The 72,089-nt window shown below is 36.3% G+C and overlaps 1 protein-coding gene across 1 annotated transcript; it reads left to right on the top strand.

The window, feature by feature from the left end:
• The first annotated feature begins 59,151 nt into the window (after positions 1-59,151).
• Positions 59,152-69,493, top strand: LOC108472103 (uncharacterized). The gene is made up of 2 exons (XM_053021360.1): positions 59,152-59,221; positions 68,844-69,493. The coding sequence occupies exons 1-2, from the start codon at positions 59,152-59,154 to the stop codon at positions 69,254-69,256; spliced, it is 483 nt and encodes a 160-aa protein (XP_052877320.1). The 3' UTR covers positions 69,257-69,493.
• Positions 69,494-72,089: the final 2,596 nt, after the last annotated feature.

Here is a 72,089-nt window from a genome sequence, read left to right as displayed (position 1 = left end):
ATAGAGATGAAGTCTCCTACTTAGCCACTTTGAAGATTGAGGAAACCAGTAAGACCGTGGGTGAGATCTCTAAGAAAGTGGGTCAAGTACTATAATCCTTTTGAGATGTGATGCTTGCAAAGTTGCCAAAGAGTTTGCTATCTAAGAGGGAGGTCGATCATAGGATCGAATTGGTGTCCAACATGGTGCCGCCAGCTAGGGCTCCATATCATATGTCCCCCCCCGGAATTGGAGGAATTACAGAAACAGTTAAAGGAGCTTTTAGATGCGGGATTCATTAGGCCATCTAAATCTCTGTATGGTGTACCGGTGCTATTTCAAAAGAAATATGATAGGTTATTACGGATGTGTATCATTTATCGGGCCCTAAACAAGATCACCGTGAGGAATAGGTACCCTATATTCCTCATTGCAGCTTTGTTCGACCAGCCTGGTAGTGCAAGACAGTTTACCAAGTTGGACTTGAGATCGGGGTACCATTAAGTTCGGATAGCCGAAGGGGATGAACCACAGACAACTTGTGTGAGGCGGTAGGGCTCGTATGAGTTTTTGGTGATTCCTTTTGGACTCACGAATGCCCCAGCTACATTCTGCACCTTGATGAATAAGGTACTTCAACATTTCCTTGATCGTTTCGTGGTTGTTTACCTTGACGATATTGTGGTATACAGTAAGTTACTCGGCGAACATGTGGAACATTTAAGAGAAGTGTTCCAAACTTTGAGGGAAAATGAGCTGTTTCTCAAAGAGGAGAAATGCACATTTACTCAACGAGAGGTGCCATTTCTAGGCCATATTGTGGGAGGTGGCAAGATCCGGATGGATAAAAGCAAGGTTCGGGCCATTGCCGAGTGGGAGGCTCCAACCAAGGTGACAGAGTTGAGATCTTTTCTAGGGTTGGCAAACTACTATAGACGCTTTATCGAAGGCTACTCTAGAATTACCGTACCCTTGACGGACATGTTGAAAAGGGTAAGGTATGTGATTGGAACCCACAGTGTGAGAGGGCCTTCAATCAAATGAAGTAAGTAATGAAAAGTGAGCTCGTACTTGCATTATCGGATTATTCGACGCCTTATGAAGTATGCACGGATGCGTCAGATTATGCCATTGGGGGAGTACTGATGTAAGAGGGTTATCCCATTGCTTTCGAAAGTCAGAAGCTTAATGAGACGAAGCGGAGATATACGGTCCAAGAAAAGGAAATGACCGCTGCGGTGCATTGCTTGTGCACATGGAGGTATTATTTACTGGGTTCCAGGTTCGTGGTCCTTATCGATAACTTTGCCAATAGTTATTTTCTAACCCAGAAAAAGTTGTCTCCCAAACAGGCTCGTTGGTAGGTTTTTCTAGCGGACTTCGATTTCACAATAGAATACAAGCCAGAAAGTGCCAACATGATGGCTGATGCACTTAGCCGAAAGATGGAATTCGTGGCCATCAATCAACCCAACGGGTCCTTATTGGAGCTCATTCGAGAAGGGTTATCCCATGACCCCACAGCCAAAAGCTTGATTGAGCTGGCCAAGGAGGGGAGAACGAGGAGATTTTGGCTTGATGGGGAATTACTATACACCAATGGGCACTGCCTCTATGTGCCTCACTATGGGAAATTACGCAAAGAAGTCATGAAAGAATGCTATGACTCACGATGGGTGGACCATTCAGAAATGCACCGTACCTTAACCCTTTTGGAGGATCGATACTATTGGCCCCACATGGGTGAAGATGTGGAGACCTATGTGAAGACTTGTCTAGTATGCCAACAAGACAAGATAGAGTTAAAGAGTCCCACCAGCTTGTTACAACACCTGGCCATTCCAGAAAGGCCATAGGAAAGTGTATCCATGGATTTTATTGTGGGTTTGCCTAAGTCTGACAGATTTGCAAGTATTTTTATTGTGGTAGACAGGTTTTCAAAGTATGCGACGTTTATTTCTACTATCAAGGAGTGCCACGCTAAGGAGGCAGCTCGCTTATTTTTTAGACACGTGGTAAAATATTAGGGAGTACCACTGTCTATTATTAGTGATCGAGATGGGAGATTTACGGGCCGGTTCTGGATAGAGCTGTTCAAGTCAATGGGCTCGGACTTGAACTTTTCCATAAGCATGCATCCACAAACTGATGGGCAAACTGAACAAGTGAATGTATTATTGGAGACATATCTTCGACACTATGTGAGTGCCACGCAAAGGGATTGGCCCAAGTTGTTGGATGTGGCCCAATTTTCATACAACTTACAGCGAAGTGGGGCAACAAATCAAAGTCCGTTCGAAATAGTGACAGGCCAACAACCACTCACACCCAACGCTGTTGCGACCCGTTATACATGACCAAATCCTGCTGCGTACCGATTTGCGAAGGATTGGCAAGAAATGAATGACTTGGCTAGGGCTTGTTTAACACAAAGTAAGCAAGCGCAACAAGAACTGGGCCGATTAGAGTCGAAGGGATGTGCAGTTTCAGGTGGGTGACTCAGTCCTTGCCAAACTACACTTGATGTTGCGATATATAGGTTTGCACAAGGGGCTTGTGCGAAGATATGAAGGGCCGTTTAAAGTCTTGAAGAGGGTAGGCAATGTGGCCTACAAACTTGAGTTGCCAGCAAAGCTGAAGCTCCACCCGGTGTTCCATGTAAGCATGCTCAAGCCATACCATGGGGATCAAGAGGATCCAAATCGAGGCAAGTCTGAACGAGCACCAATAGGGGTAAAGGTCTCTTATGATCGAAAAGTTGAAAACATTGAGGCAGATCGTGTGGTGAGACGAAGGTATCATCATGTAGCACCCCAAACCCGGCCCAGACGTTATGGCCGAATCCGACACGCCACATTGAAGTTAAAAACCCATGTTCTCTTTTTAATGTTTTAAAATTCGACTTTTGTTAAGCTAACCAAGTGAATGGAAGCTGGGCACCAAGTAGGTATCCGTAACAGAGGAGGTGAGCCATGAATGCTACTTAAGTATCAAGCTCTTCGATTGGATCCAATCCTAGATATGCCCATATCTATTGCCACACTTGGTTATAACAAATTGAAACTTCTTTGAGTGGTTATCTTTGGTAAATCGAATATTCATGACGTCGTGTTATTTTAAAACAAGCATCGTTTTGAAATCGTGCCCTAAGTCTAGCCCATTTGAATTATTATCCATCAATTTAAAGTTATTTAAAATAATATAATCCCAGAAAATCAAAGAAGAAAATAAAGTTAAAATGGCCTTATTACAACCCAAAAGTTAAATAGTAATTAAAAATAGCTTAAGAAAACCAGTCTCTTTTAAAACCCAAAAGCGTTCACCATGGCCACTCTGAATCCCCTCCGGCTCCAAGACACCCACATCAAGGCCCACCTGTAAGGTTAAAGAAGAGGTGAGTTTGGAAACTCAGTATGTAAGGAAACCCATCCAAAGCCCAAGTCAGCTCAAGCCCATTGGGCCTAAGTCCATTTAGATAACAGTGGTACTGGGCCAGAGCCCTTTTCAGATTACATTAAACTGGGCCTTAGCCCCTTATTCAGATAACAGTATGGCCCATAGGCCCATTTCAAAATACATGCAACATCAATAAACATATGCAAGCCTATTTGGGAGTCTACTCAACCCACCAACCGCTACACTCCACCGTACCATTTCTACACTCCATGTGGGAATAGCTCAACCCACCCAAACCTACACTCCACAAGATTTGACCAAATTTTGTCGCTTCGTTATCAAAGAATTGAGGCAAAGCCTCCAGTACGTGAACAGGCCACTTTCAGTACTTCCTCCATCAATATCCTAGTCCCATGCATCAGATGATAACAACATGGTATGCAGTAAATAACAACAGTCAAACATGCATTTAGGTCAATTTAACCCTAGGGGTATTTCGGTAATTTATCTCCTAGGGGTAAAACTGTAAATTTTCTACTTTTAAAGGTATTTCAGTAATTTATCTATTCTAGGATTTTTCATGCATACACCTACTTTTCACGTACTAACAGAAACACTTACCGAGGGTTCTTACCGAATTGGGCTTATTGGCCCTTTATTCCAATTTTGGCCCAATAAGCCCAAAAATATCGAGGGCACAGAAATCATGCACTTTGCAGTCCAACATTACAGCTTATCAAAAATATTAATCGATTTACCTCACGAGCATTCGCACACTCGCAAATCTACAAAATACCGGTTTTCGGCATTTCAGCTTTTCGGCTTTTCAGCTTTTGCCGATCTAGACTAAGAAAGGGTGTCAGTTACACACCTATTTTATGACGATTCGTTGACGAGATCCACACTCGAACTACCTACAATTATATTACTACCATGTTAATCTACTACCGAAACGAACTACATAATAACTCCTTACCTTATTCAGCTATAACACCTTAGGCACTAGCAATCCTACCTTTGCCGAAGTTTGCGACTAAACTTAGATCCCGTTGCTCCACTTGTCCAAGCCCTTAATCATCAGCCTCTAGATCATATTATTATCAAGACAAAATAGTTATCACAACCCCTTAGGGCTACAAGTCCAAGTCGACAGCCTCCCTAACCTTTAGGGGTTTTGATTTTTTTAAAATACGAAATAAAGACTAGATTGAAAAGACTTACCACCGGTTCCTTCGGTCAATGATCCCAATTAATTTCTACTCAATTCTGATACCGATCTAAGCCCTCAAATGATAACAAAAGTCGAGCTTTCAGTGATCTCACTATTCGGCCAAGTCCTTAAGAGAGTGGGGTTTTCGGCTTTTGTTGAAGCTGTGTAAAGAAAGATGAAATAGGAGGGTTTTGCTATGTTCTTGTCGATAGAACCTTGAGGTTTAGAGAACTAGAGAATCGGTCAAGAATGATGGAAAAGATAATAAAATTGGCTAGGAGAAATCAGCACAGAAGAAAGTATGGGTTTCGGGATTTCGGCTTTTTTTGGCAATGGCTATGAAGGTTTTAGAAACATTTGAAGCAAAAGATGGAGATGCACAGGTGGTTAGAGAGATTCGACTATGGAGGAAAAGAAAAAAAAGGAAAAGTTGAAGAGAAGAGGAGAATGGTCAGCAAACGGCACAACTTTCCCTCTAATGCCGAATTTATACTGGCACTTAACCTAGCCGAATTTTGCCCCCCAAAAGAAACCCTTGGCCGGCCAACTCTTGCTCCTCAAAAATCCACTATTCGGCCATCACTACTCTCCCCAATCAGCTCCTAAATCCTCTCCTTTATCCCCTCCTTACTCAATCCCTTGAGCAATTTAAACTCCTATTGACAGTCTTTCACTTAGGTTCCATTACTTACCTTTTCTGCACATAAAAATTAATATCACTAGTTTGCTTACCTTGCGACTCGAACCTTAGCTTTCCTTGGTCATCCACACGCCACCTCTAAAGCCCCCAAGTGACGCCACAAGCCAACTTACCACGGGCTTCCTTGTGTTTTATTTTACCCAATTAATACTTTAAAGCCCAGCTAACCAGAACCCCTTTTTCTATAGAATTAAAATTAACTAAAATTACCAGATTCTAACTTAAACTTAGGCCTTCTAGAGACTCACTAACCTGATTAAACCTACGCTAAGCAGACAAAACACCAAAATTTAAAATTTGCCAACACTCACAGAATTCCCAAAAATTGAGGCGTTACAACTCTACCCCCCTTAAAAAAAATTTCGGCCTCGAAATTTACTTGATCCAAATAGTTGAGGGTATTGTTGACGCATAGTCTCTTCTGATTCCCAAGTAGCTTCTTCCCTTCCATGATTACGCCACAGTACTTTTACCAACGGAACCGACTTCCTTCTTAGAACTTTAACTTCTCGATCTAAAATTTGTATGGGCTCTTCCTCAAAGGTCAAATCAGTCTTTACTTCAATCTCCTCCACTGGTACAACATGCGAGGGATCCGATCGATATCGTCTTAACATAGACACATGAAAGACGTCATGGATCCAACTCTGGTGGTAACACTAACTGATACGCTACTGGCCCTACCCGCTTAAGAACCCGATAAGGCCTTATAAACCACGGACTCAATTTGCCTTTCTTGCCGAATCTCAAAATCTTCTTCCAATGTGAAACCTTTAAGAAAACCATATCCCCAACAGCGAACTCTATCTCTTTGTACTTTAGATCCACATACGATTTCTATCTATCAGATGCCTCCATCAATCAATCTCTTATCAACTTAACCTTACTCTCGGTATCTACCACCAACTCCGGTCCAAGCACTTGTCGTTCACCCAACTCTGTCCAACACGTAGGCGTACGACATCTCCGCCCATAAAGTGCCTCATATGGAGTCATCTGAATACTTGCTTAGTAGCTGTTATTGTATGCAAACTCCGCCAATGGCAAATAGTCCTCCCAACTCCCACGAAAATCGATGATACAACCCCTTAACATATCCTCCAAAATCTGAATAACCCCCTCCAACTGTCCATCTATCTGTGGGTGAAAGGCAGTACTGAAATCCAAGCGGGTACCCAATGCCTCCTACAACTTCTTCCAGAACTGAGATGTAAACCTAGGGTCTCGGTCGGAAATAATCGACACTGGCACTCCATGTAGTCGCACTATCTCTGCCACATACAACCTAGCCAACTTTTGCAGGGAGTAATCAATACGAACTGGTATGAAATGGGCAGATTTTGTTAACCTATCCACCACTACCCACACAGAATCTTTCCTGGTGGGTGTCAAAGGTAGCCCACTCACAAAGTCCATAGTGACTCTCTCCCACTTCCACAATGAAATTTTCACTTGTTGTAGTAATCCAGAAGGAAATTGATGCTCAGCTTTTACTTGCTGGCATGTCAGACATTTCCCCACGAATTCCGTTGCTTCTCATTTAAGCCCAGGCCACCAGTACAGTTCTCGCAAGTTGTGATACAACTTATTCCCTCCAAGATGCATGGCACAAAGTCCCCCATAAGCTTCCTTCAATATTGACTGTCTCAAGTCAGAGTCCTTTAGAGCACAAATTCTTCCTCGGAAGCATAAAACTCCTTTAATATTCAGTCCAAAATCCTCATTCTCACCCTTTTCAACTTGCTGAAACCGAAGAACCAACGAATCATCCTTCAACTGTTTTTCTTTAATTTGCTCAGTCCAAGTAGGCCTCACTTGCAATTCTGCTAACAGACTTCCATCGTCAAACAGACTCAAACATGCAAACAAGGCTCTCAAATCAGAAACAACCCTTCGACTCAACGCATCAGCCACCACGTTAGCCTTACCTGGGTGGTACTCAATCAAACAGTTGTAATCCTTAAGCAACTCTACCCATCTTCGTTGCCTAAGGTTTAACTCCTTCTGAGTTAACAGATACTTTAGGCTATTATGGTCTGTGTATATAATACACTTTTCTCCATATAAGTAATGTCTCCAGATTTTCAATGCGAAGATCACTGCTGCTAGCTCTAAATCGTGCGTAGGGTAGTTCGCTTCATGAGGTTTAAGTCGTCACAAGCATAGCGACCACCTTACCCTCTTGCATCAAGACACATCCTAACCCCACATGCGACGATCATTGTACGATCCTTCCTGACTCGGTTGAATCGACACTGGAGCTTTAGCCAATACCTTTTTCAAATGGTCAAAAGCTTTTTGTCGATTCTCACCCAAACAAAATGTTACCCTTTCCTTATGAGCCATCAATAAAGAATCGAGAAAATCCTTCTATGAACCTTCGGTAATAGCCTACCAAACCCAAAAAACTCCGGATTTTCTATACTGATTTTGGTGGCTTCCATCCCAGAACTGCCTCAACTTTTTAAGGATCTACTCTAATTCCTTCAGCAGAAACCACATGACCTAGAAAAGCCACTTCTCGCAACCAAAATTCACACTTACTAAACTTTGCATACAGTTACTTCTCTCTCAGCACTTGCAGCACAATACATAGATGCTCCTCATGTTTCTCCTTGATTTCTGAGTATACCAGAATATCATCAATGAAAACTACCACGAATCGGTCTAAGTAAGGTTGGAACACTCGATTCATCAGATCCATGAAAGCGACAGGTGCGTTCGTCAACCCAATCGGAATAACCAGGAACTCGTAATGACCATATCAAGTCCTGAATGTTGTCTTATGAATATCTACTTCCTTTACCCTTAACTGATGGTATCCAGATCGAAGGTCAATCTTGGAAAATACCGAAGCTCCTCTAAGTTGGTCGAATAAATCATCAATCCTTGGCACTGGGTATTTGTTCTTTATCGTCAGTTTGTTCAACTGGTGGAAATCGATGCACATGCGCATTGTCCCGTCCTTTTTCTTCACAAACAGGACCGGTGCTCCCCATGGAGATACACTAGGTCTAATGAAGCCTCTATCTAACAACTCTTGGATTTGAGCTTTTAGTTCCACTAACTCCTTCGGTGCCATTCTATAGGGTGCAATGGATACTGAAGCTATTCCAGGCAACAAATCGATTCCAAACTCCACTTTCCGATTTTGAGGCAATCCAGGAAGCTCCTCTGGGAAAACATCTCAGAATTTTCTAATAGTCCTGACGGTATCCACAGTCAGATCCCCAGTTTCAACTTGATTTACAAAAGCCAAGTACGCCTCGCATCCCTTACGATCGCCAAATTTCTTAAAGTCGATACCACATTGGACAAGTAATCTCTTCGCTCCCCAATAATCATTACCTCCTTATCCTCAATAGTCCTTAACACCATCCTCTTAGTTTGCACAATCCAAAGGTTGCCCTATGCCCGGTCACTAATCCATCCCTAAAATCAAATCGAATTCTCCGAACGGTAACTCCATTAAGTCTCCATAGAAAATCTTACCTTGAGTCTCTAAAGGCACCTCCCTAAAGAGTTTCTCTACTTCAACTGAGTGACCTAACGGACTTATCACAGTTACCCCACACACAATCTCCTCAAAGTGAACATCCAATGCCCCAGAAATATCACATACTACATATGAATGAGTTGACCCCATATCTATCAGAGCAGTATACGGTACGTCAGAGATAAAAAATATACCAATTATGACATCAGGTGCGTCACCCTCCTCGCGGCGATGAGCAGCATATACCAAAGCTGGCTGACGAGCCTCAGTGTTAACAGTACCCGTGTCAGGTGCCCCACGTCCATGGCCATTGCCATCGTGACCTTGGCCACGACCTCTCGACGGTGGCGGTCCACCTCGCGCTGGTTGGACAGGTTGCACAGCCCTTTGTTCAACAACATGAGCCTGAGCTGGCCTCTTAGGGCAATCCTTGATCTTATGTTCCTCTGATCCACAACGAAGACAAGCCCCAGAATGTTTCCAACATTCCCCCAGATGCATTCTACCATAATCTCTACAAGCTTGTCGTCTAACAGTGTTCACTGGAACCGCTCGAATTAGTTCTTCCATCCTAGCTCTCTTAACATTCCGGTTTGCAGCACCAGTTGGTCCAACATCTCTCCTGAACAGGTTTCGATCCCTGTCGCAGTTCTTTCATTCAGCTTGCTTCACCTCTTCGGCTATCTTAGCCTTTTCTACCAGTGCAGCAAAATCGCGCTCTCTCTACGGAGCTATGAGCACCCTTAGCTCATCCCTGAGGCTATCCTCAAAGCGAACACTGCGCTCAAATTCAGTAGAGACAATACCACTAGCGTACCGGCTCAATCGCAGAAACTCTGCCTCATATTTAGCAATGGTCTTACCACCCTGAGTTAGGTTCAGGAATTCCTTTCTTCGTGTATCCACATAGCTAGCTCTGACATATTTCGCCTTGAAAGACTGTTTAAACAACTCTCAAGTTACCCTCGCAGCTGGGGTACCCTCTCTCACAGTGATCCACTACGGATATGCCTCGTCCCGCGGCAAGGACATCGCCCCTTTTAACTTTTGCTCCACTGCGCAGTTTAGGTCATCCATAATTCACTCCGTGGCTTCCAGCCAATACTCGGCCACATTTGGGGCTACTCCAGATATACCTCTAAAGACCTCCGCTCCGTTGGTCCGGAATCGTTCAAAAATGGACCCCCTATTCATGGGCCTGATATTAGCTCCGGCCACCCTTTCCAAAACTCTTAACATGGCCTGAGACAGAGCGTCATCCCCTGCGGCCCGATCATACGGCCCGTTCTCATCCACCGGTGGTGATCGTGCTACCTCAGTGGTATGTGTTTAGAAGACGAAGATCCAGTTTGAGTACTACCTCAGCCTCAACCACGGCCTCTTTCCCGAGTAGCTCTCGTACTCATATCGATTTATCTGATTATAAATTTTATGCAGTTAGTTTACTGTTTCCACTGTTTATTACGAATATCTTATGAATGATAAGGTTTGAGTTGTTCTCAGAACCACGCTTTAGCTACTGCCTCGGTTTCTTAGGGCTTAGTTTACCCTACAGTTTCAGTTTCGTAGCCTTTACGCTACATTATCCATAGTACTATCTTTAAGGTCTAGTAATAACTACAGTACAGTTCAGTATGTAAAACAGAAAGGTACTTACAGCCTTGGTACCGGGGATTCAGTGTGCCACCTTATCAGTTTTCAGATAAACTCAAAAGATTTAAGCTTTTTGAAATCTATTTTTCAAACATTTGATTTAAAAAAAACAAGTTCGGAGATTATCTCCTCTAAACAGATGATTTATTTTCAAAAGTCAAATTTTTCCAAAAATACCCTTTTTGGCATAAAGTTTTGAAAACCCCCCTTTTGGACCCGATCTACAGCCGAGTTGTTGCAACCTGACGCTTTGATACCACTAAATATAGCACCCCAAACCCGGCCCAGACGTTATGGCCGAATCCGACACGCCACATTGAAGTTAAAAACTCATGTTCCCTTTTTAGTATTTTAAAAGTCGACTTTTGTTAAGCTAACCAAGTGAATGGAAGCTGGGCACTAGGTAGGTATCCATAACAGAGGAGGTGAGCCATGAAGGCTGCTTAAGTACCAAGCTCTTCGACTGGATCCAATCCTAGACATGCCCACATCCATTGCCACATTGGTTATAACAAATTGAAACTTCTTTGAGTGGTTATCTTTGGTAAATCGAATATTCGTGACGTCGTGTTATTTTAAAACAAGCATCATTTTGAAATCGCGCCCTAAGTCTAGCCCATTTGAATTATTATCCATCAATTTAAAGTTATTTAAAATAATATAATCCCAGAAAATCAAAGAAGAAAATAAAGTTAAAATGGCCTTATTACAACCCAAAAGTTAAATAGTAATTAAAAATAGCTTAAGAAAACCAGTCTCTTTTCAAACCCAAAAGCGTTCACCATGGCCACTCTGAATCCCCTCCGGCTCCAAGACACCCACATCAAGGCCCACCTGGAAGGTTAAAGAAAGGGTGAGTTTGGAAACTCAGTGTGTAAGGAAACCCATCCAAAGCCCAAGTCAGCTCAAGCCCATTGGGCCTAAGCCCATTTAGATAACAGTGGTACTGGGCCAGAGCCCTTTTCAAATTACATTAAACTGGGCCTTAGCCCCTTATTCAGAAAATAGTATGGCCCATAGGCCCATTTCAAAATACATGCAACATCAATAAACATATGCAAGCCCATTTGGGAGTCTACTCAACCCACCAACCGCTACACTCCAATTGCACCACCTACACTCCATGTGGGAATAGCTCAACCCACCCAAATTTCTACACTCCACAGCTTGTCAGCTTTGCTCGATTAACAATAAATTGAGGCAAAGCCTCCAAGACGTAGACAAGCCACTTTCAAGACTTCCTCTATCAATATCCCAGTCCCATGCATCAGATAATAGCAACATGGTATACAGTAAATAACAACAGTCAACATGCATTTAGGTCAATTTAACCCTAGGAGTATTTCGGTAATTTATCTCCTAAGGGTAAAACTGTAAATTTTCCACTTTTAAAGGTATTTCAGTAATTTATCTATTCTAGGATTTTTCATGCATACGCCTACCTTTCACGTACTAACAGAAAGACTTACCGAGGGTTCTTACCGCATTGGGCTCTTGGCCCTTTATTCCAATTTTGGCCCAATAAGCCCAAAAATATCGAGGACACAGAAATCATGCACTTTGCAGTCCAACATTGCAGCTTACCAAAAACATTAATCGATTTACCTCACGAGCATTCGCACACTTGTAAATTTACAAAATACCAGTTTTCGGTATTTCAGCTTTTCGACTTTTGCCGATCTAGACTAAGAAAGGGTGTCAGTTACACACCTATTTTATGACGATTCGTTGACGAGATCCACACTCGAACTACCTACAATTATATTACTACTACGTTAATCTACTACCGAAACGAACTACATAATAACTCCTTATCTTATTCGGCCATAACACCTTAGGCACTAGCAATCCTACCTTTGCCGAAGTTTGTGACTAGACTTAGATCCCGTTGCTCCACTTGTCCAAGCCCTTGATTATCAGCCTCTAGATCATATTATTATCAAGACAAAACAGTTATCATAACCCCTTAGGGCTACAAGTCCAAGTCGACAGCCTCCCTAACCTTTAGGGGTTTCGGTTTTTCTAAAATACGAAATAAAGACTAGATTGAAAAGACTTACCACCGGTTCCTTCGGTCAATGATCCTAATTAATTTCTACTCAATTCTGATGCCGATCTAAGCCCTCAAATGATAACAAAAGTCGAGCTTTCAGTGATCTCACTATTCGGCTAAGTCTCTAAGAGAGTGGGGTTTTCGGCTTTTGTTGAAGCTGTGTAAAGAAAGATGAAATAGGAGGGTTTTGCTATGGTCTTGTCAACAGAACCTTGAGGTTTAGAGAACTAGAGAGTAGGTCAAGAATGATGGAAAAGATAATAAAATTGGCTAGGAGAAATCGGTATGAAAGAAAGTATGGGTTTCGAGATTTCGACTTTTTATGGCAATGGCTATGAAGGTTTTAGAAACGTTTGAAGCAAAAGATGGAGATGCACAGGTGATTAGAGAGATTCGGCTATGGAGGAAAATAAGAAAAAGAAAAAGTTAAAGAGAATAAGAGAAAAGAAAGAAGAGGAGAATGGTCAGCAAACGACACAACTTTCCCCCCAATGCCGAATTTATATTGGCACTTAACCTAGCCGAACTTTGCCCTCCAAAAAAACCCCTTGGTCGGCCAACTCTTACTCCTCAATAGTCCACTATTCGGCCATCACTACTCTCCCCAATCGACTCCTAAATCCTCTCCCTTATCCCCTCTTTACTCAATCCCTTGAGCAATTTAAACTCCTCCTGACAGTCTTTCACTTAGATTCCATTACTTACCTTTCCTGCACATTAAAATTAATATCACTAGTTTGCTTACTTTGCGACTCGAACCTTAGCTTTCCTTGGTCATCCACACGCCACCTCTCAAGCCCCCAAGTGACGCCACAAGCCAACTTACCACGGGCTTACTTGTGTTTTATTTTACCCAATTAATACCTTAAAGCCTAGCTAACCAGAACCCCTTTTTCTATAGAATTAAAATTAACTAAAATTACCAGATTTTAACTTAAACTTGGGCCTTCTAGAGACCTACTAACCTGATTAAATCTACGCCAAGCAGGCAAAACACCAAAATTTAAAATTTGCCAACACTCACAGAATTTTCAAAAATTGGGGCGTTACACATCGGCCACGACATGAATACTTGGTACGATGGAAAAGACTACCTGACAGTGAAACAAGTTGGGAACTTACCGAGGCATTGTGGCAATTTCAATAGAAGATATGCCAATTCCATGAGGGGGACGCGATGATGGCGTCGCTAGAACAAGTGGAGGAGAATGTCATGGGTTGCGAAGGGAAACTTGCAACCATGACGGACTTGTGTGATTTATTACTTTTGAGGGAAGTCATTTGGCCCAATCTGACTGGTTGAGTGCTTGGAGAGATTGAAAGCCCATCTCCGGAGCTTGGCAAATATGGAAAGTAATCTTCAAAGATATGCTTGGAAAATATGGAAGTGGATCTTCAAAGATATGTGATCCTAGACTTTAATGTAATCTTTAGAAGATACAATTCTGTAATCTTAGAGATTTGATATCTTGATAGCTTTAGATATTAGCCATTGCTGTATTTCGATTTGTACCATTAATATTAAGAAGGCTCAACTATAAATAGAGGCCTCTCTCCCTTATTGTATTCATTCAGTGATTAATAGAATTTTGAGAGCATTCACTCAAACTTTTCTCTCAAGTGTTCTTATTTTTTTATGGCTTTTGTTCATCTTTTGAGATTGTTCTTACTTCGTTCTTCTGCTGTTCTTCGTGGGTTCTTTAGAGGAGTTCTATTGAATCCTCATTTGTTGCGAGATAGGCTGACTTAGGCGTTTTTAAGCAGAGAAATGCTTAAGGCCGCACAGATTGCTTGGGAAAACTCTAAGTTCGTGACACTAATAGAGGGTAAGAAAAGACAAAGAAAAGTGGAAGAATCCTTTATTGACGCGGGAAATGTTGGGGAGGCAAGTTCTTTTGTTTTAGCGGCTAGCTCTGGAATCCAGAGCAGCCGATCGCAATGAAAATCCTTAGTTTTAATGTTCGTGGATTGGGGAGTCCACGAACCATCAAGAGGCTCAGAAACAAATTGAGATCTATCAATCCCCGCATTTTGTTTCTTATCAAAACAAAACTTAGTGTGAAATGGATGGAAAGGGTGAGACAGAAATGTGGTTTTGAAAATAAAATTAACGTCGAGTCGGTAGGATCCAAAGGTGGTATTTCTTTGGGCTGGAAAGGGAATTTTTTGGTCCAACTGAAAAGCTTTTCCTCTTTCCATATCAATGTTGAGATTCATGATCAGAGTGTGATATTGCTTGGCATTTTACGGGATTTTACGGGAATCCAGATGAGAGGAGTTATAGTGAATCTTGGAACCTGCTTAGAAGATTAAGGTAGGAACAAACGCTTCATTGGGTCGTACTAGGTGATTTTAATGAGATTACATACTCTTTTGAAAAAATGAGTGGTCGGTTGAGAGCTGAACGTCAAATGGGTGAGTTTCGAATGGTTTTAGAAAAGTGTGATCTCAATGATCTTGGTTTTATTGGCCGTTGGTTTACTTGGGAACGGGGAAGATTTGCGTCAATGAAAATTCGGAAGAGGTTGGGCCGAGGAGTGGCAACGTGTAATTGGGTTAATCTATATCCTAATTATCAGGTTGAGTATCTGAATCATTCCTTTTCTGATCACTCTCCCATTCTTTTGGATACAAGGGGAGAGCAAAGGAATCCTTCGTGTTATAAAGAGAATATTTTTCGTTTTGAGGCCAAATGGTGTTTGGATAGTTCTTTTAAGGGTGTTCTACGTAGACATTGGAATGAATTTTCTAGTAATATTGTGACATCCCTAATTTGACCCTAGTCGGAAAGTGGTTTCGGGAGCACTAAACCGAGTCTTATAAGTAATTAAAAGTTATATTCTATTTTTATGATGTTAGTAAATGCATGTGTGAAAGTTTCATGCATTAATTTGATCATTTCTATGTGAATTTATTAAAATGGACTTGTATGAAACATTGTTGAAAGGTGATAGGCTAACCTTACAATGGTCTAATAGTACATGCATGCAAAAGAGTGGTTTTGCATGTCAATTTGCCCAAAAAAGGGAAGAGTGGCCGGCCATGACAAGAATATGGGCAAGGGAACATGTTTCCAACATGTTTAGTTAGTGGATTATGTAGAAAAAATAAAGAAATGAAAAAATGAGCATGGATGCCCCCTTGTTGCCGTGAGTAGAGGAAAAGAAAGGAGAAAAAATTTGTTCATCCATTCTCAAATCTTGGCGAAAATACTAAGGGAAAAAGGAAGGATTTTTGCTTCATGCTTGGTTTAGAAGAGAACTAGAAGGAGATTTGGTCATACTTGTGTCAAGATTAAGGTATGTTTGAGGTTGTGTCATGAGATTCATGCATGTTTTAGTTGCTAACTTGATGTTCATGTTAGCCCATGGTTCAAATCCTTGTTATACCATGGAAATGGTATTTGGCCAAGGTTGATATTGTGTTAAAGCCATTGCATGCTAAATGTGAAGCTTGTTGATGATGCATGTAATGATGGATTGACTACTCTTGAAATTTCTTTTAGCATTCTTGAGTTAGACATGGAGTTTTCTTTGTTTAAGCATGACCAAAAATTGAAAGGGGATGGTGTGGGATGTATTCGGCCATGGCATGCTCATAAGTGCGATTTATGCTTGTTGCATGATAGGTAAAAAATTGTGTTTTGATATATGTGTATATGTGTTTGTACATGATGTTACAAATGGATGTGAAAATATATGCTAGATTGGGAAAAATTGATTAAATGTTCATGAGATGAAATTAGGTGATTAAAAGATGTTAGTTGACATTGTACATATATGATGTTAGTTGACATTGTACATATATATATATATATTCGGCCATTAAAGTGAGTATGTAGGTAATGTTGAATCAAGTTTTTGGCGCATATTCGGTTAGGTGTATAATCGACCAAATGGGCGATTAGTAAGAATGGTTGCCGAATATACAAGCATACATATGCATGTGTAGTTGAATTATGAATGTTTAGCAAGATGGTTAAACTAGTGATTTATTGATTAAGCTCAAGGAGTTAAAGAAGGAGAATCAAGCAAGGGAAAGACGAAGGTCATCGAGTAGCCGACTTGGAACTATTTTACCCAACACGAGGTAAGTCATTAAGCATATATTTGGTGTTGATTTGAATGATCATAATATATATGCAAATGTGTTTAAATGAGTTGATGTGTAAATGGAAATGTATGTGTATGGAATGATGCCATTGTTGAATGTATAAAGGCAGCAAAATGCATAAGGTATTGGTCTCGGCACTAAGTGTGCGGGTATAAATGGACACGGTGACAAGATTGGCACTAAGCATGCGGGTTTAAAATTGTACAGCACTAAGTGTGCGGGTTTGATTATATAGCACTAAGTGTGCGAGCTGAATGTATATAGCACTAAGTGCGGATTCACTATATGCTCTTGCATTACAATTGGCACTGAGTGTGCGATATTACCGAGTTAATCCGGACGGGGATCGGTAAGTACCTTGAGCTCATGACGAATAGGCAATATGTTCATGCTCGGGTTGAGCTTGGTAAGCTTTAAATCTATGTGATGATTGCAATTGTATGATTGTGGTGAAAATGAGTTGGTGTGTGAAAATGCCTCAAATATCTTATTGTATAGAATATGAAATGTGGATGTATGACTTGGTATGAGATTGAACCCGAAAGGTCCGAGGAATTATAGTATAGTTTCGATATGGATGGAGTACCTAGCCTCGTTTATCGTTTCATGTTGTGATAATTTTATTAATGGTTGGTTGATGAATGCTTATGACTTCTGAGTTATAAACTCACTCGGTGTTTTCTTGTCACCCATTTTAGGTCTCTTGGACTCGATCGTTTGCGTGCTCGAACCGTCGCTGAAGTCATCACACCGGCTGGAAATCTTTTGGTATTGTCTTCGTAGTTGAACTAGGAGAACATTTGGCATGTATAGGCTATTTTATTTTGTTGAATTGTGGGTTGTAAACTTTAAGCCATGCGAAAATGACCTATGTGGTCGGTTGAGTGTGATTCTAAAACCTATGGTCACGAGCCTTAGAAACCTTAATTTTGATAAGGTGGCCATAGTTGCATTACGTATGATGAAATAGTTGGCCATGGAAGAATTATGAAATAGTCATTGTTTGCTTTAGTAACAGATGCTGCCAGCAGCAGCGAGGTGAGATGGAAAAATCACTAAAAATAGTAGAAGTAGAATTAAATAGTGAATAAATTATGAAATTGAACCTTGATGAATCTATTTTCATATGGACGAAACGAAATGACCATATGAGCCATATTTTAAGAGATATTCGAGATTTCGTGAGACGGGGCCAGAACGGTTTCTGGGTCCCCTGTCGCGACTTTGAAAATTTACTATAAATTATCCAGAAATAATTAGAAGTCATGCCTTATATGTGCAGATTCCATTTTGAGCCTAGTTTTATTAGAAACAAACGGCACCAGTATTAAATCCCTGTACAGACAGATATTCAAGTTGTAACGCGCGAAGGTCAGTGTAGTCGACCCCTGTAACATGGGTGACTTTAACTAATAAACTGTACCAATTGGCCCGACCAAAAAATCTAGAAATAAATCCATGGATGGATATATGAGTCTAAATTCAGGGAAAATTTACGGAATCAGTTTCCGTGTTTTGAAACTCGAGATATGATTTTTAAGGCGACAGTGACGCAGTTTTCCAGCCTGTCCGGAAATGCCAAATTGGTCGGTACTTTAAGAGGATTTGTCTCGTTAACCCTTCGTGTCCGACACTGGTGATGGTCTCGGGTTCGGAGTGTTACAAATATTCCTGGAAAACTTGACTACTTGGGCTTACAGCTTCAAAGGTGGAGTAAAGCTAAAGCGAGAGAAAATACGTTACACCAAAGGGAGATTGATGAGAAGCTTAGTTATCTTTATATTCAGGACCCTTCAGATGACATCTTGGCTGAAATTGTTGATATTCAATTGAGGCTGAATCTAAAGGCTGATCAGAAAGAACTCTACTGGGAACAACGTGCTCGGGTCAATGGGTTGAAGGATGGGGACAGAAATACCAGTTTTTTTCATAAAGTAGCTGTTCAACGGAAGCTACGGGGCAAAATCAAGGAGCTGGAAGGAGAGCACGGTGAGAAAATTTCTACGAATGAGGATATGCTTAAGTTAGTAACGGATTTTTTTGGTCAGCTGTTCTCGGCTTCAGATTCGAGTGCCGATGAGAGTATTTTCGGGCTAGTGGAAAAGAGGATTACTGATGACATGAATGCATCCCTCCTTAAGCAATTCACCGAGGAAGACATTTTCAATACTGTTAAATCAATGGCCCCGCTGAAAGCTCCTAAGACCGATAGTTTTTCGGTAATGTTTTTTCAAAAGTACTGGCACATTTTTGGAGCTGAAATTTCTAAGTATTGTCTTGATGTTTTGCACGGTCATTCAGAGTTAGAAGTTATCAACAAAACACGTATTGTGTTGATTCCCAAAACTAAAAATCCAAAAAATCTTTCACATTTTAGGCCCATTAGTCTTTGTAATGTAATTTACAAGATTATCGCAAAAGTTTTGGTTATTCGTATGAGTTCCATGTTGGGTTGTTGCATCAATGAAGCCCAATGGGCTTTTATCCTAGGAAGACTTATTTCGATAATGTGTTAATTGCTTACGAAGTTCTTCATTCTTTAAAGATGAAGAAAAAAGGGAAACATGGGAATTTTGCACTTAAACTCGATATGAGTAAAGCGTATGATCGTGTTGAATGAGATTTTTTTGCTGGTATGATGACTCATATGGGTTTTCATGAGGATTGGATAATTCTTATTATGAAGTGTGTCTGTTCCGTTTCCTATTCGGTGTGTTTTAATGGGATGAATGGTGAACGGTTCTCACCGTCCAGAGGGTTAAGGCAGGGCGATCCTCTTATTAGCCCGTACCTTCTTCTTATTTGTGTAGGAGGTTTTTCTACTCTTATCTCTGAAGTAAAGCAAAAAGGCCTTATGAAAGGCGCAACTATTGACAAGGGTAGATTTGTGATTAATCACTTATTCTTTGCAGACGATTGCATTCTGTTTGGGGATACCTCTATTGAGGGAGCTATGGTGGTTAGAGAGGTTATAAAGGAGTATGAGGATGTCTCGGGCCAAAAAGTGAATTTCGAAAAGTCTTTGATTTATTTTGGGGCTAATGTTGATACTCACACTAAGGACTCCATTACTAATACATTGGGTGTGAGGGTTGCTTCGAATTTTGAGAAGTATCTTGGCTTACCTATGATGGCGGGGAGAAAAAAGAATTGGGCCTTTCCAAATTTTTTAGACCGTTTTAGGAGACGTATTGCGGGATGGAATTTACGTTTCTTATCGATGGGGGCAATGGAGTTTTTGTGAAATATGTTTTACAGTCGATCCTGATTTATGTTATGCAATATTTCGCTTTGCCTAAATCTTTATGTCACAAGCTCGAAGGCGTCATGAATAAATTTTGGTGATCTAATAATAGGTCAGGCAAAGGTATCCATTGGAGCAATTGGGATGGACTTTGTAAACCGAAAAGTATGGGTGGGCTGGGTTTTAAAAATCTGTTATTGTTTAATAAGGCATTATTAGCAAAACAAGTTTTGGCGTCTTCTATCCCAGCCTACTAGTCTATTAGCCAAAGTTCTTAAAGCCCGCTACTATCCTAATTCAGATATTTTAACAGCCAATTTAGGTTCTTACCCCTCTTTTACCTAGAAGAGCATCTGCAGTGCCCGAGAATTAATTGCTGATGGAATTTTGTGGCGGGTTGGTAATGGATCTTGCATTAATATTTGGAATGACCCGTGGCTTCCTGGTAGAGAGGAAAATAGAGTGTCAGTTCAACAAATTCATCCATAATATACGACTGTTAGCCATCTGATGGATAATGTTTCTAATACCTGGAATAATGAGTTGATCTTTAATATTTTTTATGATGATCAAGTGAAACGTATTCTTTCTATTCCACTCTCTGGATCTAGGTCGGAGGACATCCTGGTGTGGAAATTTGAAGGTTCTGGGGACTACTCAGTCAGAAGTGGGTATCGGGTCCTTGTTTTTGATTTTTTACAGAGAAATAATTACATTAAACCTAATATGGAGGTTTACAAGGATTTTTACAATATTTTTTGGCCTATTCACATTCCTGCCAAAATCAAAATACATTTGTGGAGACTCCTTAATAATTTTCTACCCCATTTTTGCAATCTGGCAATCAGATCTCTGCGGGTTGATTTGATTTGTCCCCTTTGCAAGAGGGCTCTAGAGGATATGGATCATCTATTTTGGTCATGTGATGTTCTTCGTTCAGTATGGGCGTCTCTCCATATTCGAACTGCTCTTCCTGATAGTAGCTTGAGCTACAAAGATCTCTTTGTTAATACTTTCTATTTGGCTGATAAGCAAAACAAACAGTTTATTGCTATTTCTATTTAGGCTCTATGGTTCAGAAGAAACAAGCTAATTCATGAAGGTATTAATTTCTCTTTGCAGGATATCTTAGGTTTCATTCGTGGCTATCAACAAGAGCTAGTTCAATGTCAAGAAAAGTTGAGAGTTATTTACTCGCCACTATTAGGAAAATGCTGGATCCCTCCGGGGTTAGGTATTATCAAATTAAATTTCAATGCATCTTTTCAAAGTGAGGTAAGAACTTCTATTTCAGCAATAATTGCTAGAAATCATAGAGGAGAATATATTAGGGCAGAGACTTATCTGTTTAATGATGTGGCTGATGCGTTCGTGGCTGAAGCAAGGGCGTACAAGCTAGCGGTGCTTTTTTCTATCCATATGGGCTTCCATCGGGTGTTGGTGGAAGGTGACTCCTTGACGGTTATAAAGAAAATGATGACAAGGGTAGAAGACAGATCTCTTATTAGATCTATCGTTCATCAGATTAATAAACTGGAAAATTATTTTGATGAAATAGATTACCTTTTTGTTCATCGCTTGGCTAATGGCGTGGCCCACACTTTGGCTATGGAAGGACGGAGAAGTCGGTTTTCTGGATTCTGGGGGAATGAAGTTTCAAGCTCTGCCAAACAATTGATGGAGAAAAAACAGAGATTTTGACTCAGCGATTTTAAGTCTGGTTTACTTTGATTTGAATATGGAGAAGGTTCTTTGAATCTCCATGGATGGACTCAAAGCTTTTGGGTTCCCCTCTGTGATTGTTATCTCTATTAAGCGGACGGGGAAGCTGTTTCGACTGATATTTTGAAGGGTTATTTGATTCGTCTCATGGTTTAAGGGGTTTCTGTTGTTTTCCATTAATGGTTTTGTTTTCTAGGGGCGGTTCTTGTTTTGTCCGTTGGGTTTCTACTGTTTTGTCTTTTCCTAGTTTTCTTTTGTTGTTTTCTTTGCTTTATCGTTATTACTTTTTACCTATACTTTCAATCACTTTGAGGCACGTGATGATCAATAATTATCAGTCATTTACTAAAAAAAATCAAATATAATTAAGTGATTTTTCAAAAGTTAATAACATGTTAACAGCACTGGGAACGACTTTGGTCATATAATCTGTCAGTTTATTATGTTCTCACGAAACATGCTGAAACTTAAATTGTTAGTTTTGCTTGAATAAAACATGTATTAAACGAAGTTTATAAAGATTATTATCAACCACATAACCGTTCTCAATTATATCAATCAACAATGCATTGTCGCTTTCAATCACAACCTTACGAAATTCTTTCTTCCAAGCTTGAGTGAGTCCTTCATATATAGCTCGTGCTTCAATATGCTTACGGAATCCTTAAATTAATTTATTTTAGTTGTTGCATCTTATTTAATATACTAAACAATATATCTATACTATTTATTATTTTATTGAGTTGGTTTTATCGATTGGGTCACCCATTTGACTAGGGAAATTTTTGGAAATGTTCATCAGTAATTAAAATAAGATTTAAACTTAAACTACTTGCATTAGTAAAATCTTTAATTTATCACTTAACTAAAGTTTTATTTTGACATTTTATACATTTAAAAGATTTAATTATATTTTATTACCACCATCAATTTTGTGTGTATATATATATATGTTAATGTATTTGATTGAATTGGTGTCCCGACTCAAGATTGATGGCAACACCAAGATAAACAATTTTAATATAATTTTTTCATTGTGATAGGATTTCTAGTATTAATAAATATAAATCTATAATTTATAATTTATATAAAAGCACAATTTGAAAAAATTTAACCTCGATGAGAATATCCTTTATTTTCTATTATATTACTATATCTTTTAATTATCACTTAATTAATTTTAAAATTATATATCAATTAAAATTTAATTCTAGATCTATAAATAACATTCGTATCTCAAAAGAAATATTTAAATCACAATATGTGTAAACTTCACATTGAATGCAATTAATTAGAATAAAATTTATGTTTTAAATTTCATTTTTTTTTATTGATGCCTTAGTGTTTTCTGTGTGAAGTAAGTGAAATATTACATAAACATATTCTTGAGTAAATTGCGTTTTCCTCTTTTAGGACTTCTTGAATCTTCATAGGGGATCTTCGAACATGTGCAAACCTTCGACATTTGAGAAAGTCATTTTTGTTAATGTATATGCAATCTTGTTAATTTCTCTGGGAACATATCTCAAGCACCACTTCTCTTCATCCAATAGAATCCATCGAATCCACCTAACCAGAGTAAAATTTGACCTTTCAAGTTTTCCTTGGTTTTGAATCTTATATATGCTCACCATGACAGTTTTGAGTTTGACAAAGCTAAGGTGAATGAATGCAAAATACTTAATATCATCAATAAAGATAAAACTTTGAGAAAATGCTTAAAAAATTTGTAGAGATAAATCTAAAAATTATATGCATGAATTATGATTTTGTGTATATTTATAAAAAAAAATTTAATTCAATTTTTACAAGACATTAAAACAATTATCGATATAACAATAATTTACATTTACATATCGTGTTGAGTATGACTCATATTTCAGTTAAAATTGAGAAATAATCTTTCAGTTACATTCTGTTTGTTTGTTTCAATCAAACTCTGATTAGTCTAAATTATTTTATTATTATTTGACCTATAAATTTAGCCTATAAATAGGCTCTTTTACAACCTTAGAAAAAACACCCATTAAAGATTAGAACTCATAACACATTTAGAGAATTTTGTGTTTATGTTTTGAGGGTTTTTTGCTTTCAAATTTTCGTGGTTTAATTTTTATCTCCATATTTTGTACTCTTCATTCTTTTACTATTATAGTAAAATTATCTTTGCCGGTGGTTTTTCATCATCTTTGGAGGAGTTTTTTCATGTTAAATTTGTGTGTTCGATTTCTCAATTTATTCCGATATTTTTTTACTTGTTGCTTAATCGGGTCGATCCCAACAAGTGGTATCAGAACTAGTTCAATTTTATTAGATCAGCCCATTCAAAGATGGCAACAACTATGTTTGAAATTTAGAAATTTGATGGTGAGACAAATTTTAATCTGTGGGAAGTTTGGATGATGGCAATTCTAGTTCAAACCAATTTGAAAAAGGTTGTTACCGAGAAAAAGCCTGAGAATCTAAATTAAACAGAATGAGAAGAGCTTAATGAAAAGACATTTTCTGCAATCCAGTTGTACCTCATGAATACGGTATTGCAAGAGGTATTAAAGGAGAAAACCTGTAACACCCCTAACCTGTATCCGTCGCCGGACTAGGGTTAAGAGGTATTACTAGACATATCGAAATGTTTAACATTCATTTCACAATCATCATAGCATCATAGTCATACATCAATACATAGTCCCTTACATAGGTTAACGAGACCTTAAACATGCTTTAGAAAGAGATCACGACTAAACCGAACACATTCAAAATTTTTCAAAACTTAAACATTTTTCAAAGTTATACAGGTCACACGCCCATGTGAATAGGCCGTGTACCTCACACGGCATTAAACACACCTGTGTGTCTAGACCGTGGCAAAATAGGGCATACATACTGACTGGTCCACACGGTCACAAGACACGCCCGTGTGCCAGGCTGTGTGAAAATTTAGGAGGCTACTGACTTAGGTCACAAGGCCTAGCACACACCCATGTGTGCGACTACGTGGTCTACCCAGGCTCATTTTGAAGTGGCCATTGAGCAACACAGCTAAGACATACGCCCGTTTCCCTGCCCGTGTAGGCAAAAATAGGACATTTACAAGGCCAATTTGCCACCCATTTAGAATCCTCCCTATAAGCATCATAACCAAATAATTTTCATTCTAATTTTCAGCCAACTCACAACCAAAACACACATCATATATACCATATCATTGTCAACCAAATTCTTGCTCATTATCCAAAATAAAACATACCATAATTACCTACTAAACACATTTTCAAATATACATGTTCTTATCACTAAGTTTCACATTCATTCTCTTATCAAAATCATACCACTTCCATAACCAAATCACATTACTAACTTACCAAATTGACTATTTCTCACTAGGTCATATATATATATATATATATATATATATATCAAATATACCACTTTTGCATCACATATCAAATACCAAAATCACACCATAAATTCAACCATAATCTAGCCATATCACATGGCACGATGTATACTTTACAAAACATATTCACATACTTCTAGCCTATATATTCCATACTTCAATATATATATTTTCAAAAGGTACCAAATAGAGTTCGATAGTGTGGTGATGATCCTTGATTATCCCCGAGCTTTCGATAGCTTCGATATCTATAAAACAATTGAAAGACACACAAAGTAAGCTTTTAAAATCTTAGTAAGCCATATACAAATAAACTTATCATATAAGACAATTATAAACCAAATCATTTATGTAATTCATGACCAAATACTATCACTTACTGCATAGTTCATAGACAATTCCCATAATCCCAATTCATTTGCTCATATAGGATATTTTCTCATACTTATATCATATATGATCACATGCACATGTACTTAACTTTTATTCTCAAAAATTATACATTTCAAACGTACCTGATTCGGATACATATTTCATATATTCATTCTTTTCTCTGAATGCCCTTTGAACCGTTCGAAATCAATAAGGATACTCGGATAGCTCGAAAGAATTGTACAATGCCAACGTCCCAGACGTGGTCTGACATTTAATCAAATATCGATGCCATTGTCCCAAATAGGGTCTTACACGAAATTAAATGTGATGCCGATGTCCCAAACATGGTCTTACACGTAAATCATAAGTCGATGCCAATGTCCCAAACGTGGTTACACATAAATCATAAGTCGATGCCAACTTCTAAGATGTGGACTTACACGAAAACACATATCGGGTCCTATATCATGACATATGATCCTAACTATTCCTATGGTTTGTACGAGACTTTTCAGACGTCGAAACTTTGTCGATACTTTCTCGGATACCTTATACTCAACTCATATAATCATTTATTATTGTTCAAGAGCATATAAACAATAATAATTCAATTCAAAACACATTTATTTGTATATCGACTTACCTCATACGAATTCGAACGAACAGGGGTCAACTATTCAACGACTTTTAATTTCCCCTGATCTAATTCTGTTTCTTAGGTTCTTGATCTAAATACATTCAAATTTAAATATTTTATTCAAAAAATCATTCAATTCAATCCAAAAACACATAATTAGGGCATTTTATAAATTAGCCCTCACATTTTAATATTTTGACATTTTAGTCCCTAATTCACAAAATCACAAAATACACAAAATTCTCATACACACTTGCTTAGCAGAATATACACGGTGTTCATATAAGCCCATATGTTTCATTTATTTCACATTTTAGTCCCTCAAAATATCATTTTTACAATTTAGCCCAAATTACTCAAATTCATCAAAAATTCAAAGACAAAACATGTTAACCCAATACATATCTTTCATTTACTATCATCAAACTTCATAAAACTCATAATTTCATCAATGGCATAACTCAAAATCATCAACAAAATTAGAAATTGCATGGGCTTGATAGAACACTAAGCAACAATCACAAAAACGTAGAAATTATCAAGAACGGATTAAAACACATACCTTAATCAAAGAAATCAATGGCCGAACCCTAGCTTGTATTTTTATTTCTTTTTATTTGTGGTTTTAGGCAAGGGTGAGCATAAAATGAACTAATTTCATGTATTGTTTAATTTAATTAACATAATAAGCCATTTACTCAATTAGCCTTATTATTTTAATTAGAATTCCACTAAATAATGTCCATCCATGTCATTTCATGAATTCAATGGTCCATTTACAACATAAGGATCTCATATTTAAAGAGACACATAAAATAGGCACTTTAACAAATAGTAGGCAACTTTTACATTTTACGCGATTAGGTCATTTTATCAAATTAAGCACACAAACGATCAAATTTTCATACGGAATTTTCACACATACTAATTCACATATAATAAGCACGAAAAATAATATTAAAATATTTTTCTGACTCAAATTTGTGGTCTCGAAACCACTATTTCGACTAGTGTCTAAATTGGGCTATTACAAAACCTCATCCGTCTTGTGGAAAAAGTTAGAAATTCTTTATGTGACTAAGTCGCTAGCTAACCATTTAGTGTTGAAACAACGTCTATTTACGTTTCACATGAATGAATGTGAGCTTTTTAGAGATCACACCAGTCAATTCATTACTCTTTTAAATGATTTAAAGAATGTTAAGGTTCATATTGACGATAAAGATCATGCTATGCTATTATTGTGCTATTTACCCCATTCATACAAGTCTTTCAGGGAGACCCTGATTTATGGCAGAGACAAACTCTCGTTCGAAGATGTAAAGGGTCATTTGTTGAGTAGAGACAAACTCGACAATGAGTTTGGTTTGGTTAGGAAGGCAGATAATCAAGCTTCCGTTTTGGTAGCATCCAAGAAACAAGACAAAAGGTGTCGCTATTGTAAAAAGTTAGGTCATGTCAAAACAGATTGTTATAAATTGCAAAATAAAATAGCTGCTAAGAGTAACGAAGAAGATGTAGCTGGTGCTAATTTGGCCGATGATAGTAGTGATGATTTCTTGTTAGTGTCAACAAACGATAACTCCAAGCTCACGTCGAGTGGATCCTAGGCTCGGGATGTTCTTTCCACATGTGTCCTAATAGAGAATGGTTCTCCACATACAGTTTGGTTGAAGGTGAAATTTTGCGCATGGGAAACGATTCATCTACTAAGGTAATTGGTATTAGTACTGTTAAAATTAGGATACACGATGGGATGATTAGGACACTCTCAGATGTCAGGTATGTACTTGATTTACGAAAGAATCTCATCTCCTTGAGTATTTTAGATTTGAAAGGATGCAGAATCAACATCGAGTCGAGTGGCATTAAAGTATCTCGTGGAGCTCTTGTTTTGTTAAAAGGTAAAAGAATCGGCAGTCTTTATATTCTAGAAGGTTCTACAGTGACCGGTGAAATTGGACGTCCCTCATCCGTTACGAGATCGAAGTCAACTCGTTTGGAGTGAAGGCAACTTGGTTATAGGAGGGAAAAAGGTATGACCATTTCGTTGAAGAGAGGTTCTCTTTTGGATGCAAGTTTTGAAAAGTTAGAGCACTGTGTTTGTGAAAATCAGACCTGAGTTAATTTAGATTTGGAAGTGTACAAGTCGAAGGCTAGAAGTCTTCTAGTTTCTAAGCACATATTCAACTCAGTTAATTCTTTGTATAGTTTAAAATAGGCTCCTGGCGAGCTTTTACAGAGATAGCGTTGTAGAAATATGAGTCAAGGTGGAGATTTGTTTAGTATGATTCCTATTTTAGTCAAATTTGAGAAATAATCTTTCAGTTAAACTCTGTTTATTTGTTTCAGTCAAACTTTGATTAATCTAGACTATTTTTTTATTATTTGACCTATGAATTTAGCCTATAAATAGGCTCTTTTACAACCTTAGAAAAAACACCCATTAGAGATTAGAACTCATAACACATTTAGAGAATTTTGTGTTTACGTTTTGAGGGTTCTTTGTTTTTGGGTTTTCAGAGTTTAGTTTTTATCTCCATCTTTTGTACTCTTCGTTCTTTTTCTATTATAGTAAAATTATCTTTGCTTATGGTTTTTATCTTTTTTGGAAGAGTTTTTCCACGTTAAATTTGTGTGTTTAATTTCTCAATTTATGCTGCTATTTTTTGACTTGTTGCTTAATCAGGTCAATCCCAACATATCGTATACACAAATAATTATATTTATCTAATATAAAAAAGAAAGTGGTGTATCTATTTCTTTAAATGTGTATAATTAATCAAATCAAAATCTCATGCATACATTTTTTATTAGTTTATATAATATTATCTTATTTCTAAATTTCTTTATAAGTTGTTTATTTCATAAAAAGCAAATGGCTGTTCTTGAAAAAATGCTAATTTCAAAAAAAAAAAAATTAGAGTTTTGGGTCAATTTTAGAGAAACAGAAAACGTGTCCTACAAGACGTATTTTTTTACTTTTAGACATATTAATTCATTTGGTTAGATGGTTAAATGTTAATGGTTTTGTTTTTGATTACTGAGTTCGATTTCTCTCCTACTCACATTTTTATTTTTATTTCAAACATGTTGTTTTAAGTTTTACTTTTATTTTTAATTACTATTTTTAATACATTAGCTCTTTTGGTTAGATGGTTAAATAATAATAATTTTATTCTTGTGTTTGTGTTTTTATTTCTGTTGTTTCAAGCTTTTTTAATTTTTAATTAATAAATATATTATTTTTAATTTTTTATTTTTAATTCATCTTTTAATTAATAACTCTTTTATTTATAAAATCAAATAATTAGTGCCAAATATTATTTTTTATATGTGTAATATTTATTTTTCAATCCATATCATGAATATAGTAAATTTTAGTATTATATATTTTATATTTGTATTTGAAATAATTATTTGAAATATTTCAGATATAAACATAATGATATTTGAAACAATTAATTGAAATATTTGACATATAAAAATATTTGAAATATCATTCCCATAATGTGGATGAAAAAACAATGATACTTGAAATATTTTACATATAAAAATAATAATGATATTGGAAATAATTATTTTATTTTATAATCTTAGAACAATATAGGTGGAGAAAATAAATATTTTTCATATAAATATTATATATAAAGAAAAATATCAAAAATTTAGTTGATGTTTTAAAAAATAAAATATATTTAACATAATGATAAATATCAATTTTATCAAATATATATATATATATATATATATATTTTAATATAATTGGTAACATTTTTTGATTTTTTAAATAAAAGAGTTATTAATTAAAAGAAGAATTAAAGAAACCTAAAATTTATATATTTATTAATTAAAAAATTGAAACAACATGAAATAAAAAATACAAATGTGCTTAGAAGAAGAATCAAACCTAGAACTTAAGGATAAAATCATTATTAATTAACCATCTAACCAAATGAACTATAATATGTTAAAAATAAAAGTAAAGCTTGAAACAAATGAAATAAAAATACAAATGTGAATAGGAAATGAATCGAACCCAAGACTAAAAAACAAAACCACTAACATTTAACCATATAACCAAAAAAACTAATATGTTAGAAAGTTAATAATCGCGTCTTGTAGGACATGTTTTTACTGAAAACGCATCACGTATGACACGTTTGTTATTTCTCTCTCTAAAATTAATCTATTACCCTATATATCTCAAAATTTTAAAACCAATATATTTTTTTAAATTCGCCCAAAGCAAGTACTATTTTATATTTTCTTTTTCATTTTATTATTATTATTATTATTATTATTATTAAGGAGATGATGATGATGATGAAGAAGAAGTTGTAAACGGATCGAGAGATTTAAAAAAAAAAGTAAAAGGGCTTTGAAGTATAAGATTTCAATAATTTTATTAATTATAATGTGATTATTAATATAATGTAAATAGCATTTGTACTTATCATGAATTATTATAATTGATGTATGTTGTTTTATCTTTTTATTTTAATTTAATTTATAATTTACTTTTCTTTTAAAATTTTATATTATTTTCAAAAATTTTATAAAATTTTATTTATTTTAAATATTACTTATATATTATATATTATAATTTATAATTTATAAAAATAAATGCATTTATTCATCGTTGGAGAGAGGCTATGAGTAGTTCTAAACATTGTGTCAAAGAGAACGAGATATGATAAGAACTTATAATAATTAAAATTATTCAAAAATAAAAATAAAAACATTTAAATTTTATATTAAATAATAATTACAAATATTTTGAAATGAAAAGAATGGTTAATCAATAAAATTATATGAGTATAAAATGGTGAGTATGATTGTATTAATTATTAAAATGGTGAGTATCATTATTTAAAAATGAAATTGAAAAAACTAGTGAAGTATGAGTGGTGAATTTTGAAAAGAGTAAAGATGGTGAACTCATAGTTGAAAAAAAGGAAATTTGTTAAGATATACAAGTAAACATATAGAGATTGAATCTCCATATTGGAGTTATAAGATGAAATAATGTGGGTGGATTAATAGAAATATTTGTATGTTTCAAATTGCATGAATCACCCTTTGATTCTGCCTTACATTCATACATCAAATTATAAATTTTTTATATCATCATTCTACCTTTATATTATGCATGAATTACTACTCCTGTTCTTTCAAATATTTGATTTACCCACGTAACATAACACTATTTTTGTTTTATAATATTAACTAAATCAGATAAGCTGAAGATTCATCCTGAAGCATTCGGATTTCGGACGGCTAATAAAGGACAAAATATCTCGTTGCCTTTCATGTGGTTTTTATTTTAAACCTAAAACCTTTCCATTTTATAAAAAAAAAATCATTTTAATTATTTATTTTATTTTATTTTTTAACTTTTGTCAAATCGCTTTAAAATAGATAGAAAAATTAACTTTTTTTTTAAAAAAAAATTGCTAACATAGCATACACGTGGATTACTATGTGGATGACACACCAACATTTAAATCATTTTAAAAACTAAAAAAATCAAAAATTAAAAATCATTAAATTTTTTAAAATTTAAAAATTATAATTTTTTAATATTTTTAAATTTTAAAAAAATTATTTAAATGCTGACATGTCACCGACGTATCAATTCACTTGTATGCCACATAAGCAAAGTTAACAATATTTAACTATTTACATTCATTTTAGAGTGATTTGAAAAAAAAAAGGGCAATTTAAAGTGTTGAAAAGTTCAAAATTAATTAGATGATTAAAATGACTATTTTATAAAGTTGGAAGGCCAAAAAAACTACTATGCCTATATTTTATAATTTTTTTAACAAAACCTATATTTTATAATTACAACAACAATATGATTTATTATATTTATCCTAAAAACTAAACACTTTATCCACGTTTTAGCCCTCAAACTATACTAGTTTTCTCATATCGGTACTTAAATTTTTTTTTGTCCCATATAGATACTTGCCTCATGGGATTAGAAATTTAGTCTAGCAAACTGCACGACATTAGGCGATTCCTTTACTTCAAATCTACTTAAGTCAATCTTACTCTTGAAAATGAGAATTCAAAAAAAAAATTCTTTAAGGGACCAAAATAAAACAAAAGCAAATTAAAAGCAAAAAAAATCATGAAAGAACTCGAAAGTTACAAGAAAACTTAGCATGCCAAGTGTTTTAAGCAAATGCTCTCCAAAGTGCTATATTACTTTGAAGAAATACAACCCGAGGAAAGATCTCTATCTATAATTGAACTCCCTTAAATCTAACTGTACACTTTAAATTACATCGACGGTCGAGATCAAAACCTATCTACAATATGAGAGTCTAAGTGATTTAAACATTATATAATCTTATTCCTTGGGATTACAAAAATATTCACCATGATAACTCAATACTTTAATTAAATGAGTTCTTTCGTATGTTCTACGAATTGGACAAATTCAAGTGGGTTAAATAAATCACATTTAATCAATTGACTTTCATGAAAGTTTTATGTACTTTCGTCACAAATTTTAATATATAGTCCATTACAATTAAAATTTAACTTTGTTAACAATTTTGATCCATTTCGTAAATGACATTAATAAAAAATTGAGAGTGAATCCAAATTTATTCGTCCCTTAATTTAAGAAAATAATTTTGTTGATATTTGAAGGTAGGCTTGCAACATGTTGCACACGTTAACAAGTAAATGTTCCGTCAATATTTCTCAAAATTATCATTTATTGAAATTATAATTACTATAAATGGTGGTGCACCAATTTTTATTTAAGGAATAAAATTTTATAATAATTATTTATTACAAAATAAGATTTCAACAAAGTGTTGGGCGAAAAATTTTTTGAGCAAAAACAAATAATAATAATTTTGAAAAGAAAAGAGAGGCCCAATATTGCACATAGCCCAAATATTTATTGATCCTTGAAGCTTTACAAGTTGAAACCAAATTCGGAAAGAAAAATGAGAAAAAAGTATCAGAAAGTCCTTAATCTCTTTACTTTTCTAAATTAGTCCCTGTCGTTTTACTGTCTCAAATAATTCCTCCGTATTTGAACCCAAAAAATATCCTCATATAATTAAAAAAAGAATAATTTAATTTTTAAACATGTTTGATAATCTAAACTAAAAAAATGATAGAATTTTTACTGAAAAGAGTTAAAAATAATAAATATATAGGAATTATTCATCACTCAATGTAGATTTTTTTCAATTTTTTTCTTTTAACATTATCCTTTTAAACATTTTAAATTTATTATTTATCGAACAATTTAATTACATTCCATACTTAATTTTATGTAATATACCAAACAAATTTATAATTTAAATTCAGTAGTTAATTTTTAACACTTAAATTTTCAATTTATCAAACAACATCTAGTGGTGAGCAAAACTTGATGCAATTTAAAAAAATCGATAAGAATTTTGAATTTCAAGTTAACTCGAATAAGTAATTTGAGTTTAGAGTTCTAATCGAGTTGAATTTTACAATTAGAATAACAGATTGGTGTAAATACCTTTTGGTCCCTGTCATTTTTAAAAATGAGCAAATTGGTCTCTCTCATCAAACATTATAAAAAAATTCAAAATAACTTTTAAAATTCAATTTTTAGAAATTCCAAAATTTATATCTTTAAAAATTATAGTAATTTTTAAAAATTCTAAAGAATATATAAAAAAAGTTAAATTTAAATTTTTAATATAATAATTTTGAGGACTTAATTAATAATTCAAGTTTATCATATTAAAGTATTTTTTTAATTTTTCTTTTAAAAAGTTTTCAAATATATATGGTTTCAAATTTATGTGCTCCAACATGAAATTAATTATCTTGTAACAAGATTTTAATCGACATTTTAATTTTTAATTTAACTCGAATAATTTTACTTGATTCAAAAGAAATTTCAAATCAAGTTAGCATAATAAAATAAAACTTGTCAATTCAAATTGTTTCACTTGATTCAATTAAATATCACCCTAACACACCTTAATCCCAATAAGTTTTTTAACAGATATGTCTTTTAAAAAATCTAAAAGAAATTAGGTACTATTATTCTCTTTAATCGAATTAATTGTGCAAAATTTATAGTGGTATCAATTAATCATAAAAAATTGGTTCGATTAATTGAAGAAATTTTTATAATTTTATTATTTTTAATTAATTTGATTTTGTTAACGGAATTAACTGATTTACTAGAGTTAATCAAAATTTTGTATTTAGAGTTTATTTTAGTTATTGGTTAAGGTTAATGTTATTAAGGCATAGTTTATAAATGCTTCTTAAAAGCAATTTTGAGAAGATAAAATATTTCTAAATAAATTTATTTTAAGAGAAAAATGCTTCTCCCAAATAAAAATTAACTTAAAATTACTTTTTTCAGAAATTAAAATTTTATCTTCTCTTCAAAAATATTTTTAAAAAAACACTTTTAAGAAGCATTCTTAAATTAAATCTAAATTTTAATGCTTTCATTTTTTTCCTCAAAGTACCGCATGCATATTTTTAATGAAGTTAGTGTGAGCCATGGTAGAATACATTGTTAGGGACAAAAAGCACAAAGGCTTAATCTAGGAATTGAGGTATAGTTGAGGGGTATTTTACTATTACAGCTTGTTGAAACCATTAAAATGGGAGTCGACTTAAAAACAAAAATGGAGTCGCCACCTATTTTTTTTGAGGTGTGATCAGATCACCTTGAGGTTGGTCATTTTAATAAAATATTTTGATTTATTAAAACAATGATTTTGGGTCTACGAAATTCGAGAAAAAGGGTTCGGGAGTCGGTTATGCACGAGGAAGGGTTAGCACTCTCGTAACGCCCAAAATTGGTACCAATTGATTAATTAATGTCCTAACGTTGAAAATTTGAAAAAATGTTAAAATATGATCCTTTTAAAAATGTACGAACAACTCGAGTTGGATTTTAAGATTCTCCTGTTCCGAAAGAACAAAATATCACATCCAATAGTTAGGATGCGACATTTTAAACCCTTGAAACCAAGATCCTTTCAGGGTTTACAAAACTCATGCCTCAAAAAAAATGATATTCAGTTATTTGGTCAAACGGAAAATCGACACCCAGCACGTTAGAGCACTATTTCCCGAATTTCTAAACACAAAATATTGCCTTGTTTTTTAATTTAAGAAAGCACGGACGAAATTTTAAAAGGATACTTGGTTATTTGGTCAAACGGAAAATCGAAACCCAACTCGTTAGGGCACAATCTTCTCGAAGATGCCAAATATCGAGTATTACCTTATTTTGAAAACTTTTGAATAAAATGATTTTAAAACTTAAACGATATTAAAACACGACCTTTTAGCGAATAAAATGTGATGGAATAATAATGTACAACGCAAAGTAATAATTCACAAATAAAATGTTATAATAATGAATCACAAATAATAAATAAATTCAAAGTAAGAAAATCTAAAATAAAATATAAAACAATTCTAGGCAAATAATACATAAAAAGGATTTAAAATGGATGTTATTAAAGCGATCTAAAATATATAAAATAATTTGAAAAAGATTAGTATCCATTTAAGATAAAATAATATATAAAACTCTTTAAATATATAAACAATTCAAAATATATAATGTGTAAAAAAGTGTAAAATATATAATATATGAAAATATTAAAGTAAAAATGTATAAAATTTGAAATGAAAGTTATATAAAAAGTTACAATAGATAATAATAGAAAATGTAAAAAAATAAAAATAAAAAAATAAAAATAAATAGAATGTTAATAACAAGAGTAAAAAACATATATAAGAAAAATAATAATGAAAATAATATTAGTATATAAATATAAAAGAAATATAATAAATAGAAATATAATAATAGTTGAAATATAAATAGATAAATAAAAATTAGATAAATAATAATAGTATTAGAATAACAAAATAAACATAAATAGAAACATAATAATACTAGAAATAATATATTAAATTAGTTAATTTGATAATAAAATAGCGAAAATAAAAAAAAAAAATCGAACCTTAAAGCAAAATTTTGTTGCTAATCAAAAATAAATAATAGGAAATGGACCAATTTGTACGTGCGAATAACAAGGAGGGACCAAAAGAGAAATAATCCTCACCCTCCAAAACGCACAGCTTCAAGGAGGACCCAAAATGCAGTCAAAACAAATTTAGGGCCAAAAAATAATGAATATTTAATTGCAAAACAATAAAAAAACGGAAGAGCTAAAAGCAATTGGACGAATTTAGAAAAAACAAAGAAATTGAAATGAAGTGGACAAAATTCCCACATAATTGAAAGAGAAAAGAAAATAATTCAATTCCAATAGAAATAGGAAAAGAGATAATAATCTAATTCCAAATTGAAGTAAGAATACCAAAAGTAATTGATCCTTTCAAAGAACAAAATACCTTTATTTATATACATGGGGTTTACTAAAAATTAGAGGTGTGCATGGGCCGAGCCGGGCCGGGTTCGGGCCGGGCCTAGACAAAATTTTAGGCCTATTTTTAGGCCCGGGCCTGGTCCAGCCCGAAATATGGGCCTAAAAATGTGTCTAAGCCCGAGCCCAGATTGGCCCGGCCCATATTAAAATTTTTTTTAGCTTATTTCATTAAATAAAAAATTTTAAAATATAATAAATCAAATACATTTAAAGAAATAAAAATAAATATTAAAACAAGAAATAAATAAAAAATGAGATTAAAACAATTCTTAAAACAATACTCAAATTGAAAATATAATAAAAAGTTGTTATATTAAAATTGAAAATAAAATGTAAATATGATTAAAAATAAAAAAAATTAGTATATAATTGAGGCGGGGTTAATGAGCAGGGCTAAAAGGTTTTACCGAGGCCTGCCCATTTTTAAACGGGCCTTGTTTTTTTGCCCAAACTCATATTTCGGGCCTATATTTTTACCCGAACCTCTCATTTTTAGGGTGGGCCTTCGGGCCGGGCAGGGTAGCCCAACCCATGCACACCTCTACTAAAAATAGGCTAACTAATTTAATAATAAAATAAAATAAAAATAAATAAAAATAAAAATCATATCTTCCTATTTTTAGCCTTTTACCAAGTCAACAAATTTTGATAACTCCTTAGTTTTCTCCATTTTTTTATTTGGCCACAATTTAATGATTGTCTTTCAATTTGACCATTTTTGACTTGTTTTCGACCGATTGCATTCATTGACTTCAGTTATTATTTTTTTGGGCCCAGCAAAATTAGCCTATTACACAGCTAAATGAAATTTGACCAAATAAAGTGAAATTTGTTATACTTTAAGTAAATTAGAACTCTTCATATCATCCAACTTATACCCCTCAACGCTTAAAGATAGAATTTGGCCAAATTTGATATCCCCAAAGGTAGAGAGCACTTGCCAGCCAATGTTATTGAAAACAAACATAATCGGTTAGTTGCATTGGTTAAACTAAAAATGATTTGAGTATATTTAATCACCTTTTGAGTAAACCATCATTAAACTTGGAATCGAAATAAATACAATTGGTCAAACCCCGATAAAACCATTGTATTTTTTGGGTAAATAATAAAATTTTGGCCCAAATAATCTATATTTTAGCCCAATTTGTAACCCTAAAATAAAATCAATCAACAATGACCCAACAATACATAAAAAAAAAAAAAAGTCTTCTTAATTAGGAGCATAATTTCGTGGTGTAATATTCACGCACCATTCTTATAGAGATTAATAAGATATTTTTAAACATTTTTAATAATTATAAAATGAAGAAAAAGACTACTTTATAATATTTATTTTGATTTCTAAATAGTACGGTTTCATTTATGTTTTACGTTGAGTTAATTATTTATTTCTTAATTAAATTATAGTGTAAAAATTTAAATGTTACAATTTATTCAAAGTCTCTTTATTTTTCAGATATTTGGAATTTAATCTTCATATTTTTATTTTTAGTAATTTATTCTCTCTACATTTCAATTTAAAATTTAGGTTCATTTGTTAACACTATTAGAATTCTTGTACTTGTGTAATATTTTGAAAAAATAAAATAAATTAGTATTCATGTAACAAAAAATAAAATTGTAATGGAGTTGAATTTAATAAAAATTTTAATGGTGCTAACAATTCTTAAATATTCACATCATCATTTTAATTAAAATAAAGTATTTAGACTAACTAATGATACTATAAAAGTTGAGGTATCAAATTATGTCAAAATTAAAGTATATAGATTAACTCTCAAATTTGAGCAAAGTATAGAGATCAAATTATAATTTAACTATTCTTATAAACTAAAAAGTAGAGGGACTGAAATTGAAATTTACCCATAATATTCTCATTTTAAAAATTTAAAATGGACAGGTGTCCATCTTGGAAACGTTAGATTCCTTTTGTATATAATTGTATATATTAAAATTAATTATTGAGACATTGTTGATTTTTTAAAAATTATAAATGAAAATTATTTCATGTTTGAGCGTTTTGCTGAATAAATTATTAGGTAGACTTTTTCCACCGAATGAAATTTTCAAGAACCAAACTCTTAATCCACAAGCAATGGAGATAAATAAATAAAACTAAAACTACTCAAAATTTAAAATATAATCTATAGAAGAAAATAAGAAAAATAAGAAAAAATGAAAAAAAAACCCTGCACTTACTTAAAAAAAGTGTGGATTTAGTTTTATATTTTTATTTGATCAATTTTAGTCCTTATACTTTTTAAATTGTAAATTTTAGTCACATATTTTTCAAATTTTAAAATTTTAGTTCGACCCAAACAATAGCAGTTAAATCTATTTAGTTAAATTCAATTACTAGTATGTATACAATTGTAGTTTAGTCCTTTTCTCAGATTAGATCATTCTGAGTCTCTATATTTTTTGTTTTTTGAAATTTAGTCTTAATGAATATGGAAGTCGGTAATCCATTAGTTGGATTTTTAAAGGGTAATATGTGGAAATAATAAACCGACATGACATTATATATATGATAACATGTTTGGTGAATTGTATTTGGAAATAGCAAAGCTTTGATTAATGAATTTAATAATTATTGTTTGGTAAGGACTGGAATTTTAAATTTTAAAAAGTACAAGGACTAAAATGACCAAATAAAAATACAAGGATTAAATCTAAAACTTCTACAAAGTACAAGGTCTAGTAACAGAATTTAACCAAAAAATGTAGGGCAATTTTTATTTTAATCAATTTCAATACGTCAAATTAGTACTTAGGAATAATAACGTCGGGGTTTTAATTGAATTTAAAATGTTTAATTCATGTTTATATTATTATTTATTTGTGTTTATAAATTTTTAGATTTCCTTTTCTCTAGAAATTATTATTATTTTATTATAAATTTTTTGTAGTTAAACCCACGATTCAATCGGTTGAATCAATTAGATTAGGAAATAATTTATTTGATTAGTTTGACTATCAATCTAATTATAAAAATATTACTGCTAATACCCATTAATAGGAGTGATCAAACTGTCGATTCAGTTAATATCTGAGTCAAACTACTATTAGTTGAAAATTTGAAACTCTTAAACATTTAAATAAACTGATTTTTTTTCGAAATCTATTAACCAACTGCATTAATTTCGATTAACTCGGGCAGTTAATCGAAATTTATATATGCTCTTTTAAAATAAGTTTACAACATAAAAAAAACTATCACAAATTTTTTCTTTGTTTTTAATTCAAAAAGTTTAAAAGAAATAAAAAAATAACACAAAAACAAAACTAAATTAAAAACATAATAACAAACATTACATTAAAACATTAATTTTTTTTTATTTTCATTGTTTAATTTTTTTAATTCTAGTTATTTTTGAGCCTATTATAAGAATTTTATAAATCTATTAATTTTTATATATTAAGGTTATATAATGTAATATACCATCTCTAATATATTGGATGTATAATATATTATCAATAATTTTGATTAATTTGATTCCGATTTCGAATTAAATTAATCGATAATTAAAATTTTTAAAAAAATTTAACCGATCCTAATCGAGTTAAATTCAGTGACCAACTAATTAATCGAACTAATTCAATTAAAATCTAAAAAATGTACACCCCTACCCATCAATTCATCGCCTCCCCAGACTTGATGTTGTTCCATTTAGTCAGCTTACATCTACTTCAACATTGTTCCTAGTTGAAACCATAACATTCTACCATATGCCACTAATGGAATCGACTGCTTGATGACTATGGCTCGCGATAAACCAACTTCCCTTTGTAATTCTCTCTCCAACACGGAAGTGAAGAGAAGAAAAAATCTCAGCTACTTATTATACGATCACCTTACATTAAACCTCCCTCATTGGCTCTCTACATCATGCATAATGTAACCACCGCTATAATTCACCCAAGATATTTTGTATAATTTAATTGTCATAACAAAATAATTCAAGTAATTTAACTTTAATAGGTTTCGATTCAATTAATGATTAATGATATTAAAATATATAATAATTTATTTGACCCTTTAACTTTATAAAAGAAAAGTCATTTTAGTCGTCCATTTAATTTTTGCCTCTTTTAGCACTTAAATTTGTGTTGTTTGTCAAATTAGCCCAAAATAGATGTAAAAGTTAACATTTGCTGACGTGGCACGCATGTGGAAGCGACGTTAGCAATTAACTAATTTTTTAAATATAATTTTTTTAAAATTATATTAAAAATTTTAAAATTATTTAAAAGTATAAAATATAAAGAAAAATATTTTTTAATACTTTTAACATTTTAAAAAAGACGTTAATTTTTTCATCAATTTTAGGGCGATTTGACAAACAATATAAGTTCAAAGGCTAAAAGAGACAAAAGATTAAATGGAAGGCTAAAATGACTTTTTTTCTTTTGTAAAGTTGGAGGACAAATAAGCCATTATGTGTAACATCTTGAAAACCTTTTTAGTGAGATAAGGTGTAAGTAAAAGACACGGATACCAAAGGAAGTTGAATCAAGAAGTAAGACATGACATATTAATTTAAGATGGAGACTAAATTGTAAAAAAAATACAAGTGTTGTGTCATTAGTGTAAATATTCAAAATTTAGGGGTTAAAATATAAATATAAAAATTTAAAGGATTAAACATGTAAATATCCCAAAATAGGAAAGAGCTAAAGGGTAAAATAAATTGAATTGGGGACCATATTAAATAAGTGAAAAATAAGAGGAACTAAATGGCAAATTTAACAAAAGTGAGTAATGACATAAAAGTGAATATTAATATATTACAAGGGAAAAATGGTCATTTTGCAATCAAAATAATTATCATGAATTATCATGATAATAATTGATGAATATTAGGTGTTGAAATATAATTGGTGAAATATTTTATTATTTCTTATTATTTTATTATAATATATTTTAATATTTTAATTAATTAAATAAAAGAAGATATATGTTTGGAAGCATGAAGAAATATTTTCATACTCTCTCCATGCTCCAACTAGAGGTGACCATGGGCCAGGCCGGGCTAGGTTTAGGTAGGGTCCAGATAAAATTTTAGGCCCGTTTTCTAGGCTCGAGCCATGTCCGGCCTGAAATATGGGTGTAACGCCCCGATTTTTGGGCCTGAAAGTATTGGGCCTTGAGTTTGGGTTCGGGTGGAAAACGGCCCGAATAATTTGGATGTTATTATTATTTCGTATGTTTAGTTTAGTAATCAAATAAATTACGAAGGGTTTATGGTGTGGGAAAAAAGGCCCAAGAGTAAATTTAATTCGAGGTAATTCCTGAATTTTTAAGTTTAGAGAGAGAGGGTTTTGGCGATATGGGCTTTTAAAGTTGAAGTGGTAAAATAGGACACAAAAAGATCTGTGGTAAAGTGGCATGTGGCGCCACCTAGGTGTTTGGGGAGTGACGTGTGGATGTTTAGGGGGAGCCAGAGTTTAAGTCACAAGGTAAGCGTGTTGTTACCTTTATTTTTTGTATGAATTGCCGGGCATGTGATAGAGCTTAAGTGGAAATTCGGCTAAGGCTTTAGGAAGGTTGGACCGTGGGTCTGAATGGCCATTAGGGCAAAGCTTTATTTTCTTTTTGTTTTGCCGAATTAGGGTTAGCCACTTAGAGGCCCTTTCATTCTATTCTCTTCTCAGTATCTTAAAAAGCCGAAAAACACAAAGTTAGATCTCCTGAGTGCCGAATTCTTCCTTCTCTTATCCTCTCTTCTTCTATTTTCTTTTTCATTCTTTTCTTCTCTAGCCGAAACATTCCTACCATTCTACTTATCTCCTCTTTCATTCCTATTCTTTTCTAAACCACTATAGCCGATTGCCATAAAAGCCCAAATCTCGAAAGTTATTTCTTATGCCGATTTCTTCTAGTCAAAATCCTCCTATTTTCTTCATCTCTTTTGGCCGATTTTCACATCCTTTAAACCTCAACCCCTGTCGGCAATACAACTGCAAAACCACCATACCAAATCATCTTCCTCTTCACAGTTCCAAAAGCCGAAAACACCATAGTTTTTAGGGACATATAGTCGAATCTTTAGATCTCTAAGATTCGATTTTTGCAAGTGTTTAAGGGCTGGATCTGCATCAGATCTGAGTAAAAACTGAAGTGGAATCGTTTTGGTTGAAAGAACCTAAGGTAGGTACTCAAATCTATTCTTTATTTCGGGTTTTAGAAAAACCGAAATCCCTAAAGGCATAGGGAGGCTGTCGATTGTAGCTTAAGGCTCTAAGGGGTGTAACAATTGATTTGTTTTGGTGTTAGTGTGATCTAGAGGCTGCTGATTGAAGGCTTGGACAAGTGGAACAACTAGATCGAGATCTAGTCACTAGTTTTGGCAAAGGTAGGATCTCAAGGGCCATAGGTATTGATGGCCGATTATGGTAAGTAAGTTTATGATGGTTGCCATTGTATTTTGGATCTGATATGTCTAGTGATGATTGTAGGATATCGTGGGAGATTTCGGTAGCAGTTGTCGCAAATCAGGTGTGTAAACGACACCCACTAGTAGACTAGATCGGCAAAAGTCGAAAAGTCAAAAAGCCGAAATGCTGAGAAGTCGGCATTTCAAGAACTTGAGAGCGTGCGAGCGCTCGTGGGATTATTTGTATTGATAATTTTGGTTTCAACAGTAAGATTGCAGAGTGCGCAATTTCGTGCATTTCGGTATATTTGGGCTTAATGGGTCGAAATTGAGTTAGTGGGCCAACGAGCCCAATTCGGTAAAAATGCTCGGTAAGTGTTTTTGTTAACACGTTAATAACTGTAATGAGCATGAAACCCTAAAAAGACTAATAAATTTACTGAAATACCTCTGTAAGGTAGAATTACCGTAATATCCTTAAAGGGTAAGTTTACGATTCGCCTCGAGGTAAATAATCGTTTTACGCTATAATCTAACCTGTCTTTTCCGAAGCATGCCTTGTTAATTATATATATTCTGCATACATGTTATAGTGCATGGGGTTAGGTTTTGTTATGGAGGAAGAACCCGTTCTGGTGGCTGTGCCACATATTCTGATATAAGCAGCTTTGCTGCGGATTATAGTTAGTGCCGCAACCGGTGCTAACACTGTAAGTGTAGGGATGGCGTGGGTGATTTATTCCTCACAGGAAGTGTAGGGATGGACGGAGGCAAGTGCAGGGTTGGATGGGGTTATCATGCATTAATCATATGAGACTGTTTTGTTATGGGCCAACTGTATTAAAATGGGCAAGGCCCAACATATCTCGACTTGTAATAGGGCTACGGCCCAGATTGACACTGATATGGTCTAGGCCCAGTATACTCTGATATTGTAAGGGGCTATGGCCTAGATTAATATTGATATGGGCTAAGGCCCAGTTAACTCTGATTTCTGAATAGGGCTTACGCCCAGTAGAGCTTGAACTGATTTAGGCTCTAGTTGGGTTTACTTTACACACTGAGTTTTCCAAACTCACCCCATTTTCCCATCTTTACAGGTGAGCCTTAGATTGGTGGATTTGGAGCTGGAGGGATTCAGAGTGGCCATGTGGACTGTTTAAAATAAATGTTTATACCTTCACTTTTATTTTAGATTATTTCCTTTATGTTTTCGGGTTTTAATTTGTAATTAGGCCGCTTTAATTATTTTTAGTTGTTTTTAGTATGTTTTGCTAGCTTAGATATGATATTGTTTTAACTGTTTGAAATTGAATAGCTCTAGGGTGCGTTTTAAAAATGTAACATCCTGATTTTCGGGTTTTTCGCGATTCTTGATATTTTAAGTAAATTTATAAAATTTGGTAGGTGATGATGGAATTCATAATTTGGGTGTGTAAATGGGCTTATGGAAGGCCCATGAGTTGGCCAAAACCCGGTGGAATTTTTAAATTTTGGACTTAGGAGTTAGGGGTTCTGGCTAGGTGCCCTTATATTAAGTTGTGGGTAAAGTGTATCACAAAAAGATCCTCTGGCAAAGTGGCTAAGTGACGCCACTAGGGAGCTTTAAAGGTGGCGTGTAAGTGTTGGGGAAGACACAGGATCGATTCCTGTGTTGGCAAATAGGAGTATTTATTTTGTGCGGGAAGGGTAAGTGTTGGAACTGAGTGGATTCTCGAAGAGGAGAGAGTTGGATCAGGTCAAATGCATAAATCAAGGAGGGATAAGGGAGAGATTTTAGGGATGTGATATGGAGATAGAGTTGGCGAATAAGGGAGTTTGGAGAGGGATTTTCGGAGAGGGTATTAGGTTAGTAATTTGGCATTAGGGTCTTAGTTGTGCCGATTTTGTTCTTTGGTGTGTAGCTTTTTCTCTCTTTCTTTTCCAGTCGAATCTACCTCCCTTCTACTCAATTTTCTTCCTTTTTCTTTCTTTCAAATCAGCCCACTATTTCCTTTCATTCACCATTGTTTTTCCCTTATCTCTATTTTTGCCGAAGTGCCGCAAAAAGCCGAATCAGTGAAGATAGGGGGTGTCGATTCTTTGTGACTAGCAACCTTTTTCTTCCTTCTCAATAGTTGGCGTTCGATTCCCTTACCTTTTAGGCATCCGGATTCAAGAGGAGAAAGACTGTGGTAAGTGTTCAAACTCTAAACAATTCCTAGTGTAGCTTTGGTCAAAAGCCGAAACTCCAAGTTTAGGGAGATGGCCGAATATGGGCATAGACTCTATGGGGTCTTCTTTTAATATTTTTGGTTTATTCATGGAAGGAGCAGAAAGGTGTAGTGTCGATTTGGAGTAGCTTGGATCGCCGGAGTAGCTAGGCCTAGTCATCAATCGCGACAAAGGTAAGGTGCCTAAGGCCATTATGGATGGTGGCCGAATGTGTAAGTGTTAATATTGGAAAGTTCTTAATTTGGTTCAATTATTGCGAGCTGATCTATTTAACAATTGATTATAGGAGAAATCGCATAGGAGATCTCGTCAAGGAATATCGCAAATCAGGTGTGTAACGAACCCTTTCATAGCTTAAAGCGATAAAATGCTAAAAAGCCGAAATGCCGAAATTCTGGCATTTCGAGGACTTATGAGCAAGCGAACGCTCACTAGTTAGTTAGAATCGATGAGATGGTGATCGAGAACGATGGAAACGGTAAGAATGTGATTTTTGGCGTTCTTGGTAAGTTGGGCCTCGAGGGGCCGAAGTGGGGCCCATTGGGCTTTCGGGCCCATTTGGGTAAAAATTGGTAGAAAACGGAAATTTGTTATATGGCATGATAAGACTGTTAAAACCGTTATGGAATATAGGCTAAATGGGCCTAGATGACGAAATTGGCTAAGTAGGGCCCATTAGGGGTTTTAGGCCCAATAACTCGATTTCGCTAAAATGGGCCGTAATCACTGCTTGCACCCATGGATTGTTAGTAATCGTTAATGAACATGGAAACCCTAATTTTTGGTAAAATTATGAGATTACCCTTATACCATGAAAATGACCGTTTTGCCCTTAGGTAAAAATGACCATTATACCCCTAGGGTTTATGTATGATTTTAATACATGGGATTTTGATAAATATGGTATGTATAAGATGCACATGACATGTATGATATGCACATGATATGTATGATATGCACATGATGTAATCATAACGCATTGGGTTGGGGTTTTATATGGATGGAGGAAGTGAAAAGGGCTTATTCCCTGTTATCAAAAGGGCTTATGCCCTGCTTATCAAAAGGGCTTATGCCCCGCTTATCAAAGGGCTTATGCCCCGCTTATTGAAAGGGCTTTTGCCTAGTTATTAAAAAGAGGCTAGGCCTCGGTTATATGATAAAGACTATCTTTGCCGGTGGAGAGTTTGGCGGGGTGGGTCGAGTTAATCCCACATGGTGTGTTGGTTGGTACGGTGGAGAGTAGCGGATGGTGGGCTGAGTAGTCTCCTAAATGGGTTGCATTCTTTCATTGAAATTATATGTGATATTGAAATGGGCCTAAGGGCCATACTGTTTCTGAAAGGCTTCGCCCAAGAATATGAAATATGAAAAGGCTTGACCCAGTGTTATGGAATATGAAACATGAAAAGGGCTATGGCCCAATATATGTTGAGATTGGATTTGGGCTTAGACCCAACAGTCATTATTGTTTTGGGCTCGAAAGGGGCTTGTTGCACACTGAGTTTCCAAACTCACCCCCTTCCTTAACCTTGCAGTGAGCCTTGATGTGGGGACTTGGTAGGAGAGGATTGAGTGGCCACGGTGATCATCTTTGGGCTTTTAAATAAGTGATGGTTTTCATTTAATTTCCTTTAATTATTATTTATTTTTGGGTTGTAATAAGGCCAATTTTAACTTTCCTTTTATATCATTTCGGAATTATTTTAATTTTAATAACTTTAAAAATTGGTTAATAATTATTCAAATGGGCTAGACTTAGGACGTGTTTTCAAAATGATACTTGTTTTCAAAATATCTCAACACCACGATTAATCGATTTATCAAAGACGTCCACTTAAACAAATTTAAACTCGATATAACAAAGTGTGGCTATGGTTGTGGGCATGTCTAGGATTGGATCCAATTAAAGAGCTTGGTACTTAAGCGACCTTCATGGCTCACCTCCTCTCTCTCGGATACCTACACGGTGCCCAGCTTCCATACACTTTGTTAACTCAATAAAATGTATGGTTTTAAAACACTAAAACGGAACGTGGGTTTTCAACTCCAATGTGGCACGTCAGATTCGGCCATAACGTCTGGGCCGGTTTTGGGGTGTTACAATTAGTTGTAACATCCTGATTTTCGGGTTTTTCGCGATTCCTGATATTTTAAGTAAATTTCTAAAATTTGGTATGTGATGATGGAATTCATAATTTGGGTATGTAAATGGGCTTATGGAAGGCCCATGAGTTGGCCAAACCAGGTAGAATTTTTAAGTTTTGGACTTAGGAGTTAGGGGTTCGGCTAGGTGCCCTTATATTAAGTTGTGGGTAAAGTGTATCACAAAAAGAGCTTTGGTAGAGTGGCAAGGGTGACGCCACTAAGCTTCTAAAAAGGTGGCGTGTGGGCATAGAAGAATACAGGTTCGATTCTGTGTTGGCAAATAAGAGTATTTATTTTTGTGTGCGGGAAGGGTAAGTGTTGGAACTTAAGTGGATTCGTAAGAGGAGAGTTGGATCAAGTCAAATGCATAAATTAAGGAGGGATAAGGGGAGAGATTTTAGGGATGTGATAGGGAGATAGAGTTGGCCGAATAAGGGAGATTGGAGAGGGGATTTTCGGCAAAGGGGCATTAGGTTAGTAATTTCGGCATTAGGGTCTTAGTTGTGCCGATTTCTTCTTTGGTGTGTAGCCTTTTTCTCTCTTTTCTTTTCCAGCCGAATCTACCTCCCTCCTATTCATTTTTCTTCCTTTTTCTTCTTTCAAATCAACCCACTATTTCCCTCCATTCACCATTGTTTCTTTCCCTTATCTCTATTTTTGCCGAAGTGCCGCAAAAAAGCCGAAATCAGTGAAGATAGGGGGTGCCGATTCTTTGTGACCAGCAACCTTTTTCTTCCTTTTCAATAGTTGGCGTTCGGTTCCTTTACCTTTTAGACATCCGGATTCAAGAGGAGAAAGACTGTGGTAAGTGTTCAAACTCTAAACGATTCCTAGTGTAGCTTTGGCCAAAACCCGAAACTCCAAGTTTAGGGAGATGGCCGAATATGGGCATAGACTCTATGGGGTCTTCTTTTAATATTTTTGGTTTATTTATTGAAGGAGCAGCAAGGTGTAGTGTCGATTTGGAGTAGCTTGGATCGCCGGAGTAGCTAGGCCTAGTCATCAATCGCGACAAAAGTAAGGTGCCTAAGGCCATTATGGATGGTGGCCGAATGTGTAAGTGTTAATATTGGAAAGTTCTTGATTTGGTTCAATTATTGCGAGCTGATCTATTTAACAATTGATTATAGGAGAAATCGCATAGGAGATCTCGTCAAGGAAAATCGCAAATCAGGTGTGTAACGAACCCTTTCATAGCTTAAAGCGATAAAATGCCGAAAAGCCGAAATGCCAAATTCGGCATTTCGAGGATCGGTGAGCAATAACGCTCACTAGTTAGTTAGAATCGATGAGATGGTGATCGAGAACAATGGAAAGCAGTAAGAATGTGATTTTTGGCGTTATTGGTAAGTTGGGCCTCGAGGGGTCAAGTGGGGCCCATTGGGCTTCGGCCCATTTGGGTAAAAATTGGTAAAAACGAAATCTGTTATATGGAATGATAAGACTATTAAAACCGTTATGGAATATAGGCTAAATGGGCCTAGATGACGAAATTGGCTAAGTAGGGCCCATTAGGGTTTTAGGCCCAATAACTCGATTTCGCTAAAATGGGCCGTAATCACTGTTTGCACCCATGGATTGTTAATAATCCTTAATGAACATGGAAACCCTAATTTTTGGTAAAATTATGAGATTACCCTTATACCATGAAAATGACCGTTTTGCCCCTAGGTAAAAATGACCATTATACCCCTAGGGTTTATGTATGATTTTAATACATGGGATTTTGATAAATATGGTATGTATGAGATGCACATGACATGTATGATATGCACATGATATGTATGATATGCACATGATGTAATCATAACTGCATTGGGTTGGGTTTTTATATGGATGGAGGAAGTGAAAAAGGGCTTATGCCCCAGTTATCAAAAGGGCTTATGCCCCAGTTATCAAAAGGGCTTATGCCCCAGTTATAAAAAGGCTTATGCCCCAGTTATTGAAAGGGCTTTTGCCCCAGTTATTAAAAGAGGCTAGGCCTCCAGTTATATGATAAAGACTATCTTTGCCAAAGTGGAGAGTTTGGCGGGGTGGGTCGAGTTAATCCCACATGGTGTGTTGGTTGGTACAGGTGGAGAGTAGCGGATGGTGGGTTGAGTAGTCTCCCAAATGGGTTGCATTCTTTCATTGAAATTATATGTGACATTGAGATGGGCCTAAGGGCCATCTGGCTTTCTGATAAAGGCTTGCCCAAGAATATGAAATATGAAAAGGCTTGACCCGGTGTTATGGAATATGAAACATGAAAAGGGCTATGGCCCAAGATATGTTGAGATTGTATTTGGGCTTAGACCCAACAGCTATTATTGTTTTGGGCTCGAAGGGGCTTGTTGCACACTGAGTTTCCAAACTCACCCCTTTCCTTAACCTTGCAGTGAGCCTTGATGTGGGGACTTGGGTAAGAGGAGTGGCCACAGTGAACATCTTTGGGCTTTTAAAAAAAGTGTTGGTTTTCATTTAGTTTCCTTTAATTATTATTTATTTTGGGTTGTAATAAGGCCAATTTTAACTTTTCTTTTATTTCTTTTCGGGATTATTTTAATTTTAATAACTTTTAAAATTGGTTAATAATTATTCAAATGGGCTAGACTTAGGACTTGTTTTCTAAACGATGCTTGTTTTCAAAAGAGTTCAACACCATGATAAATCGATTTATCAAAGACGTTCACTTAAACAAACTTTAAACTCGAAATGACAAAGTGTGGCTATAGTTGTAGGCATGTCTAGGATTGGATCCAATTAAAGAGCTTGGTACTTAGCGACCTTCATGGCTCACCTCCTCCGCCTCGGATACCTACACGGTGCTTAGCTTAGTACACTTTGTTAACTCAAAGAAACATATGGCTTTTAAAAACTCTAAAACGAAACTCGATTTTTAACTCCGATATGGCACGCCGACGGCCATAACGTCTGGGCGGGTTTGGGGTGTTACATTTAGTGGTATCGAGCCAGGTTGCAACAACTCTACCGTGGATCGGTCCAAAATCTATTTGAAAACTTAGGCCTAAGAAGGGTATTTTTGGAAATGGTTTCTGAAAAGTTCATTTTAAAGATGTTTTGCGGAAAATATATGTTAAAAAGGTACCAGTCTTTCTGTTTTAATCAAGAGTTCAAAATAAAGGGAGTTTTCAAATCAAAGTTTTAATTTCTATTTTCGATAATCAAAAACATGGTTTTTTGGAGAAAGAAGTGGCGATGAATCCCGGCACCAAGTCTGTAAGTATATTTTCCTTACAATATATGATATTGATATGATATTATGAATAGTGCTGAGACCCTACTATGATACCTTAGCTAGGGTAGAGCTGTAAACGGTAGGAATGAGACTGTAGCTAGGCTATGATGATACGAAAACAATCCTTGAACTGCTATATCTACATAAGACATTTTCTTAATAAATAGTGGAACGTTATACTAATTTCATAAAATTCGTAAATTAGATAATTCGATATGAGTACTAGAGGAGCTCGTGGGACGAGGCCGCGGACGTGGTCGCGGAAGGGTGCAAGCTGAATCTTCATCCTCGGGGCATAGGCGGTGAGAGCCAGTGTGCCGCAAGCAACGGAGACTGGGTCTTATGATCGGGTCGGGGATGACGCTTTATCCCAAGCCATGTTAAGGGTTTTAGAAAGAGTGGTGGAGCTAATCTTGGGACGGTGAATGGGGTCTATATCGGAGCGACTCCGCCAACGGAGCAGAGGTATTTAGGGTGTATCTGGAGTGGCCCGAATGTGGCGAGAATATTGGTGGAGGCTACTGAGCGGATCATGGACGATCTAGGCGCTCGGTGGAGCAAAAGCGAAAGGAGGCGTGTCGTCGCCACGTGTGAAGCATACCGATGGTGGATCACCGAATGTGAGAGTACCCCAATTGAGCAAGTAACACAGGGAATTGTTCAAAACTACCTTTAAAGGGAGGTATGTTGGAGCAAGCTATGTGGATGCTCGTCGAAAGGAATTCTTGAATCGACTCAAGGTGATAAGACCGTATGGCAGTATGAGGCGAATTTTGAATTTGAGTCGATATGCTAGTGGTAATCGAATCTGAATATGAGGTCCGCTTCGAGGATGGTCTCCGCGATGAGCTTAGGATATTGATAGCTCCATAGAGGAGCGTGGTTTCTTGCTTTGGTAGAAAAGGCTAAGATAGCCGAGGAGGTGAAGTGAGTGAGCGACAGAATCGTGAGAAGGATCGACCCAGATTCAAGAGGATTTCAAACCCTCGAGTGCCACGAATCGAAGTGTTAAAAGAGCAAGGATGGAGAAACGGTTCGGCAGTTCGATAAATACTTATAGACCGCAGCTTGCGGGGACTGTGGTAGGGTGCATATGGGGAGTCTTTGGAAACGAATGGAGCATGTTTTCGATGTGGGTCAAAGGAGCATAAATTGAGAGAGTGTCCTCGGAGGATCGCTTTCAGAGCTAGCGGCAGAGCAAAGGGATGTCCAACCACGGCGAGGAGGACCATCACCACAGAGGGGTCGTGGGCAAGGTAGAGGTGGCAATGGTAATGGACGAGGACGTGGGGCACCTGGCAGAGGTGCTGGATATGCTGAAGCTCGACAACCGGCGTTGGTTTATGCTGCACGACGTCGTGAGGAGGGTGACGCTCCTGATGTTATAACTGGTATGTTCTTCATTCATAGCATGCCTTACACTGCTTTGATTGACTTGGGTTCCACCTACTCGTATGTTGCTTGTGATGTATCTGGGGCTTTAGATATGCTTCCTGAGAAGACTGTGAGTGGGGTATCAGTAATAAGTCCATTGAGACATTCGGTTAAGGTAGATAAAATTTTTAGAGGCGATCTGAGTTAGTGACACAAGATAAAATCTTTGAAGGAGATTTGATGGAGCTGCCATTTCGGGATTTTGATCTTATTTTGGGAATGGATTGGTTAGCTAAGCACAAGGCGACATTGGATTGTGCTGCAAAGAGAATGGTACTAAGAACTGTCGAAGATGATGAGATAATGGTCATAGGGGAACGAAGGGATTATTTATCCAATGTTGTTTCGGCGTTAAGAGCCGAGAAGTTAATCCGGAAAGGTTGTGAGGCGTACTTGGCCTTTGTAAGTCAAACGGGACTTGAGGAGATAGCGGTGGAGTCGGTTAGGACTATTAAGGAATTTCAGGATGTATTCCCAGATGAACTTCCTTGATTACCCCCGAACAGAGAAGTCGAGTTTGGAATCGACTTACTACCTGGAACAGCTCCTGTGTCCATTGCGCCTTATCGGATGGTACCAAAGGAGTTGGTAGAATTGAAAGCTCAGATTCAAGAGCTGTTAGATAGAGGGTTTATAAGACCAAGTGTTTCTCCGTGGGGTGCCGGTCTTTGTTCAGTAAAGAAGAAAGATGGGACTATGCGAATGTGTATTGACTATCGGCGGTTGAATAAGTGACTATCAAGAACAAGTATCCGATTCTGAGAATCGATGATCCGTTCGACCAATTAAAAGGAGCCTCGGTGTTTTCTAAGATTGACCTTAGGTGGGATATCATCAATTGAGAGTTAAAGAGGGGATATTTATAAGGCGGCGTTTAGGACTCGTCACGGTCATTACGAGTTCTGGTAATGCCATTTGGGTTGACTAATGCACCAAGCAAACATTCATGGATTTGATGAATCGGGTATTCGACCATACTTGGATCGGTTTGTAGTCGTTTTATTGATGATATCTTGGTGTATTCGGAAGCGGAAGAGAAGCATGATGAGCATCTTGGGTAGTCTTGCAAGTGTTAAGGAGAAGCAACTTTATGCAAAGTTTAGTAAGTGCGAGTTTTGGTGAAGGAAGTTACCTTCTTGGGGCATGTTGTGTCTGCTGAAGGGATCAAGATGGACCCTCGAAAGATTGACGCAATCTTGGAATGGAAGCCACCGAAGTCGGTAACAGAGATTCGAAGTTTTCTGGGGTTGGCAGGTTATTATCGGAGATTCGTGAAAGGATTTTCTGTGATGGCAGCACCGTTAACGAAACTTATAAGGAAGGGAACACCTTTTGTTTGGACAGATAAGCAGCAAGAGGCTTTTGAGAAGTTGAAGAAGGTTTTGTGAGCGCCAAGATTGATTGACCGGAGGTGGTAAGGATTTCATTGTGTACAGCGATGCGTCACATGTAGGTTTGGGCTGCGTGTTGATGCAAGAGGGTAAAGTGGTCGCTTATACTTCACGACAGCTTAAGCCACATGAGGTGAACAACCCTACGCATGACTTGGAATTGGCAGCGGTAATCTTTGCACTTAAGATATGGAGGCATTACCTGTATGGAGAGAAATGCATCATCTATACGGATCACAAGAGTCTTAAGTACTTGCTGACTCAAAAGGAGCTGAATCTTAGGCAGCGAAGGTGGATAAATTTGTTAAAGGACTATGACTGTTCGATTGAGTACCACCCAGGTAAGGCGAATGTCGTGGCTGATGCGCTAAGTCGAAGAGCTGTGGCGGAATTAAAGGGGATGTTTGCTCGTCTAAGTTTGTATGCCGACGGGAGTTTGTTGGCAGAGTTATAGGTGAGACCGACTTGGGTAGAACAGATTAAGAAGCAACAGTTGGAGGACGAGTCGTTGGTTGCTCGATTTCGGTAAGTTGAGAAGGGGGAGAATCCTGACTTTGGGTTAAATAGTGAGGGAGTTCTTTATTTTCGAGGAAGAATTTGTATGCCGAAAGACTCCGACTTGAGATTTATGATTTTGAAAGAGGCACATAATGGACCTTGTGCTATGCATCCGGGAGGAGTAAGTTGTATCGAGACTTGCGAGAGCAATATTGGTGGCCTGGGCTTAGCGAAGTGACCGAATTTGTTGGGAGATGTTTGACATGTCAACAAGTGAAGGCCGAGCATCAACTACCTTCGGATTATTACTGACCAATAAAGATACCACTTTGGAAGTGGGAAAGGGTAACTATGGACTTTGTAAGTAGGTTGCCGTTGACACCTTCTAAGAAGGATTCGGTTTGGGTGATTGTGGATAGACTCACGAAATTTGCTCATTTCATACCGTCCGAACCGATTACTCACTTGAAGTTGGCCGATTGTATGTGGCGGAAATAGTACGGTTGCATGGTGTGCCAAGATCGATAATTTCGCACCGAGACCCAAGGTTTACATCTCGATTTTGGCGAAGTTGCATGAGGAATTGGGAACGCGATTGGATTTGATCGGCTTTTCACCCTCGATCGGATGGGCGATCGAGAGAGGTTATTGATTTTAGAGGATATGTTGAGGGTTGTGCTATTGAGTTTAAAGGCGGATGGGAGGACCATTTGCCCTTAGCGGAGTTCGCGTATAACAACAGTTATCAAGCAAGTATTGAGATGGCTCCATATGAGGCACTATATGGGCGAAGGTGTCGCCGCCTACTTGTTAGGCGTAATTGGGGAAAGGCAAATACTTGGACCGAGTTGGTAGCGAATCTGAAGACAAGATTAAGGTAATCAGGAAGAGGATAAAAGAGGCGGCGGATCGACAAAAGTCTTATGCCGATCTGAAGCGTAAGGATATTGAATATGCGGTAGGAGACATGGTCTTTTTGAAAGTTTCGCCTTGGAAGAAGATCTTGAGATTTGGTAAGAAGGGTAAGTTGAGCCCACGGTTTATTGGACCTTATCGAATCATTAAGCGGATAGGGCCGGTGGCTTATCAACTAGAGTTACCTCCAGAACTGGATCGCATTCACGATGTCTTCCATGTGTCCAAGCTAAGGCGATATCGTTCTGACCCAACTCATATCGTGCGATTGCGAAATTGAGGTGCAATCGGATTTGACCTTTGAAGAGGAACTGTGCAAATACTTGATCGTGATGTCAAGGTGTTGAGAAAGAGGTCGATCCGTTGGTGAAGGTACTTTGGAGGAACCATGGCAAGGAAGAAGCTACAGGATACCGAAGAGGCAATGCGTCGTGATACCCTCAACTGTTTGGACGAGTAAATTTCGAGGCCGAAATTTCTTTAAGGAGGGTAGAGTTGTAACATCCTGATTTTCGGGTTTTTCGCGAGTCCTGATATTTTAAGTAAATTTCTAAAATTTGGTATGTGATGATGGAATTCATAATTTGGGTATGTAAATGGGCTTATGGAAGGCCCATGAGTTGGCCAAAACACAGTAGAATTTTTAAATTTTGGACTTAGGAGTTAGGGGTTACGGCTAGGTGCCCTTATATTAAGTTGTGGGTAAAGTGTATCACAAAAAGAGCTTTGGTAGAGTGGCAAGGGTGACGCCACTAAGCTCCTAAAAAGGTGGCGTGTGGGCATAGAGGAAGACTTGGGTTCGATTCCCTGTGTTGGCAAATAAGAGTATTTATTTTTGTGTGCAGGAAGGGTAAGTGTTGGAACTTAAGTGGATTCTGTAAGAGGAGAGTTGGATCAAGTCAAATGTATAAATTAAGGAGGGATAAGGGGAGAGATTTTAGGGATGTGATAGGGAGATAGAGTTGGCCGAATAAGGGAGATTGGAGAGGGGATTTTTGGCAAAGGGGCATTAGGTTGGTAATTTCGGCATTAGGGTCTTAGTTGTGCCGATTTCTTCTTTGGTGTGTAGCATTTTTCTCTCTTTTTTTTTCCAGCCGAATCTACCTCCCTCCTATTCATTTTTCTTCCTTTTTCTTCTTTCAAATCAGCCCACTATTTCCCTCCATTCACCATTGTTTCTTTCCTTATCTCTATTTTTGCGAAGTGCATAAAAAAGCCAAATCGATGAAGATAGGGGGTGCCGATTCTTTGTGACCAGCAACCTTTTTCTTCCTTTTCAATAGTTGGCGTTTGGTTTCTTTACCTTTTAGACATCCGGATTCAAGAAGAGAAAGACTGTGGTAAGTGTTCAAACTCTAAACGATTCCTAGTGTAGCTTTGGCCAAAAGCCGAAACTCCAAGTTTAGGGAGATGGCCGAATATGGGTATAGACTCTATGGGGTCTTCTTTTAATATTTTTGGTTTATTTATCGAAGGAGCAGCAAGGTGTAGTGTCGATTTGGAGTAGCTTGGATCGCCGGAGTAGCTAGGCCTAGTCATCAATCGCGACAAAGGTAAGGTGCCTAAGGCCATTATGGATGGTGGCCGAATGTGTAAGTCTTAATATTGGAAAGTTCTTAATTTGGTTTAATTATTGCGAGCTGATCTATTTAACAATTGATTATAGGAGAAATCGCATAGGAGATCTCGTCAAGGAAAATCGCAAATCGGTGTGTAACGAACCCTTTCATAGCTTAAAGCGATAAAATGCGAAAAGTAAATGCCAAATTCGGCATTTCGAGGGTAATGAACAAGCGAACGTTCACTAGTTAGTTAGAATCGATGAGATGGTGATCGAGAACGATGGAAGCGGTAAGAATGTGATTTTGGCGTTCTTGGTAAGTTGGGCCTCGAGGGTAGAAGTGGGGCCCATTGGGCTTTTGGGCCCATTTGGGTAAAATTGGTAGAAAACAAAAATTTGTTATATGGCATGATAAGACTATTAAAACCGTTATGGAATATAGGCTAAATGGGCCTAGATGACGAAATTGGCTAAGTAGGGCCCATTAGGGTTTTAGGCCCAATAACTCGATTTCGCTAAAAATGGGCGAATCCTTGTTTGCACCCATGGATTGTTAGTAATCGTTAATGAACATGGAAACCCTAATTTTGGTAAAATTATGAGATTACCCTTATACCATGAAAATGATCGTTTTGCCCTACGTAAAATGACCATTATACCCCTAGGGTTTATGTATGATTTTAATACATGGGATTTTGATAAATATGGTATGTATGAGATGCACATGACATGTATGATATGCACATGATATGTATGATATGCACATGATGTAATCATAAGCGCATTGGGTTGGGTTTTATATGGATGGAGGAAGTGAAAAGGGCTTATGCCCCGGTTATCAAAAGGGCTTATGCCCCGATTATAAAGGGCTTATGCCCTGATTATTGAAAGGGCTTTTGCCCGATTATTAAAAGAGGCTAGGCCTCTAGTTATATGATAAAGACTATATTTGCCGATTGGAGAGTTTGGCGGGGTGGGTCGAGTTAATCCCACATGGTGTGTTGGTTGAATGCGGGTGAAGAGTAGCGGATGGTGGGTTGAGTAGTCTCCCCAAATGGGTTGCATTCTTTTATTGAAATTATATGTGACATTGAAATGGGCCTAAGGGCCATACCGTTCTGATAAATGCTTGACCCGAGAATATGAAATATGAAAAGGCTTGACCAAAGTGTTATAGAATATGAAGCGTGAAAAGGGCCATGGCCCAATATATGTTGAGATTGGATTTGGGCTTAGACCCAACAGTCATTATTATTTTGGGCTCGAAAGGGCTTGTTGCATCTTGAGTTTCCAAACTCACCCCTTTCCTTAACCTTGCGGTGAGCCTTGATGTGGGGACTTGGTAGGAGAGGATTGAGTAGCCACGGTGATCATCTTTGGGCTTTTAAAAAAAAGTGTTGGTTTTCATTTAGTTTCCTTTAATTATCATTTATTTTTGGGTTGTAATAAGGCCAATTTTAACTTTTCTTTCATTTCTTTTCGGGATTATTTTAATTTTAATAACTTTGAAAATTGGTTAATAATTATTCAAATGGGCTAGACTTAGGACGTGTTTTCTAAACGATGCTTGTTTTCAAAAGAGTTCAACACCACGATAAATCGATTTATCAAAGACGTTTACTTAAACAAACTTTAAACTCGAAATGACCTAGTGTGGCTATGGTTGTGGGCATGTCTAGGATTGGATCCAATTAAAGAGCTTGGTACTTAAGCAGCCTTCATGGCTCACCTCCTCTGCCTCGGATACCTACCTGGTGCTTAGCTTCCGTACACTTTGTTAACTCAGCAAAACATATGGCTTTTAAAAACTCTAAAACGAAACTCAGATTTTTAACTCCGATGTGGCACGTCAGATTTGGCCATAACGTCTGGGCCGGGTTTGGGGATAAAATTAGTATATCAGATAATTCGATATGAGTATTAGAGGAGCTCGAGGACGAGGCCGCGGACGTGGTCGCGGAAGGGTGCAAGCTGAATCTTCATCTTCGGGGCATAGGCTAGTTGAGGAGCCGGTGTGCATGCAAGCAACGGAGACTGGGTCTTATGATCGAGGTGCGGGGATGACACTTTATCCCAAGCCATGTTAAGGGTTTTAGAAAGAGTGGTGGAGCTAATCTTCGGGACGGTGAATAGGGGTCTATATCGGGCGACTCAAGCCAATGAGCGAGAGAGGTATTTAGGGTGTATCTGGAGTGGCCCGAATGTGGCGAATATTGGTGGAGGCTCTGAGCGGATCATGGACGATCTAGGCGCTCGGTGGAGCAAAAGTCGAAAGGAGGCGTGTCAACGCTACGTGACGAAGTATCGATGGTGGATCACCGTAAGGAGAGTACCCCAATTGAGCAAGTAACACAGGAATTGTTCAAAGCGCCTTTAAAGGGAGGTATGTTAGAGCAAGCTATGTGGATGCTCGTCGAAAGGAATTCTTGAATCGACTCAAGGTGATAAGGCTGTAGCAGTATAAGGCGAAATTTTGAGGTGAGTCGATATGCTAGTGGTGGCGAATCGAGCTTGATGTCCGCTTCGAGGATGGTCTCCGTGATGAGCTTAGGATATTGATAGCTCCACGGAGGAGCGTGGTTTCTTTGCTTTGGTAGAAAAGGCTAAGATAGTGAGGAGGTGAAGTGAGTGGCGACGAGAATCGTGAGAAGGATCGACCAGTTCAAGAGGATTTGAGACCCTCGAGTGCCACGAATCGAAGTGTTAAAATAGCAAGGATGGAGGAACCGGTTCGAGCGGTTCGATAAATACTTATAGACCGCAGCTTGCGGGGACTGTGGTAGGGTGCATATGGGGAATCTGAAGCGAACTAGAGCATGTTTTCGATGTGGGTCAAAGGAGCATAAGTTGAGAGTGTCCTCGAAGGGCGGCTCGAGAGCTAGCGGCGAGCAAAGGGATGTCCAACCACGGCGAGGAGGACCACCACCACGGAGGGTCGTGGGCAAGGTAGAGGTGGCAATGGTAATGGGCGAGGGCGTGGGGCACTGGCGGAGGTCTTGGTCATCTTCAAGCTCGACAACCGGCGTTGGTTTATCTTGCCTGACGTCGTGAGGAGGGTGGCGCTCGATGTTATAAGCTGATACGTTCTTCATTCATAGCATGCCTTACATTGCTTTGATTGATATGGGTTCCACCACCCGTATGTTGCTTGTGATGTATCCGGGGCTTTGGATGTGCTTCCTAAGAAGAATGTGAGTGGGGTATCGATAATAAGTCCATTGGGACATTCGGTTAAGGTAGATAAAATTTTTAGGGCGATCAGATTAGTGACACAAGATAAAATCTTTGAAGGAGATTTGATGGAGCGCCATTTCGGATTTTGATCTTATTTTGGGAATGGATTGGTTAGCTAAGCACAAGGCGACGTTGGATTGTCTTTGCAAAGAGGATGGTACTAAGAAGCTGTCGAAGATGAGGAGATAATGGTCATAGGGGAACGAAGGATTATTTATCCAACGTTGTTTGGCGTTAAGAGCGAGAAGTTGATCCGGAAAAGTTGTGAGGTGACTTGGCCTTTGTAAGTCAAAGCGGGACTTGAGGAGATAGCGGTGGAGTCGGTTAGGACTATTAAGGAATTTCGGGATGTATTCGGATGAACTTCGGATTACCCCGACAGAGAAGTCGAGTTTGGAATCGACTTACTACCGGAACGACTCCCGTGTCCATTGCCTTATCGGATGGCACCAAAGGAGTTGGTAGAATTGAAAGCTTCGATTCAAGAGCTCATTAGATAGAGGTTTATAAGACCAAGTGTTTCTCCGTAGGGTGCACCGGTCTGTTAAGTAAAGAAGAAAGATGGGACTATGCGAATGTGTATTGACTATCGGCGGTTGAATAAGTCGACTATCAAGAACAAGTATCCGTTACTAAGAATCGATGATCTGTTCGACCAATTAAAAGGAGCCTCGGTGTTTTCTAAGATCGACCTTGGTCGAGGATATCATCAATTAAGAGTTAAAGAGGGGATATTTATAAGGCGGTGTTCGGGACTCGTCTGGTCATTACGAGTTTACGGTAATGCCATTTAGGTTGACTAATGCACCGGCGACATTCATGGATTTGATGAATCGGGTATTCGACCATACTTGGATCGGTTTGTAGTCATTTTATTGATGATATCTTGGTGTATTCGGAAGCGGAAGAGAAGCATGATGAGCATGTTAGTGTAATCTTGCAAGTGTTAAGGGAGAAGCAACTTTATGCAAAGTTTAGTAAGTGCGAGTTTTGGTGAAGGAAATTACCTTCTTGGGGCATGTTGTGTCTGCTGAAGGGATCAAGGTGGACCCTCGAAGATTGAAGCAATCTTGGAATGGAAGCCACCAAGTCGATATGAGATTTGAAGTTTTTGGGGTTGGCGGGTTATTATCGGAGATTCGTGGAAGGATTTTACGTGATGGCGAGCACAGATAACTAAACTTATAAGGAAGGGAGCACCTTTTGTTTGGACGGATAAGTAGCAAGAGGCTTTTGAGAAGTTGAAGAAGGTTTTGTGAGCGCCGGTATTGATTCACCAGAGGTGGTAAGGATTTCACTTGTGTACTGCGATCGTCACATGTAGGTTTGAAATTGCGTGTTGATGCAAGAGGGTAAAGTGGTCGCTTATGCTTCAAGACGACTTAAGCCACATGAGGTGAACTACCCTACGCATGACTTGGAATTGGCGGTAATCTTTGCACTTAAGATATGGAGGCATTACGTATGGAGAGAAATGCATCATCTATACGGATCACAAGAGTCTTAAGTACTTGCGACTCAAAAGAAGTGAATCTTAAGCGTGAAGGTGGATAGAGTTGTTAAAGGACTATGACTATTCGATTGAGTACCACCAGTAAGGCGAATGTCGTGGGCGATGCGCTAAGTCGAAGAGCGTGGCGGAATTAAAGCGATGTTGCTCGTCTAAGTTTGTATGCCGACGGGAGTTTGTTGGCGAGTTACAGTGAGATCGACTTGGGTAGAACAGATTAAACAGCAGTTGGAGGGCGAGTCGTTGGTTGCTCGATTTGACAAGTTAAGAAGGGAGAATCGACTTTGGGTTAAATAGTGAGGGAGTTCTTTATTTTCGAGGAAGAATTTGTATGCTTAGAAAGACTCGACTTGAGATTTATGATTTTGAAAGAGGCACATAATGGACCTTGTGCTATGCATCCGGGAGGGAGTAAGTTGTATCGAGACTTGCGAGAGCAATATTGGTGGCTGGGCTTAGCGAGAAGTGACCGAATTTGTTGGGAGATGTTTAACATGTCAACAAGTGAAGGCCGAGCATCAACTATCTTGAGGATTATTACAGTAGGTAAAGATACCACTTTGGAAGTGGGAAAGGGTAACTATAGACTTTGTAAGTGGGTTGCCGTTGACACCTTCTAAGAAGGATTCGGTTTGGGTGATTGTGGATAGACTCACGAAATCGCTCATTTCATACTGTCCAACCGATTACTCACTTGAAGTTGGCGGATTGTATGTGGCGGAAATAGTACGGTTGCATGGTATGCCATGATCGATAATTTCAGACCGAGACCCAAGGTTTACATCTCGGTTTTGGCGAAGTTGCATGAGGCATTGGGAACGCGATTGGATTTGATCGGCTTTTCACCCTCGATCGGATGGGCGATCGAGAGGGTTATTGATTTTAGAGGATATGTTGAGGGTTGTGCTATTGAGTTTAAAGGCATTTGGGAGGACCATTTGCCCTTAGCGGAGTTCGCGTATAACAACAGTTATCAAGCATGTATTCAGATGGCTCCATATGAGGCACTATATGGGTAAAGGTGTCGCTTGCCTACTTGTTGGGCAGAATTGGGGGAAAGGCAAATACTTGGACCAGAGTTGGTAGCAGATACTGAAGACAAGATTAAGGTAATCGGAAGTGGTTAAAGAGGCGGCGGATCGACAAAAGTCTTATCCGATCTGAAGCGTAAGGATATTGAATATGCGGTAGGAGACATGGTCTTTTGAAAGTTTCGTCTTGGAAGAAGATCTTGAGATTTGGTAAGAAGGGTAAGTTGAGCCCACGGTTTATTGGACCTTATCGAATCATTAAGCGGATAGGGCGGTGGCTTATCAACTAGAGTTACCTCGAGCTGGATCGCATTCACGATGTCTTTCATGTGTCCATGCTAAGCGATATCGTTCGACCCAACTCATATCGTGCGATTCTGCGAAATTAAGGTACAATCGGTTTGACCTTTGAAGAGGAACTGTGCAAATACTTGATCGTGATGTCAAGGTGTTGAGAAAGAGGTCGATCCGTTGGTGAAGGTACTTTGGAGGAACCATGGCAAGGAAGAAGCTACTTGGGAGACCGAAGAGGCAATCGTCGTGATACCCTCAACTATTTGGACGAGTAAATTTCGAGGCGAAATTTCTTTAAGGAGGGTAGAGTTGTAACATCCGATTTTCGGGTTTTCGCGATTCTTGATATTTTAAGTAAATTTCTAAAATTTGGTAGGTAATGATGGAATTCATAATTTGGGTGTGTAAATGGGCTTATGGAAGGCCCATGAGTTGGCCAAAACCCGGTGGAATTTTTAAATTTTGGACTTAGGAGTTAGGGGTTCTAGCTAGGTGCCCTTATATTAAGTTGTGGGTAAAGTGTATCACAAAAAGATCCTCTGGCAAAGTGGCTAAGTGACACCACTAGGGAGCTTTAAAGGTGGCGTGTAAGTGTTGGGGGAAGACCTAGGATCGATTCCCTGTGTTGGCAAATAGGAGTATTTATTTTTGTGCGGGAAGGGTAAGTGTTGGAACTGAGTGGATTACGTAAGAGGAGAGAGTTGGATCAGGTCAAATGCATAAATCAAAGAGGGATAAGGGAGAGATTTTAGGGATGTGATATGGAGATAGAGTTGGCGAATAAGGGAGTTTGGAGAGGGATTTTCGTGCAGAGGGTATTAGGTTAGTAATTTGGCATTAGGGTCTTAGTTGTGCCGATTTTGTTCTTTGGTGTGTAGCTTTTCTCTCTTTCTTTTCCAGCCGAATCTACCTCCCTTCTACTCAATTTTCTTCCTTTTCTTTCTTTCAAATCAGCCCACTATTTCCTTTCATTCACCATTGTTTTTCCTTATCTCTATTTTTTAGAAGTCCGTAAAAGCCGAATCGGTGAAGATAGGGGTGCCAATTCTTTGTGACCAGCAACCTTTTCTTCCTTCTCAATAGTTGGCGTTCGATTCCCTTACCTTTTAGGCATCCAGATTCAAGAGGAGAAAGGCGTGGTAAGTGTTCAAACTCTAAACAATTCCTAGTGTAGCTTTGGTCAAAAGTCAAACTCCAAGTTTAGGAGATGGCGAATATGGGCATAGACTCTATGGGGTCTTCTTTTAATATTTTTGGTTTATTTATTGAAGGAGCAGCAAGGTGTAGTGTCGATTTGGAGTAGCTTGGATCACGGAGTAGCTAGGCCTAGTCATCAATCGCGACAAAGGTAAGGTGCCTAAGGCCATTATGGATGGTGGTAGAATGTGTAAGTGTTAATATTGGAAAGTTCTTAATTTGGTTCAATTATTGCGAGCTGATCTATTTAACAATTGATTATAGGAGAAATCGCATAGGAGATCTCGTCAAGGAATATCGCAAATCGGTGTGTAACGAACCCTTTCATAGCTTAAAGCGATAAAATGCCGAAATGCCAAAATCTAGAAATTCGGCATTTCGAGGACTTATGAGCAATGACGCTCACTAGTTAGTTAGAATCGATGAGATGGTGATCGAGAACGATGGAAGCGGTAAGAATGTGATTTTGGCGTTCTTGGTAAGTTGGGCCTCGAGGGGTAGAAGTGGGGCCCATTGGGCTTTCGGGCCCATTTGGGTAAAATTGGTAGAAAAGCGAAATCTGTTATATGGCATGATAAGACTATTAAAACCGTTATGGAATATAGGCTAAATGGGCCTAGATGACGAAATTGACTAAGTAGGGCCCATTAGGGGTTTTAGGCCCAATAACTCGATTTCGCTAAAAATGGGCCAGAATCACTGTTTGCACCCATGGATTGTTAGTAATCGTTAATGAACATGGAAACCCTAATTTTTGGTAAAATTATGAGATTACCCTTATACCATGAAAATGACCGTTTTGCCCTTAGGTAAAAATGACCATTATACCCCTAGGGTTTATGTATGATTTTAATACATGGGATTTTGATAAATATGGTATGTATAAGATGCACATGACATGTATGATATACACATGATATGTATGATATGCACATGATGTAATCATAAGCTGCATTGGGTTGGGTTTTATATGGATGGAGGAAGTGAAAAGGGCTTATGCCTGAGTTATCAAAAGGGCTTATGCCCGATTATAAAAGGGCTTATACCCAGTTATTGAAAGGGCTTTTGCCCAGATTATTAAAAGAGGCTAGGCCTCAGTTATATGATAATGACTATCTTTGCCGATGGAGAGTTTGGCGGGTGGGTCGAGTTAATCCCCACATGGTGTGTTAATTGGTACGGTGGAGAGTAGCGGATGGTGGGTGAGTAGTCTCCCCAAATGGGTTGCATTCTTTCATTGAAATTATATGTGATATTGAAATGGGCCTAAGGGCCATACCGTTTACAGTAAAGGCTTCGGCCCAGTAATATGAAATATGAAAAGGCTTCGGCCCAGTGTTATGGAATATGAAACATGAAAAGGGTTATGGCCCAGTATATGTTGAGATTGGATTTGGGCTTAGACCCAACAGGCTGTTATTGTTTTGGGCTCTGAAAGGGGCTTGTTGCACACTGAGTTTCCAAACTCACCCCCCCTTTCCTTAACCTTGCAGGTGAGCCTTGATGTGGGGACTTAATGGAGAGGATTCAGAGTGGCCACGGTGATCATCTTTGGGCTTTTAAATAAGTGTTGGTTTTCATTTAATTTCCTTTAATTATTATTTATTTTTGGGTTGTAATAAGGCCAAATTTAACTTTCCTTTTATTTCTTTTGAATTATTTTAATTTTAATAACTTTAAAATTGGTTAATAATTATTCAAATGGGCTAGACTTAGGGCGTGTTTTTAAAATGATACTTGTTTTCAAAATATCTCAACACCACGATTAATCGATTTATCAAAGACGTCCACTTAAACAAATTTAAACTCGATATAACAAAGTGTGGCTATGGTTGTGGGCATGTCTAGGATTGGATCCAATTAAAGAGCTTGGTACTTAGCGACCTTCATGGCTCACCTCCTCTGTCTCGGATACCTACACGGTGCCCGACTTCCATACACTTTGTTAACTCAATAAAATGTATGGTTTTAAAACACTAAAACGGAACGTGGGTTTTCAACTCCAATGTGGCACGTCAGATTCGGCCATAACGTCTCGGCCGGGTTTGGGGTGTTACAAAAAAGGTTACTTGATTTCAAAATATCGTGATAACAAAGCAAGGCTTCCGCAACGAAAACGTTTTCAAAATTAATAACCTTTTCAAATGGTTTTAAACGAATTGGTTTTCCCTGAACAATCACTCAGTTAAAGTGTGGCAATGGTTGTGTGCATGTCTAGGATTGGATCCGTGAGGAGCTGGGTACTTAAGCAGTCTAATTGACTCACCTCCTCTTTTCTGGCATCCTACCTGGTGCACAGCTTCCATTCACTTTAATCTTTAACGAAGATATTCTTTAAACACTAAGAAAGACTTTAGATAAAACATGACTTTTCTAGTAACGCTTCAATGTGACATGCCGGATTCGGTCGTAACGTCTGGGCCAGGTTTGGGGTGTTACAATGGGCCTGAAAATTTGTCCAAGCCTAACCCAAAATAAAATTGCTAAGCCCGAGCTCGGTCCGGCCCATATTAAATTTTTTTTAGCTTATTTCATTAAATAAAAAATTAAAAATATAATAAATCAAATACATTTAAAAGCATAAAAAATATTAAAACAAGAAACAAATAAAAAATGAGACTAAAATAATTCTTAAAACAATACACAAATTGAAAATATAATAAAAAGTAGTTATATTAAAATTGAAAATAAAAAGTAAATATGATTACAAATAAAAAATTATTTAGTATGTAATTAAATTGAAATTTGGGCCAAAAAGTTTTACCGAGGCTGCCCGTTTAGACCAAACCCATATTTTGGGCCTATATTTTTACCTAAACCTCCCATTTCTCGGGCAAGCCTTTGGGCCGGGCTGGGTAGCCCAACCCATGATCACCTCTAGCTTCAATGCCACCAACATTATACAAGGGGAGAAGTTCTCATTTTCTTACAATTTGGTCCTTTGTTATAAAATTTCACTATTCCACTTTAAATTCTTGAAAATTTCCAAAGGCATCTAAGAGAAAAAATGAAGAAGATATCTTAGATGGCTTGTCTATCATCTTAGAAGCGAGAAGTCAGAAATTAGAAGTGATGAACATTAAAAAGAAAAGAATGGAAGTGAGAAAGGAATAAAAAGGGAAGCAATGAAAAAGAAGTTTTGGTAAAAAAGAGATAAATGTTCATTTTAATTTTATTGGTATTTCAAGGTATTAAGTTAAAGTATGTAATAAGGTAGTGATTGAAAGTATTTTATAAGTTGTGATTCATAGATAGTGATATAATTTGTGTTATGAGAAGTTATGACAAAACTATATGTTAATGATATGTGAGCTTTAACGACTAAATTGAATAATAATCAAATTATTTTGTTTAACAATTTGATAGTTAATTAGTAAAATAAGTTTTAAATGTTGGCCTGAGTGATATGAATGATAATAAGTAAAATTTTCACTAAAACAGTTTTGGCTGGCAACAATTGTTCAACTTTTTGAAAATTCACAAAAAATTGTAGAAGAGGAGCTAAATGATTAACCAAGTATGAAATTAAAGTTTAATGAATTTAGTTTTTTGTAGAAGAAACAGTGTAAGCATTGAGATTGTATTAAATAAGATATATGCACTTTAGTGAGACAAGGTCAAAAAAATTTCAGGATCCCCTGTTCTGACTTTGCAAAATCATTAAAAATTATTCAAAAATAGTTAGAAGATCTAACTTTATATGTCTAAAAATATTAGTGAGTCTAATTTCATGAGAAATAAACGGAATGTTATACGAATTCTAAATAGAAAGATAAATAATATATAGTGGAGAAGGGTCAAAGCTGCCTAGTAGCAAAATAGGGGAAGATTTGAAGAAAAACTTGTATTAATCTACTTTGAACTAAATTCTGAATTTTTTATGGTTAATAGTTCATTGATTCTAGTTCCAAAAGCAACAAGCAGATCTTAAATTCGATTTCTGTAGACCAAGATAAAAATAATTTAGTGATTGCTAGTCAAGTAGACAACCTTATTAAGAGTATGTGTGTAATTAGTGAAAATGCTAAAAAGTTGTTATAAGTGATAAAATTGCTAATACATGAGAGAAGTTAAAATGAAATTGTTGAGACATTAAGTGAGTTATTGTTATATGATGAATTAATGAAGTATTATATAGATTTAAATTGATTGATATATGTTTGGGATTATGCAATATTTATCTTAGCACGAAAATAAAGAAGTTTTGACTTATTTAGCAATAAAAGACTTAGGGTCACGACACTAGTCTTGTTTGCCTCTGCCTTGTTCTTTTTTATATGAAGGAGTTCCGTACGAACCCTGAATGCAATCAAACTTTAAAGAAAGCCTAGAAATGATCTATTAAACCTTAAATGATTTGGAAAACGTCTAAAAGATTAGGGGTGAGCATTCGAATGAATCGAGTGAAAAGATTTCGAGTTAATCGACTTGACAAGTCCTATTTTATCATCCTTACTCGATTTGAAATTTTTTTGAATCGAGTCGAGTTGAATCGAGTGAAATTATTTGAGTTAAGTTAAAAAATTAAACATGTTAAATTAAAATCTTGTTACAGTATAACTAATTCCATATTAGATCGCAAAAATTTAAAACTATATATATTTGAAAACTTTTCAAAGCAAAATAATAATAATAAATAAGATGCTCTAGGATGATAAACTTGAATAATTAATTAACTTATTTAGATCCCTACAATATTTATTTTAGAAAATTTTAAAATTTTATAATTTTTTAAAAATATAAATTTTGGAATTTTATAAATATTTTGAATTTTAAAAATTATTTTGAATTTTTGAAAATTATTTTGTAATTTTGTTGAAATAGATCAATTTGCTTATTTTCAAAATTGACAGGGACCAAAAGGGTATTTACATCAATCATTATTTAACTTATTCAATTATTAGAGTTATTTGAATTGTAAAATTCAACTCGATCCGAACTTAAAACTCAAATTACTTATTCAAGTTGACTTAAATAATTCTATCAGATTAACTTGAAAATTAATTTTTTCTAATTTTTTTGAACCGAATGAGTTTTGCTCACCTTTATAAAAGATAGAAGTTAATAATAAGTTCAGTTCTTATTTTTCCTAAAATGTAATATTACTTAGTAGAATTTAGATGCCTTAAAATTTTTATTAATACTATTAACGAAAATAGAATCGATGAAAAAAACTGAAATTGAAAACAATGTTGACAAAAATAATTGCCCACATTTTCACAAAAGAAACTTGGTCAAGAACGGAATGCCATATGCCAACCAACCATTGAAAGCTTTTCCAGTTTTAGCGAAGAAAACTAGCTATATATAACTAAATTAAATCTACAATAACAAAAAAAGAGAGAAATATTAGTCATCATCATTCACCATTTTTATATTTAAAGATTTAATTTATTTTAAAAAGATGAGTGTAGCAGTTCTTGATAGCAAAACAGTGACGAGATTCGTGGAAGCAAAAGAAGCATTCAAGAAATGCGTGGAAAAGTACTTCAAAATGGTGGATTCCAACGGGAACGGAGTGATTTGTCGGAGGAAACTTAGAGAAGGGCTGGATTTGCTTTTCACGGTGGAACATGAATCCACGGTGTCCAAAGAAGATATTGATAACTTTCACTGCATGATATTCGATAAGTTCGATGAGGATCGCAATGGGAAGCTGGATCTCTATGAGTTCGCGGCGCTGGTGAAGGAGATCATGATGGCCATGGCTCGTGGGATGGGCAGTTTGCCCGTCATCGTGGCTCTCGATCAAGATAGCTTGCTCATGATGGCGGTTCAACATGAAATTGGCTCCTAATTCCATGTGGAATTTTTGTGAACATTTTTTTTTGGTTACGAAAAACAAGAGGGGAGTATTTTTAGAAATTTATTTAGGGTAAAGTACACTAACTCTCACCCAACTTTAATCTTAATGACAAAACGGTCACTCAATTTTCAATTCAGTCATTTAACTTTTAAAAAATAACAAATCAGTCACTAACGTTATTGAAAAATGACAAACCAATCATCCACTAATGTTTTCGATTATAGGCCTAGCGGAACAGATAATGTGGCCAGTTAACTTGCCACGATGGAAATCCAATTTAAGAACCAAACAAAACAGTAAAAGAAGAAATGGAGATGTCAAAACAAGAAAAATCATCAGAGATCCAAACTTTTCCTTCCTCATCATTTATTCCCAACTTCCGTCGCTTAACCTAGTGAAGAAGAGCTTCCAATCGAATATGCTTCACACACCAATTTCGATTATATCTTTTCTGGTGTTAGAGTTTTTGGATTTGGATTCCGATTTGATTATAAATTAGTTTTCAAATGGCATACTTTCTTCATTTGAAGAAAACCCATTCTAGAAAGAGCTTGAAGGAGAAGGGAAAACTTGACTCATTATCGTCATGGAAGATTTGACAGACACGATATATTTGAACGATGGATCTTTTTTAGTAAAGATTTGACTTTTTTTTTTATGTTAATTGGTGTAGGAGATGAAATTTTAATTTTTGAAGGGGATTTCTAGTTTTTTTTAATCTTATGTTCTTCATTCCAAAAAGAAAATGGCTCCAATTTCTAAGTTTGTTCTATAATCATCTCAACTTCTGGCCTTCTATTCATCAATTCCCACACAGAACTTTAGTGGGATTTGAACTAATCCCATTTCAACCTAAAGTTTCTAAGCTTTTCTGTGAGATGAGTTTTTCTAGGGGAAATTTTGGTTTTTCTTTTCTTTTCTTTCAGGTTAATCGGTGAAGAAGGTGATATTTGGACACTGATTGAGAGGACTATTCTCTGTTAACTTATGCTCTTACATGTTCTAGGTTTTTCTTTTTTATAAGAAGAAGAGATGAAATCAGAGACAAGAAATGAAGAATTTTAATTTTTAGGTTAATGATTTCATAGATTTTTTCTTCTTGTAGAACATAGATGAAAGAGAGATATGAATTAAATTTCTAAGTTAATGATGATTTTGTGGGTTAATGGAAGTTCTTTAAATTTCTCGTTAATGAATTTTTTGGGTAAAAAAATTGTTTTTCTTGTTCTTTTTTTATTCTCTTCTTTTTCTTTTTCTATTTCCCAGCTAGGCAGCAAACCCTCCAACTGGCTGGGTAAATGACAGTAAGGAGTTGGTTAAATGCCAGGTCACTTTTCCATTACGTTTATAATGAAAAATGGTTAGTAGAACTGATTTGTTATTTTTTGAAAGTTGAGTGATTGAATTGAAAGTTGAGTGATTGTTGGTGTTCTTTACCCATTTATTTATTTTTCATGTAATACTTGGTTTACAATCTTCAATAGCATGCATCTCTAATGTGATTATACTCACAAAAAAGGTTAGTCTACTTTTTGTTGTGATTTTAAGGTTTGAAAGGGAAGCTTATAGATAAATTTGTTGGATTTGAGATTTGAAGCATATGCAACTGTTTATTTTTCTTATATTTTTAAAATGTTAGAGTTTAGATTTTAAGTAATGCTTAGTATGATGGAAAGCAGACATTTTCCTAGAAACTTAATGTGATCCCAAGGTTCAATATGTCAATTTTTATTTACTTTTTTTGGAATCTAACTTTCCCTTGGAAGTTACTTTCTCATGAACATGACAATATGATTTCCATGATAAAATGTGGGAAAGTTAGTTTCACATGTAGATTGGAAAGTTAAAAAAATAAAGACAAAATTAATCCTATTTTATATTGGTTTAGGGTATTAGTCTATAACAACTCAAAATTCAATGGTGTCGAAAAATACAATTTTGGAACCTCATTTTTACAAACCGAGTCTGTAAATATTAAATAAAAATATTTATAAAGTTAATATAAAAAAATATAAAAGAATGGCTGAGTAATTTTGTCAATTAATTAGTTAATTAAGGTACATAGACTAAATTGTAAAAATTCAATCACTATAGAATTTTAATTAGAAAAAGGCTTGGGGACTTAGATAGCAATTATTCAAAGGAATAAAATGATTAAAAATGGTGGATAGTGGATGATGATGTAGGATGCCATTAGGCTTAATTAATGAATGACTAAAGTAAACTAAGCATGATTAAATTAATTAACTAGGCACTAATTGAACTATATAAGTTAAAATTGGTGGATCAAAACCATATTATTCTTCACCAAAGAAAAAAATTTCCAAGCTTTGAAAACATTCGACCATTAATTTAGATAATGCCGATGCTAGGTAATCGAGAAGGAAAACAAAAGTGAGAGTTGTCGACGAGCAACACAGAAACCTGATTTGTATTTCTATGATTTAGGATCAATTTATTTACTGCATATTCATGACATTTTACATTATATCATGTTGAGGTAATTTGTTAATGGTTGTTTGAATGGAATCGTTATGGTTGAGATTGAATATCGAGATAGGGACTAAATTGAATAGAATAGAAAATAGTATGATTGAATGGATATATGATATTTGGTATAAAATTGAGTATGTGTATAAAATTGAATTGTGTGATAGTATTTGTAAAGCCCCAAATTTTTGTAAATTCTAGCTTTTGTAAATCAGTAGCACAAAAATATCTGTATATGTTTTTGGTAAATTATGATACAAAACTGTGTATCTGCTTCAATGGTTTAGTGTTCTGGGTGTGTGTGTGAGATCCCAAGTTCAAGCCTTGTATTGGA

The sequence above is a fragment of the Gossypium arboreum genome, chromosome 11 (genome assembly GCF_025698485.1).
Source record: "Gossypium arboreum isolate Shixiya-1 chromosome 11, ASM2569848v2, whole genome shotgun sequence".
NCBI classification, from domain to species: domain Eukaryota; kingdom Viridiplantae; phylum Streptophyta; class Magnoliopsida; order Malvales; family Malvaceae; genus Gossypium; species Gossypium arboreum.
Note: the sequence above shows the minus strand (reverse complement) of the source record. Positions and strands in the feature narration are given on the sequence as shown.

Excerpts from the sequence above, each read along its gene's own strand:
- LOC108472103 (XM_053021360.1), top strand. The coding sequence starts at position 59,152 with ATGGTAATGGGCGAGGGCGTGGGGCACTGGCGGAGGTCTTGGTCATCT. Across the intron at positions 59,222-68,843 it reads AAGCTCGACAACCGGCGTTG|ATTTAATTTATTTTAAAAAG; the intron begins GTTTATCTTGCC and ends TTATATTTAAAG.